Here is a 72,089-nt window from a genome sequence, read left to right as displayed (position 1 = left end):
CCATCCTAGACCTGTCAGGCCCCTTCTGTTCTGCAGCTGATAGCAAATTCATGAGTGAGCCCAACCAAGCTTAGCAGAGGCTGGATCAGAAAACGGAACTGCCCATCCAACACGTAGACTCATGATATGTAGCAAATGTTTTCTGTTTCAAGTGGTTGGGTTTGTAGTGGTTTGTTACATGGCAATAGCTAACTGATACAACTGCTTCTGATGAGATAATATTGAAGGGAAATATTGGAACAATTCACGCATAAGCTAACAAGAGAGGTATCAGTGTCTCTGTGAGATGCTGGAGCACTAGAGAACGCATCTTCTCTCCTTACTTCCCTGCTGCCAGTCCTCCCATCCTATACAGCATGTTTGCTGAAGTCAATCTGTGCATGTTTTTGTTTATGGCTGTTTAAAGGTGATCATGGGCAGAGGCGTGGTATGTATTGAAGTACGTGTACTTGCACATATGCTGTGGGTTCAACTGGGAAGAATTTGAAATTGGATTTTAGAATTTAGCCTGGATTGTCAGCTCTCTTTGATCTTATTTTTGAGTTTATGAGCCTTACGCCTCATTTCAGATAAATCAGCAGGTATTTGGCACATTTCCTAATCATTCACAGGGATGAAAGCTAGAAAAGTCAGTGGTAGGCTTTTGTAAAAGACATCAAATGGGCTAGGAAGTAGGATGGTTGGGGGAAAGAGGAAGAAGAACAGGGTAGAGATAATAAAGAAAAGTTTATATTTCTGCTGTCTGGAGAATAAAATATTTTTCTAGCAATCTCTAAGCAGAATGTATTTGTTGATTTGCCAAGAAAGCTCTTTACAGATTAAAGCACTGGCTGGATGGTGACACAGGAGTTGTCACAACCGTCCTTCTGATGCAAGGCATGCCTTTGTTAACATCCTGGAGATACTGATGAGAAACATCTTCCTCTTGGCCTCATATTTCTCCCACTACATCCAGAGCCCAGAGCCACTGTGGTAGATGACCAAAATGGCCATAATTCTTTGTTGCTGACTCCCATCAAATGGTGGGGCCTACTGTCCATGCCCTTTAAATCAGTATTGTCCAAGTAACTCACTTTCACCAGTGGGACATTAGCAACTGTGACACAAGCAGAGGCTTGGAAAGAACTTCCGTATTGGGGATTGCCCTCTTGCTGTGCTTAGAACCTGGGGCTATCATACAAGCATGAGTTACCCTGTTAGAAGGTGAGAGACAAGTAACACAGTTTCCCTCATTTTTCTAATCAATAGCCATCCAAACTCAGAAGCAGATCTACTTAGTTGTCCAACTGCTAGTGGAAAACCAAGAATGAATCAACTTAGATCAACAGAACACCTGGCTGAGCTTAACCTAAACTTAACCTAAATAAATAACTACTTATTAACCACAGTTGAGTTAAACAAGTAGTTACTGTTTCATGGCATAAAGTTTGGGGATGAAACATTAACTGATTTGGCTTACAGCAGAATTTTCCTGAAAAACAGAATTTAATTTTGAACTATAAACTGATAGTTATTTGAACTCTGATTTTCTTTAGCATCCTTCAGATAACATTTAGAAAAGGATAAGCACTAGAGACTATTGATAAATACCTTTGGGAAATGTTCCTTCTTTGGATTATTCCCATCACAGATGATATATGCCTGAAATATTTATAATCAGGTTATATGTTAAATAAGCTTCTGATCAATGAGCTACAAAGGGAGCTGCTGTGACTCCTGAAATTAACCATCATGGAATGATCACTATGCTTCAAACACTTCACACAGGTTATACACAATTATTATTATCACTATTTTACATACAAGAAAATTGAGGATAAAGAAGTTGAGTGATAGTTTTGAAATGCTGAATCCAAGATCAGAGGACTTTCTGCTATACCACAGTGCTTCCTCATGTCCTAAACCAAAGTTAAAAAAAAAAAGAATTTAGTGTGCCAAACTGAGGTGTGATTTCACCAGACAAAAAAAAAGTTATTTAATAAACTCATTCAGTGTGGTATGCATCATAAATTAAGGCAAAGGAATTCTCCATTCAGTAGGAGAGCAAAAATAAATGAAATAAGTAATGAACAAACAATAGGGAAAGTTAATAAAGCAAAAAGTTTATTCTTTGATGATATTGATAAAATTGATAAATGGCAAAACTGATGAAGAAAGAGAAGCACAAATTACTAACATCAGGAATAAAAGAAAATATATCATACAGATGTTTCAGATATTAAAAGGACTAAGAATATTATGAATACAGATTCCAATAATTCCTAAATTTAAAACAAATGTACAAATTTCTTTAAAAATACAGCTTGCTAGAATTTACAAAAAAGGTAGAAAATTTTAATAACTTTGTCTATTAAATAAATTAAATTGACAATATGAAATCTTCACACAAAGAAAACCCCAGGCCCAGATGGTTTTACTGGTGAATTCTTTTAAACATTTAATTAAAATATAATATCAATCACATGGAAACTATTTTAGAAAATAGAAAAGAAGGAAACACTCCTCAATTTATTTTATGAAGGCAGTGTAACTCTAATAACAAACTATCAAAAGTTCCAAAGACCTTGTAAGAAAAGAAAGTTGCTAACCAATACCACCTGAAACCATACACACAAAAATTCTTGAAAATAAGTTCGAAAATCAAATTAAGCTGTATATTAAAAGACTAAGTAAGGTTTATCTTAGGAATGCAACCTAGGATATCTAGGAATGCAAGTTTGCATTCATACATTAACTTAATTAATAGAAAAGAGCCCAACTATAATCATCTCAATAGATGGAAAGAAAAGACATTTGAAAAAAATTATCAACCATTTATGATTATTTTTAAAACTCTGAGAAAATTAATAGAGGAAATTTCCTTAAACCAAGTAAATCAGCCCCCTCTGCCAAATCCAAACAAGCAAAACCAAAACTTTACCATTAAGATTGTATCAATTATTAAATATATCTTCCCTCTAAAATTGAGAACTAATCAAAAATATTTGCTATAGCCATGTATATTCAACATTGTATTAGAGGTGCTAGCCAGTGTAATAAGGCAAGACAAAAAGTTAAAAATATACAGGTGGAGAAGTAAAAAGTACAAACTGTCTTTATTTGTAGATGAGAAAATTGTTTACATAAAAATCCCTAAGTAATCTGTAAAATAACTATTAGAACTAACAAGTAAATTTAGCAAGATTTCAAGATATATACAAAAAATAAATTATAATGAAAAGAAATTTTAAAATACTCTTTCAGCAGTATATAAGAATGTAAAGCATTTTGAGATAAATTTGACAAAAGGCATGTAAGAACACTACAGTAGAAACTGTATAATAAGGCTAAGAAAAATTAATGAAGACCTAAATAAATAGAAAGATAGGCTGTGTCCATAGATTATAAGATTTAACATTGTTTGATGTCAATTCTTCACAAATTGAACTATAGATTAAAAATTCCATTTGTCTTTTTCAAGAAATTGATGATCAATTCTAAAATATATATAAACATACAAATAATCTAGACTGAAGAAAAACTTGAAAAAGACAGAACAAAGTTAAGTAACTCAAATAACCTCATCCCAAGATTTACTATATAGCTTTGGTAATTTATATAATGTAATGTGGGTATCAAGGATAGACAATTTGATTAACAAAACTGATTATTGAGATTCCAGAGATATAGACCAACAAACATATGTCAGTTGACATTAACATAAAATGTCAGGAAAATTTAATGAAGAATGCATAATATTTTTTAAAAGAGTATTGAAACAAAAAACATATAATATATATATTTCTATATATTATATATATATAATATATATATGGAGAACAATAAACCTTTATTTCTATTTTACAACACAAATAAAATTGTTTGAGCTAGATCATAGACCTAAATGTAACACCAAAAACTGTAAAGCTTCCAGCAGAATACATAATAGAATATATTTGGTATTTTATGGTAGGAAATTATTTTTTAGATAGAATACAAAACATGTCTAAACATAAAGCAAAATTTAATTATTGGGTTTCATAACACATCATCAAAAACCCATTAAAAAAAACCTTCACACTTCAAGTCATCATTAAGAAAATAAATGTGAAAGAAAATATTTGTACTACATATATCTGTCAAAAACTCTCATCCTGAATATATAAAGTATCTTACAACAAATAGAAGTGCACACTGCCCAATTGAAAAAACAAACAAAAAATAAATAAATAATAAAATAAAATAAAGAAATATATATGGACAATGTTAAAAAATGTTCTCCCAATAATGAAAGGAATGAGTATCAAAATAATAATCTTATAGTTTTTACCACTTACGTTACTAAATCTGTAATAAAGTATAATAATGCTAAAACAGACAAACAAACAAAAAAAATCCAGTGGACCAAAATAAAACTGATTAACAACACCAAATAATATTGGTAGAGCAATTGTAGCATTTATGCATTGCTTGTGAGAGTGTAAAATAGTACAACTGCTTGAAAAAAATAGTTGCACATTCCTTATTAAATAAACTATACAGAGAGTGATATCAGTGACATAGCAATGTAAAGACCTCTGAAAATTTTCTCTTTCACAAAAGAAATTTTTAAAACCTACCAAAAAAAGTCAGAATCAATTTTTTGAACTCTGGAAATTAACTAAAAGTTTGCAGCAATCAGGGAAGATTTAGTCAAGATAAACAGCCTAATCTTGTAAAAACAGTAAAGTTTTGTGTTTTAATTTGCCCTATTTCGATTTTTATTTCTCCCACTCCATGAAAGCCTTGTAAATCAGCACCTTGCATTCACAGTAAAAATCAGCAGCTTGAAAGCTACCAGAGGGTGCAGAAGAGGGTGGCATTCTTTCAAAACTTAATTCCCAGAGATCATCATTATTTGACCTGTCTGGCGATTCCCTGGAAGATTCCACTTGCAAAGCTGAGAGTATTTCAACTGACTTTACACTGGCCCAGTATAAAAAGCTTTTCCTTAAGGAATGTTTGTTGAAAACAATTTTAGGCAATTATTTACTTCTGAGGCTGCCTATGACAGTGGATAACAGTTTGGGCAAACAATAGGCTAAGAACAACAACAACAATAACAATAAGAACAAAACTTTCAAATCAAAAGGAAAAGATGGGAATAAGTTTACATGGGGGCTTTGAAAACCTCTGAGTAATTTTTGGAAATCTAGAAAGTCACATGCTTGTATAAGATAGACATGCTCAAAGCTGTGTACATGTTCAGAAAAAACCTAACAAGACCCTAAACTTTCACCTCCAGCTAGTCTTAAGATTCTTTAAAGCAGGAAGTGAAGATGATGCAGAATTGTAAGCTGCCTGGTTGGGTGTTTAAGACATAGACAAACATGTACACAGTTGAAAAACACTGAAAGGCTTATTTAACTGAAACCCAATATTTAAAGAAATTCCTGTCAAATCATTAGCTGATCACTAAGAACTGAGCAGAGATTTTAGTGGCCACACATGGTAAAAATACAGGTCTTACAGAGTTAGTTTACAAAAGTCACTGAAGAAACTCAAAATAGTAACAAGAGCAAAAAAAAAAAAAACAAATCCTGGAAAAAGAGAAGTATCTGATTTTTAGAATTTCCTAATTATGTTATCTAAAGGATTCAATTTTCAACAAAAAAATTATGAAGCATGCAAAGAAATGAGAAAGTATTGTTCATACACAGAAAGAAAGCAATTGATGAAAACTGTTCCAAAAGAAATCCAGATGTTACTAGAAAAAGACTTTTATTCAGCTATTTGAAATGTGCTTTTTTAAAAAAAACTAAAAAAAGTCTAAAAACTCAGAGAATGTCTCACTAAATAGAGAATATCAATAAAAAGACAGAAATATTTAAAACAACCAAACAAAAACTCTGAGGTTCAAAAATATAACTGAAATAAAAATTTTACTTTGGGCTTAAACATAACATTTGAGCAGGCAGAGGATGGACTCAGCAAATTTGAAGATAGGTCAACTGAAATTATCCAGTAGGTGAAATAGAAAGAAAAAAGAATAAAGAAAATGCAGGAGAACCTCAAAGATCTGTGGGGCACCAGTAACAACTATACATGATGGAAACCCCAGGAGAGTTAGAAGGAAAGGGGGGAAACAAGTTAGAAAAAAACATGGTCAAAAATATCTAAATTTAATAAAAAACATGGCTATAAACATTCAGAAAGCTGAACACACTCCAAGCTAGATAAAACAAGGAAGATCTATACCTAGACATATAATTAAATGATTACAAGCCAGTTAACAGAAGGAAGTGGCTCATCTTGTAAAAGCAATCTTCAATGTAATTATCAACTGGTTTCTCATCAGAAATTATAGAGGCCAGAAAGCAGTAGGATGACATGTTGACATGTTCAAAGTATGAAAAGTTTTTAAAAAGCTAACCAAGAATTATATATTCAGCAAAACATTCCTTCAAAAACAAAGGCAAAATTAGGAGACTCAAGAGAAACACCAACCAAGAGAATTTATTGCTAGGAGAACTGGCCTACAAGATATATCAAAGTAAGTCGTTGAGGTTAAAATAAAAAAGCAGTAGAAAGTAACCTGAATTCACATAAATAAATTAAGATCACGGAAAAAGGACACTAGGTAAATTTGTATTGTATTTGTGTTTACGAAAGACAATATAAATGTATTGTTTTGTGTATAATTCTTGTGTTTTTCTATCTGATTTAAAAGACAACTGCATAAACCGATAGTTACACACCTGTACTGATTGGCACACAAGGCACAAGATTTAATTTGTATAAATATAATAGCACAAGGAAAGGTGGGCAGAAAAGCCTGTAAGGAATAAAGTTTTTATATAACACTGAAATTAAAATGACATTGATCTGAACTATATTGTTGCTAATCAATAACATTAATAAATAATAATCATTCTTTTTTTTATTTTACTTTAGGTTCTGGGGAACATGTGCAGATCATGCAAGGATCATACATAACCAGGTGGTTTGCTGCCTTTATTCACCCTTTGTTTCTATCCAGCATTTCTCCCAGTGTTATGCCTCCCCACCCTCCCCACCCCCACTGTCCCTCCCCTAGTCCCCCCAAACTGCCCCAGTGTGTGATCCTCCTCTCCCTGAGTCCACATGCTCTCATTGTTCAACACCTGCCTATGAGTGTTTGGTTTTCTGTTCTTGTGTCAGTTTGCTGAGAATGATGGTTTCCAGATTCATCCAAGTCCCTACAAAGGACATGAACTCATCATTTTTTATGGCTGCATAGTACTCCACTGGGGTATATGTGTCACATTTTTCTTGTCCAGTCTATCACAGATGGGTGTTTGGGTTGGTTCCAGGTCTTTGCTATTGTACACAGGGCTGCAATGAACATACATGTGCGTGTGTTTATAGTAGAACCAATTATAGTTTTTTGGGTATATACCCAGTAAAGGGATTGCTGGGTCAAATGGAGTTTCTGTTTCTAGATCCTTGAGAAGTTGCCACACTGTCTTCCACAATGGTTGAACTAATTTACACTCCCAACAAATGTGTAGGAGTGTTTCTATTCTCCACATCCTCTCCAGCAACTGCTGTCTCCAGATTTTTTTAATGATTTCCATTCTAACCGGTGGGAGATGATACCTCAATGTGGTTTTGATTTGCATTTCTCTCATGACTAGTGATGATGAGCATTTTTTCATATGTCTGTTGGCCTCATATATGTCTTCTTTTGAAAATTCTCTGTTCATATCCTTCACCCACTTTTGAATGGGGTTGTTTGTTTTTTTCTTGTACATCTGTTTTAGTTCTTTGTAGATTCTGGATATTAGCCCTTTGTCAGATGGGTAGACTACAAAATTTTTTTCCCTTTCTGTTGGTTGCCAGTTCACTCTAATGATTGTTTCTTTTGCTGTACAGAAGCTCTGAATTTTAATTAGATCCCATTTGTCTATCCTGGCTTTTGTTGCCAATGCTTTCGGTGTTTTAGTCATGAAGTCCTTGCCTATGCCTATGTCCTGGATGGTTTTGCCTACGTTTTCTTCTAGTGTTTCTATGGTTTTAGGTTTTATATTTAAATCTGTAATCCATCTGGAGTTAATTTTAGTGTAAGGTGACAGAAAAGGGTCCAGTTTCTGCTTTCTGCACATTGCTAGCCAGTTTTCCCAGCACCATTTATTTAAAATGGAGTCCTTTCCCCATTGTTTGTTTTTGTGAGGTTTATAAAAGATCAGATGGTTGTAGATGTGTGGTGTTGCTTCTGAGGCCTCTGTTCTGTTCCATTGGTTTATATCTCTGTTTTGGTACCAGTACCATGCTGTTTTGATTACTGTGGCCTTGTAGTATAGTTTGAAGTCTGGCAGTGTGATGCCTCTGGCTTTTTTTTTTTTTTTTTTTTTTTTTTTTTTGCTTAGGATTGTCTTGGCTATGTGGGTTCTCTTGTGATTCCATATGATGTTCAAAGTGGTTTTTTCCAGTTCTGTGAAGGAGGTCATTGGTAGCTTGATGGGGATAGCATTGAATCTATAAATTAATTTGGGCAGTATGGCCATTTTCACGATATTGATCATTCCTAACCATGAGCATGGAATGTTTCTCCATCTGTTTGTATCCTCTCTTATTTTATTGAGCAGTGCTTTGTAGTTCTCCTTGAATAACTACATTCCTTGTTAGTTGTATTCCTAGGTATTTTATTCTCTTTGTAACAATTGTGGATGGAAGTTTGCTCTTGATTTGGCTCTATGTTTGTCTGTTATTGGTATATAGGAATGCTTGTGATTTCTGCACATTGATTTTGTATCCTGAGACTTTGCTGAAGTTGCTATCAGTTTGAGAAGATTTTGGGCTGAGACGATGGGGTCTTCTAATTATACAATCATGTCATCTGCAAATAGAGACAGTTTGACGACCTCCTTTCTTAAATAAATTCCCTTTATTTCTTTTTCTTGACTGATTGTTCTGGCTAGAACTTCCAATACTATACTGAATAGGAGTGGTGAGAGAGGACATCCTTGTCTAGTGCCTGATTTCAAAGGGAATTCTACCAGCTCTTGCACATTCAGTATGATATTTGCTATAGGCTTGTCATAAATAGCTTTTATCATTTTATGATACATTCCATCAATACCTAGTTTATTGAGAGTTTTTAGCATGAAGGGCTGCTGAATTTTGTTGAAGGCCTTATCTGCATCTATGGAGATAATCATGTGGTTTTTGTCTTTGGTTCTGTTTATGTGATGGATTACGTTTATGGACTTGCATATGTTGACCCAGCCTTGCATCCCTAGGATGACCCTTACTTGATTGTGTTGCATTCAGTTTCCCAGGATTTTACTGAAAATTTTTGTGACGATGTTCATCATGGATATTGGCCTGAAGTTTTATTTTTTGGTGAGTCTCTGCCTGGTTTTGGTATCAGGATGATGTTGGTCTCGTAAAATGAGTTAGGGAGGATTCCCCCTCTTTGTATTGTTTGATATAGTTTCAGAAGGAATGGAACTAGCTCCTCTTTGTATGTCTGGTAGAATTTGGCTATGAACCCATCTGGACCGGGACTTTTTTTGGTTGGTAGGCTATTGATTGCTGCCTCATCTTCAGTCCTGGTTATTGGTCCATTCAGGGTTTCAACTTCTTCCTGGTTTAGTCTTGGTAGAGTGCAAGTGTCCAGGAATTTATCCATTTCTTCCTGGTTTACCGGTTAGTGTGCATAGAGCTGTTTGTAGTAATCTCTGATGGTAGTTTGTATTTTTGTGGAATCAGTGGTGATATCCCCTTTATCATTTTTTATTGCATCTATTTGATTCTTCTCTGTTTTTTTTTTTATTAGTCTGGCTAGTGGTCTGTCTATTTTGTTGACCTTTTCAAAAAACCAGCTCCTGGATTTATTGATTTTTTTGAAGGGTTTTTTGGTGACTCTATCTCCTTCAGTTCAGCTCTGATCTTAGTTATTTCTTGTCTTCTGCTAGGTTTTGAGTTTTCTTAATCTTGCTCCTCTCGCTCTTTCATTTTTGATGATAGGGTGCCAACTTTAGATCTTTTCTTGTTTCTCATGTGGGCATTTATTGCTATAAAATTCCCTCTCGACACTGCTTTAAAGGTGTTCCAGAGATTCTGGTAAGTTGTGTCTTCATTCTGATTGGTTTCAAAGAACATCTTTATTTCTGCCCTCATTTCATTGTTTATCCAGTCGACACTCAGAAGCAAATTGTTCAGTTTCCAAGTGGTTGTGCAGATTTGAGTGTGTTTCTTGATCCTGAGTTCTAATCTGATTGCTCTGTGGTCTGAAAGACTGTTTGTTATGATTTCTGTTCTTTTGCATTTGCTGAGGAGTGATTTGCTTCCAATTACATGGTCAATTTTAGAGTAAGTGTGATGTGGTGCTGAGAAAAATGTCTACTCTGTGGATTTTGGGTGGAGCATTCTGTATATATCTATTAGGTCCACTTGGTCCAGCTCTGCATTCAAGCCCTGGATGTCCTTGTTAATTTTCTGTCTCATTGATCTGTCTAATATTAACAGTAGAGTGTTGAAGTCTCCCACTATTGTTGTGTGGGAGTCTAGATCTCCTTTTAGGTCGTTAAGAATTTGCTTTATGTATCTGGGTGCTCCTGTGTTGGGTGTGTATATATTTAGGAGAGTTAGCTCTTCTTGTTGCATTGATCCTTTTACCATTATGTAATGCCCTTCTTTGTCTCTTTTGATCATCGTTGGTTTGAAGTCTATTTTATCAGAGACTAGGATTGCAAACCATGCTTTTTATTGTTCTCCATTTGCTTGGTAAATCTTCTTCCATCCCTTTATTTTGAGTCATGTGTATCTTTGTATGTGGGATGGGTTTCCTGAATACAGCACACTGATGGGTCTTGGCTTTTTATCCAGTTTGCCAGTCTGTGTCTTTTGATGGGGCATTTAGGCCATTTACATTCAATGTTAATATGGTTATGTGTGAATTTGATCCTGCCATTTTGTTACTGGCTGGGTTTCTTGCCCGTTAGTTGACTCATTTTCTTCATTGCATTTTTGATCTTTGCCAGTTGGTGTGCTTTTGCAGTGGCTGGTACTTGTCCCTTTCCATGCTTAGTGTTTCTTTCAGGAGCTCTTGTAAGGCAGGTCTGGTGGTGATGAAATCTCTTAGTAATTGCTTTTCCATAAAGGATTTTATTTCTCCTTCACTTATGAAACTTAGTTTGTCTGGATATGAGATTCTGGGTTGAAAGTTCTTTTCTTGAAAGATGTTGAATATTGGCCCCCACTCTCTTCTGGTTTGTAGGGTTTCTAATGAGAGATCCGCTGTGACTCTGATTGGCTTCCCTCTGTGGGTGACCTGACCTTTCTCTCGGGCTGCCCTTAGCTTTTTTTTCTTCATTTTAACCCTGGTGAATCTGATGATTATGTGCCTTGGGGTTGCTCTTCTTGAGGAATATCTTTGTGGAGTTCTCTGTATTTCTTGGATTTGGATGTTGGACTGCCTTGCTTGGCTGGGGAAGTTCTCCTGGATAATATCCTGGAGCATGTTTTCCAGCTTGGATTCATTCTCTCCGTCATCTTCTGGTACACCAAGCATGTGTATATTAGATCTTTTCACATAATCCCATATTTCTTGGAGGCTTCGTTCATTTCTTTTCACTCTTTTTTCTCTTGTCTTGCCTTCTCTTTATTTCATTGAGTTGATCTTCAGTCTCTGATATCCTTTCTTCTGCTTGATTGATTTGGCTATTAAAACTTGTGTTTGCTTCACGTAGTTCTCGTGCTGTGTTTTTCAACTCCATCAAGTCGTTTATGTTCTTCTCGAAGCTGATTATTCTAGTTAGCACTTCGTCTAACCTTTATTCAAGATTTTTGGTTTCTTTGCATTGAGTTAGAACATGTTCCTTTAGCTGAGAAAATTTGTTATTATCCACCTTCTGAAACCTGTTTCTGTCATTCATTGCACTCTTTCTCGGTTGTGTTCCTGTGTCGCTGAGGAGTTGTGATCCCTTGAAGGACAAGAGGTGTTCTGGTCTTTGATCGTTTCATCTTTTTTGTACTGGTTTTTCCCCATCTTCATTGATTTATCTATTTGTGATCTCAGGGAGCTGCTTGATGAGGTCACTTGTCTGCCTGTCGAGGTGCTTCTGGGTTTCTAGGGACTCCTTCAGGTTGCTAGGTAAGCTTCCTCTGTCTTTTTTGTTTACACTGGGAGGTTAGGCCCACCTCTTCTGCTGACCTGGAGGCACTGCTGGCTGGTCAAGAACACCATACCTCCTGTTGCTACACAGGCTTCCTGTGTTTTTTGTTAAAACATGAAGTCTAGTCCCACCTCTTTAATGGTGGGTTGCATCTTTCCTCCACAGGGCTGGATCATTCAGGGTTCAGCTCAGACTGAGGCACTGGCTGCATAACCCACTAAAGTTAGTGCTTCAGCCCTCCAGGGTTTGTGGGGAGGGTAGGGACCTGCCCAGCCACACCATCTCTCTCCCTGCTTTCAGCTTCCTCTCTCTCTGGGTAGGGGGAGGGTGTGATAGCTCGGTCCACAGGTCCTCCAGGCTGGCTTATGGGCTTATGCATTTGCTTAGATCTGTGCTCCAATCTGGGACACTGTCCTGGATTATTATTCGACTCTGTGCTTGTAATTCCTGGTGCTTGACTGGCAAAGATCCCCTGTTCTGTGTATTGCTGATTCTTTGGGGGAAGCGCTGTATCTGGACTGGAGTGCCAGATGGGGAGCCTCTGACTCACCAGTCAGATGCACTTTCTGGGTGTAGCGGCACCCCTCCCTGCCCTGCCTGGGCTTTGCTCACCATCCAACCAGACCTGTTGAAATGCACCTGGTACCTCCGTTGGAGCTAGGAGATCTCTCAGTTTCTATATCTCTCTCACTGGGTGTTGTGCACCAGAGTTGTGTCTATTTGGCCATCTTGACTCTTCCTCAATCATTCCTATTTTTGAGACAGAGTCTTGCTCTGTCACCCAGGCTAGAGTGCAATGGCATGACCTCAGTTCACTGCAAACTCCACCTCCCAGGTTGAAGCCATTCTCTTGCCTCAGCCTCCTGAGTAACTGGGATTGCAGGTGCTTGCCACCACGCCTGACTAATTTCTGTATTTTTAGTAGAGATGGGGTTTCACTATGTTGGCCAGGCTGGTCTCAAACTCCTGACCTCAGGTGATCTGCCCACCTCAGCCTCCCAAAGTGTTGGGATTACAGGCTTGAGCCACCACACCTGGACAATAAATAATAATTATTTATTGTAATCCCCAAAGCAATCACTAAGGAAAAACTCAAAATTATATAATAAAAGGAATGACATGGAAAAAATTAAATTAGTACACTAGAAAATATATGTATAACACACAGAGACACAAAACAATAACGGAGGACTAAAAGGAGGATAAAGACATAGATAAAGAAAATATGTAAAACATGTAGCAAAATGTCAGTCATAAATTCTACCTTATCAGTAATTAAATTAAATCTGAATAAACACTCCAGAAAAAAGGTGAAGACTAGCAGATGAATTTTTAAAAAAATGATTAAACTTTATGCTGTCTTTAAGAGACAGACTTTAGATTCAAATACACAAATTGGTTAATTGTAAGGGAAAGAAATAAGATATAATATGCAAATAGTGCTTGAAAGAGAACTTAAGTGGTGAGGCTAATATCACACAAAATAGACTTACAGGTGAAAGTTGTTCCTGAAGACACAAAAGATACTTTATAGTAAAAAAAAAAAAAAAAAAAAAAAAAAAAAGCATCAGGAATTCTAATCAGAGCAATTGGCAAGACTGCTCTGATTAGAAATAAAAGACATAAAACAGAAAAAGAAATGAAAGACATCCAAACAGAAAAAGAAGTCAAACTATCACTCTTTGCTGACGATATGATTATATAACTAGAAAACTCTAAAGACTCTACCAAAAGGCTCCTGGAGTTGATAAACAACTTCAGTGAAATTTCCGAATACAAAATCAATGTACAAAACTCAGGAATATTCCTACACACCAATAATGTTCAGGCTGAGAGCCAAATCAAGAACTCAACACCACTTACAGTAGCCACAAATAATGAAATAAAATACCTAGGAACACATATAACCAAGGATATAAAATATCTCTACAAGGAGAACTACAAATTCTGCCAAATGTTTAAAGTATGACCATTAATATTTCACAAATTCATCCAAAAACTAGAAGAGAATAAAATATTTTCCAACATAACCTATGAGGTCAGTGTAAACTTGACATTTACATAAGACAAGGACATAACAAAGAGGGACATACACATCACTGCTTCTTATGAATACAAAGTACTGTAAAACTAAATCCAGAAAGATATAAAGGGATTACACACTATGAGCAAATAGTATTTATTCTAAGCATTCAAGCTTGATTTTGATTCGTACAGAATCAATCAATGTAAAACATGATAGTAACAGAATAAACAACAAAAACCACATATTAGGTTGGTGCAAAAGTAACTGTGGTTTTGCCATTACCTTCAATGCCAAAAATGCAATTACTTTTACAACAACCTGTATTAACAGATGAAGGAAATCATTTGACAAAATCCAACACTTAAATTAATAGAAGTTGCCCTGACCAAGGACATCTATAAGAACTCAGCGGTAACATCATACTTAGTACTTCCATTTTTGTGAAGTTTAAGAATCAGGCAAAATTAATATACGTGGCAATAGAAATAAGAAGTGTTTTCTTGTAGGATGTGGAGTTTCATTGGCAAGGCCTGAAGAAAATGTTTAACATAGTTGAAATGTTCTGTATAAATTGGGATGGTAGCTATGTGGATGCATACATTCATCTTAATGGATCTCAATGGATGTAAATTTTATATTACTTTTATAAGTCTCTTGGAAGACTGTGACCCACATAAGACCAGACTAAATAGTCAGAGGGTTTTTTAAAAAAAGTACTTTACTGGTGGAAGAGAACTCATGAGCAAGGACATCAGGGGGATTCCAGAGAAAGGAAAAACCTGAAAGAAGTGAGGGGCTTCCATGGAGTCATCACTGGAGACTTGTGACTATTAAATTGCTTAAGCATAGAGACCCAAGGGCTACTCTGCAAGACTGTTCTAGAAGGAAAAAGAAATAAATGTTAATGGCATGACCATTTTTTTTTAACTCTCTCAAACTACTTAAACCACGGGACAGCTCAGGCCTCACAGTCTCAACTCATTGATTGTCTTACCTTTAACACAGATGCTTAGAGCAACTTAATTTCCTTGTCTTCCACGTTCAGACTTTCTGTTGATGGCAATGGTGGCAGAGTTGAGGGTGAGCTGGAAGAGGGATAACTTTTTTCCCAAATGATGATTCAACCCATCCTAGAAAATCACAGCTGTTTGATACTAAGAGGGTCAATGAGGTCTTCAATCTGCATTTCTTTCTGGACATTCTCCCCCATATCTCATTCACTGTCCAACTCTGAATCCAATATGTTTATCACACACTACATGAAATCGTATATAATAACCACTTATGGTCTGAAAACAGCCCAGCAGCCTGGTTGCCTAGATCTCAAGGCTTACCCACAGGCCTGATTTTTAGCTTAGACACTATTGTCCTGGGGAGAGGCACAAAGATTCCAAGGTCAACCTTACTCTAAGTCCATTGATGAGTCCACAAGACCCTTACCCAACATGGAACATTCTTCTAATAACAACTTGGCTTCTGGAACTTTAACCTGACCAACTAGATCACCTAATTCCAAGCTTCTTACTGCCTCACCTCTAGTCACCAACACCAGACTAAAATCTTTTTTTTGTAGCTAGCAAATGGCACTGGAAAATGCAAACCAACAAGAAGCATAAAGCAAAGAGGGATGTGTTACTGTTCTTGGGTTTAGAATTCCAAGAGCAGTAGCACATTTCTCTTGACTCCCAGAAGCTCCACCCATCACCCCAGCCCCAAACCAACACATTTATTCCAGTTCTACTCATATAGAAGCAAAGAGGACCCTCCCTCTGGAAGCTGCCTGGTTTTTGCTGAGGGACTACTCCTACCCCAGGGGAATATCCCCCTGCTCCAGAAGAAGCCAGTATGAAATTAACTGGTGATAAAACCAGCCACAGGGGAATTGTGGGGCATTTATCTGTTTCAAATGCCTGTTGTTTTTGTCCATCTGGTTGCATTTAGTCCAGAGGTATAATTTTCAGTGCTGCTCTTTTCTGGTAGACCATACAATTAAGGTATTTGAAAAACAAACAACTCTTAACCACTGCATGGTGAGGAGCTAGTTTAGCAGTGTGTGACCCATTTTCCCTGAGCAAACTCAGTTCTATATCCAAGACAGAATGCAAGAACTGAACATCAGGAATTATTATTAAATGTAATAATAGTCTAACCTATTCTGGCATTCCTTGGAGAAAAGAAAATGGGATGTGAAAAAGGCAAAGAGAAGGAGCTATTAAAGAAATTGGACTTATGCCTATCCTCATGAATTCTTAAGATTTTCTTTAGTGCTTTCACAAATCGTGTGTGTGTGTGTGTGTATGCATGTGTGTGTATATATACACACATGCATTTGAAACTCACAGAAGGGGAAAGTTCAACGAAGTAGGTTCACATGGTAAACATGGTGGTATCAGAGAAAGAGCATCTTGATCGCATTCAAAAGAAGCATGGCACTGGATGTGGTGGCTCACATTTGCAATCCCAGCACTTTTGGAGGCTGAGGCGGGACAGATCACTTGAGGCCAGGAGTTGCCATACCAGCCTGGCCAACATGGTGAAACCCCATCTCTACTAAAAATACAAAAATTAGCCCAGTGCAGTGGCATGTGTCTGTAATCCCAGCTACTCAGGGGGCTGAAGCATGAGAATTACTTGAGCCTGGGAGGCAGAGGTTTCAGTGAGCTAAGATCAAGCCACTGCACTCTAGCCTGAATAACAGAGCAAGACTGAGTCTCAAAAAAAAAAAAAAGCATGGCTGTCAATTTTCATGCATGGAAGTGTAATGTAAGTGTGTATTTCTCTATTAAGTGTGCAGAATCATTGATCCTGTGGTCACTCCTGTGGCCTGGTATTTCTACCTAGGTCATGAGACAAATTTTTCTTTAAGTCATACATTCAGCCAAGTAAATGTCAAGTTTCAATCTCGTATGAGAATCTCTCTCTAGATATATACGTAAATATTTTCATGGGTGCTGTAGCTCAACCTCTTTTTGGAATTTGTCAATATCTTTCACTAGAGTGAAAAGTGTGTATGTGTGTGCGCACACATGCACACACACACATGCACACACAGGCGCGCACACACGCACTTTGTTTTTCTCAAAAGTGCCACTCACAGCTTGGCCACTAATGTTACTCATCAACTTCGGTTCCTAATGACTTTTCCCTCCAAAATCAAATCTCAACCAAAAGAGAGGACGATATTTCATCAGTAAAACAATTCAAAGGAATTAGCTTCAGATTTTGAGGGCCCTTTGCAAAATAAGAGTCCCTAGAGATGTTTTAAGCTTTATGTTCTCTGGGAAAGCACTCCAAGAATTCCAAACCAGAATTTAGACACGGAAGAAGTCGCAAGGATCTTGTGGAGTCCATCTTTATGAAGGGATCACTTCCTCAAGGAAATTTCCTGCATTCTCAGTTCTGTCCGGTTTTACCCTGGAAAGAACCCATCATTTTTTTTTTTCAGTCCTGCTCTGGCACCCAGGCTGAAGTGCAGTGGTGCAATCTCAGCTCACTGCAACCTCCACCTCCCAAAGACCCCATCATTCTGACTTCACCTTTGGTCAATGAAGATAAATGGGTCTCCTGATACCTCCTCTTCATAGAGAGGTGTGCAGCATTGGCTTTTGACAGCAATACATCTTCCACACTAGGAAGGCATATGGGCAGACTGGGCATTCCACTTCTGAAGGCCAAAGATTGTGATATGTGCGGCTCCTAGTCCTGCCCTGGGTGTTCAGAGTAGGGAATGTGTTATGTTGGGCTTCTTTTCCTCTATTGCATGATTTGCATTTAGAGAATCCAGACAATGGTGATAAATGAGATAATCCATTTAGAGAGTGGAAATTTGTAGGAAAAAAAGGCATTGCAAGTTTAAATATGTGGTATCTTTGTTCTCTAACCTCTGATTAACTTCTCTCTCTCTCTTTCTCTGCATTCATTCATTTTCCATATAGCACAAAGGTACTAAGCAAAAATGTACTGAGTACAGGGCTCTGTGCAAGGAATAACAGAATAAGAATGGACCCTCCCTACCCTCAAGGGGCCCAGGTTCTAGCCTCTCTTTTTGGCTTCGATTCACATCCCCAATTTCTATTTATTCTACACATGCCATGAGGAATCAGATATAAACATTTACCTGGAAAAGGGACCTGGAAGAACCTAATAATTTAGCTTCTGTTTTCCAAAGGCTATTATCTTGAAGAGAAAATCAAACTAGGATAATCACTGCATGGAGAATCAGATCTGGTTGAAAATAACAACACTGAATGTGTTAAACATGGAAACTTTTGATGGAAGCAGAATCACCTTTCTCCCCAAGAACCAGAGCGCTTTCCCCTCCCCTTCCATCTAAGTTAGATATGGTTTAAAGAGATGCAGCACCAGAGAAGGCATATGGAGCCCCTGGAGTTTTCCATTTGACAGTTTTCCACACTTCGCTTAGCTTTTTCACTCACCAGCAATAGCTGCCCTTCCTCCCCCTGAGTACAGAGACAGTTCCAGAGTCCCCTCCTTACTCTTCCAGCCAGCTGTATAGCTGAGCTCCTCACATCCCTCTGCCAGCTGCTGAGTGAAGTCACCAAGTATTTTGGTCCCAGTGACAGAGGTGCGAATGGCAGCTTTCACCTAACTCAGATGAGATCATGTGTGGGAAAGTTCTTGGCAAATTGTTAAACACAGACTAGACAAATGCAAGGAGCGGCTGCCTTACAATTCTGAATCTCAGTGCCCCATGTGCACAGTATGGATGCCATTGAAAAGGATCACTTTTCCTGCCCACAGGGCAGTCTGTTTCACGAGATTCCCGTTTCCGACATCTGTCTCTACTGGAGTGAATTGAATACAAGAATTCAGGATAAAAAGACAGACATGACTATTTCCTGATCACAGACTATTGCAAAATGTAAAGGGTTGGTCCCCTGCTCCAGCAGAGGCATTGTGTGTCACTAAGGATGAGAGCAGCAAGCCTTCACGAGTCCTCTCTGATGAGTGAATTCATTTACTTTTGGAATTTCTATGGGTCACCCCGCAAGCTATGTCTGCAGTGACTATGTAAATGGGGCACTTAAAGCAAAAAGTGGTATAATTCATGAAAAACTGAAAAATGAGAAAGATCTGTTACTTGGTTCTGCTAATTCACCAGAATTCTGCTTGCTTTGGCCTGCATAGATACAGACTTAGAATATCCCTCACCAAATAGTCCTGTCTCTAGTCTTTTCCTGAGCTAATCAGTCCTCTACTTCATTAAACAAATAAAGGCAAATGTGATCATTCACTCCCCTGCTTAAAACCTTTCTGTTTCCCATTGCCTAAGCTCAAATCCCAACCACTTATTCAGAGCACAGAAACTCCATCCTGTGATCACACCACTCCTGCTCCCCAGCCCCAGCGCCTGCTTCTCAGCACTCATCTCCCACTCCCCATCACATGCTCACTCCCCCTTATGATCTCTCCCGTGGCTCCTCCAATACTTAGTGTCTGGACATTTTCTGACTTGCCGTTTCCAGTGTAAGTTATGCACCTCTTCATTGTTTCTTCCTATAAAACTTCTATTCATCCTCCAAAACCCAATTAAGACACCACCTTTCTGTAGTCCCTTCCCTCATCACACCTGATCTTCCCCATCACTCTATTTTCTGTTTTTCTTATGATGACTCTATCATTTGATTTGACCATTTAATTAAAACATAACTTCGTAACTAAATCATGAGCTCTGATGCCAGACTGAAGCCAGATTTAAATCCTGCCTCAGCTGTATTTTTCAGAGAGTTAGCTAATTAACATTGTAGATACGTGAAGACATTTTCTTCTAAGAAATGAAGATCCTGCAGAAGAAGCTACAGCTTCCTGTGGTCCGTCTCTCTCCACACTTGGCTCCAGACACAACTGCTGTGAACTTGCGCTTTGAATTTTTTTTAGAAACATTTCTGTGCTTTACATTTATAAAAATGTATACAGAGAACATGTGTTTCAGGAGGTGGTTAGTTTTGTGTTTTTAAATACATTATACAATGCTTTATGTATTGCTCTACACTTGCACACATATGTTCATAGTGGCACTGTTTACAATAGCAAAGACCTAGAATCAACCCAAATGCCCACCAACAATAGACTGCACAAGGAAAATGTGGCACATATACACCATGGAACACTATGCAACCATAAAAAATGATGAGTTTGTGTCCTTTGTAGAGACATGGATGAATCTGGAAACCATAATTCTCAGCAAACTGACACAAGAACAGAAAATCAAACACCACATGTTCTCACTCATAGGCGGGTGTTGAACAATGAGAACGCATGGACACAGGGAGGGGAGCATCACACACTAGGGTCTGTTGGAGGGGGCCAAGGGAGGGACAGTGGGGTAGTAGGGAGGTCGGGAAGGGATAATATGGGGAGAATGCCAGATGTAGGTGATGAGGGGATAGAGGCAGCAAACCACATTGCCATGTATGCACCTATGCAACAATCCTGCATGATCTGCACATGTACCCCAGAACCTAAAGTACAATTAAAAAAAAAAAATTTAAAAAAAAGAATTTATCTTCAAAATTTCTCCATCTCTTTGTAAAGCTCCACCTCATTAAAAAGAAAAAGCTACATTATACTCTATCATATAGATGTTCCATTATTTATTTGTCATTGGCCCTACTGATGACCTTTAGGTTATTTCAGATTTTGACTTGTGTTAATATGCTGATACATGCTTCCTATGTACTCATACGAGTTTATCTCAAGAAAGACACTGAGACGTGAAGCGGGGGGTGAGAAGATACCCATATTTGAAATTTTCATCAGTATTGCAGAATGTCTTTCCAAATTTTCTGCACCAATTTCTCATGCTTCCTCTCCTGTTAGAAAGGTGCTCAATCCCCACAACCTGTCAGTTGTTTCTTGCTGGTCTGTGTTTCCTAAATGCTAAGCTGGTAGGGGCCACTCTCCGTTCATGTGGCATCTTTTATTTAGTTCCACTAAATCACCAGACATTTACTGACTGACATGCTACCAGGACAGCCCATTAGGAGATGGTGTTCATGAGTGACCCCACTGACTCAGTCTATTTCAGAAAGCCGTCCTGAGACAAAGGCTGTCAATGGCTTCCCACCTGTGTTGAACTAGTTGGTCCAAATTAACATTAACTTCCGTGAGCAAGCTATCCTCAGGACAAGCAAATACGCAATTTATTTGAGGTGGATTTATCGCTCCTCTCTCAAGGGCTTGGGGGGATGACAGCTGCTGTGCATTTTAGGTGTGAATTAATGCTTAATTCTTTGCCTCCAGGAAGTTTGTGACAAGGTTAGAAAGGAAAGGGCCAATTATAAGCATAAGCCATGTAATAAGGCAGGGTTGTGGTTAAGTGCTGATTGGGTATTAGCAACTCCAAGGGTATAGCAAAGAGAGAGCTTTTTGAGGACAGACCAATCCAGAAGGCTTCAAGGAGCAGAGGAGAATAGATTTGGGCCTAAACTGATGTGAGAGTTTTGGTGGGGAAATAAAAGCAGCATTGAAGATCAGGAGAGTTACTTAAGGTCTGATTTGCAGTAGGGCATGGGGGAGGAAAGACAGACTGGCTGTAATGTGGAGTCTGAGCAGAAGAGCTTGGAGAAGTAAGGTTGAATAAGTGGATTGAGATTAGACAGGGCAGGAACCTCTTGAGAGGAAGTGATCGTCTGGGCCACATTTTCATTACTTCAGCAAGAACTGAAGACATCAGTTTCTATCACCAGTAGCTCCTCATTTCTGATGCCATGATAGAATGCTGTCCAAAGAGTCGAGGTGAAGGGAAGGGAGCAGTAGGAAGGCATGTTCAACTGGCCTTCTAAAATATACTGTGAACATGATTAGGAGCAGCCATGGGAAGCGTTAATGACAGAAGCAAAAGAACTTCGGGGGATGAGATAATGAGAAAATTAGATGGCTTTTAACTAGGGCCATTAAGAGATGCCCTCAAATGACATCAGCTTATAGCCCAGACCTGCTCTGGGAATCTGCACTGGGTTGATTCCTGGTGTTAAATGCTTTTCTAGGCATGTTTATTATCTCTCTCTCTCTCTCTCTCCTTTCTCTTCTCTGTTTCTCTTTTGCTCACTCACCCTCTCTTACTTGCAGGTTGAAAAATAATGGGATGGCTTCCCCCACTTCATGGGATATAAAACACACACATAAAACAGGACATGATGGGTATCTACAGTGAAACAACAGGGACTGGGGAATGCATATCTTTCTAAAATTTGGGTGTATTACATTTTTATTCCATTCCTTAAGTAAGGATAATCAGATATTTCCAGAAGACAGAAAGTAGAATATGGCCTCACAAATCAACTTTCTCCTCCCCCAAAAACGGAAGAAAACAAAACAAAACAAAAAACCAGTGTTAATGGTGATGGGGATAGTTTTCAACAAAAGAAGAGCACCTGCAACAGTTATGATCTCTCAACTTTACACTGGAGTCCTGTTGTGCACATGAAAAGATCGCTAGAGAACAGTTTTGATTTGCTTTCTGGTACATGCTTGAAACTTTTGTGTTAAGCAAATCTTAGCCAGAAGAGCCCACTTGCATTCCAATGTGGAATTTATACATACATATTACTCATCTGTCAGGGGCTTAGGATGATGTTATATACATACACACGCACACACATGTATTTTTTATTGATAGATAGCAACATGGAGTGAGGTTTGGCAGAAATGGACTTGAGCTCATAAAATCACTTGCCCAGTGATTTGAGCCTAGCCTGTCGTCATCGTGGCTGCCATGGTCCTGATTCTTGAATCTCTAACTTTTCTTGAGCGACCTCAGTCTCCCTAAATGGGTTACAGGAAATGTTTTCCCAAGGAACCAGTGACACAAGTAAAGCAAATACGATAAGCCATTCTGTACAAGCATCTATTTCCTTCAAAGGAAACTCCATGGCTCTCCCACAATCGTGCCTACTCCCTTCCCTAAGCTCAGATCTGAGCATGATAACAATGGTTCACAGTACATTTGTCAAACTCTGGCTTCTTCAGGCTTAAATAACACCAGCCCTGGGCCAGGTCAAAGGCCTCTCTTACCACCTTCCATTTTCTCCAGCATGAAATGAAGATGTTCATCTCATCGTCATCTTCCCACTGGCAGTTCAAATCACTACCGCAGTGGTTTAGCCTCCTGTGAGAAACTGCTTAGACAGGAGGATCTATATTTCCCCCAAAATGAGCAGCAACTTTCTGGATATTGGACATTGGACAAATGAATTTCCCAATGTCCAATATCCAGAAAGCTACTATTTAACAATATATCCAAGTTAAATTTACTGAATAAAAAACGTTAATATTGGTTGGAGGCATCAGCATTGTGACACTTAGCTGGTCTAGGAGGTAGCTATTCTGGAATAGGAGGTAAGTACTCTCCTAATGTCTGACAAATCAAGTTTTACAAAATGTGTTTCTGCTAAAACAAATGAGGAAAGGCATTACGGACCCACAACCAAATTCCATTTTCCACTCTAGAATCCAAATTCTGCTTACAAATCCCCAAATTGCAGCTTTCTAATTTAAAAATTTTTCATATACAGACTTCACCAAGCCCCCTTACTCCATAATTTTCTCTGGCAGACCTCAAAATTGAATGTAATATAAGATAATCAAGAGAGTAGACACAATGCTTTGGGTAATTAAAGCAAGCCAATTGACCTGCAGCTGGAGAGCTGGGTTGACTGGGAATTGCTCATAGAGTTGGGTGAGGATATTGAAATCCCTTCTGTCTGGCTCCTCTCTCCACAAGCAAGGGAATCTGATAAGCTTAGATATCCACTGGTTTCCAGGCAGTGAAGTAGAAATATAGGTATAGGATTAAACAGTAACTCTGTTGATTCAAAAGTGAGGGCAAGATCCAGCTGCGACCACCAATGGGCAGTTACGCTTGTTTCTGTGCATCTGCCCCTGGATGCATGCAGGCACATGTCTTTGGACTCTGGTGAGGGTAGGCTTCCTACTGAAGAACAAGTTGAAGCAGGATATTCACCCCAGCTGGAAAGCACAAAAGTCAGGCTGGCTGTGGTGAGGGACATGGAGTTGTGGCAGAAGTATCCGGTCTCCCAATGTCCACATACACAAATGGCACTAAAAGAAAGCCAGGAAGTACTACCCAGGTAGAATTGTCACACAGCTTCCCAAAGAGTCAATCAGTACATGAATGTGAATCTCATCCCAGATGAGAAGAATCCAAGGTGTCAGGAAAACCAAGGGGCCATCAACCTACACAAGGTAGAATGACCTTCCTCAAAGATTTAAGGAATTAAAGAGCTGTGAGAGTGATTACAGAGAATGTGGGGGTTTTATAGATCTTACAAGTTTTGTAAATTCAATAAGTTTCTCCTCTTTGGACCTCTGTGCCTGCCACGGTTCTGTCATCTGTCTGCATCCTGGGTAATATAAGGCACCCTCTTTTAGTGGGTACTGTATCATACCTCCTAATCTTCAGGGGGAAGGACAGAGAAATCTTTGTGATGGTTCCCCAGAGTGCAATTGATCATAAAATATATTGAGTCCCATCTTCTCTAGCCAGTAATGTACTGGATTTTCAACCCAGATATAGTAGAACTTGTCATGGATGAAGGAGGAATAAAAATGAGGCTTAATTAAGCCTAAATGGTTCATTGGCAAAGAGTAGAGGAAGCAGCAGTATGATAGTATGATAAGAGGGTGGTAAAAAGAAGAAAAGATTGTCACAGTGTAGCTTGCTCATCACTTGAACCAGCCCAATGAGAAGACGCTGGCAAGCTGACATGGAGCATCCGTATGTGTCATGGTGGCAGCAGGGCCCAGGCTGCTGACAATAACAGCAGCACCAGCAGGTGCCATGCTCCGGACAAGCTATGCCAAGAGAGCTGGTTGACATGTAGATGAAGAGACTCACTCTGTCCTAACCCAGATTTCATAGCACAGAGGCTTCCTGGACCATGTAGCCCACAGGCCCCCTTTAGTTTTACCAAGTAAAGGGTGGAGAGGGAGGAACCTTTTTCTTATGATTGAAGGATTCATGCCAAGGGCTTTCCCTTCAAAGCAGAGGGTTGACCATGGGGATGAGAGATTATAACTCCTTACCTATATGACTGGTTAGACCAAAAATATTCAGAAAGATCAGACAAGACAATGCTACCACGTCAAAGCTAAAGACAAGACACCCACCTCAATGAGACTGTCAAAAAGAAAGCATCCTAAACGGGCAGGCAGTGTGTTAATGAGAAAAGAGGTCATTTAAGGGACACGGTCACACATACATGCCACTCAAACGTGTGGATAAAGCCTGATAATTCTTACTGTTGAAAAAATACACATCATAGAAAGGAGTAGAAAGTTAAGAAAAAACAGAGAAGAGAAGCAGAGAATCTAATGGACTGGGACTCCAAATGTCCTGCTTAATATCCAGCAGGATAAAAGGAGAGGAAGCTGAAGCTCAGGCTAGAAAGACACAGTGACTTGGCCAGAATCAATGTGGTATTTCTCCTGTCGCTCTCCACCTCTGTGGCTGACAGCCATTTGTCTACCAGCCTTCCTGCATCCTATTGGTGGTGAGCTCTCTGTCAGAATCCCTGAACGGAAAGCCTTGGGGACTGGAAGCCATTCTCACTTGGCCAGTTGGACAGCGGTAGTTAGTTCATACATTTCTTCACCAGATTTTGAACACCTGGCCAATATTGCATCCAGTGATCACCACACTCCTGGTAGATTAAAGAGAAGCTGCCAAGGTCTTCAACTTGCAGTGACTACAATGCAGCATTGGGATAAGATGAATACCCAACTGGGAGAGGCAAGAGGAAGAAACATGGAGATAGGAAGAGTGGAGGTCATGGGGCAAATCTCGATGGTCAGGTGACACCATGCAGTGAGCAAAGGAACAGGTTACACTAAAAAGTCAGTTGGCAGAATCCACACCACCCTCAGTTATAAGACAGCAGTCCCCAAAGCAAGAGGTCGGTTTTGCAGCCACTTCTTGGCAATTTCATCATCAGTTCCCTAGAACATAAATCCTACAGTTCTTTTATCCCCTTTTCTGTTGAACAAACATGCAATTGGTGTTGGGATAGCACAGACCCATCCAAACCTAAGCAAACTTGCAAGCTTCTAATTTTCATTGTTGTCCACAAAAAGATGAGAATCAAAGAAAAACAGTAACTAACACTATTCAGGGAACGAATGCTAAGGATTTCCCACAACCTAAGAAGAGCCAAAGCAAGATCCTCCCCTAGAGCATTCAGAGAGAGCATGGCCCTTATAACACCTTGACTTTGAATTTCCATACTTCAGAACTGTGAGCAAATACATTTCTATTTTATTTAGATCTCCAAGTCTAAATTTGGGGCAGCCCTCAGAAACCAACACAAACCCATTTTCCCCTGCTGCCTGTGAAAATCTCTCAGAAATTATGGCTGATGCTGACACCTTCCTGGGAGAAGCATCACAGAAGCCTGCAGGTGAACGTGATGAAGAGGGAATGGAGCGTAGGCTGGAAGGAAAAAAAACCTTCTGGAATGTCCATCCTCAGCAAGATACTCAGGCCATTCTGTGTTTTATGGACCCTGAAATCCCTCCATAAAACCTGTACTGCAGATGGGCTAGCCCCTGCTCAGCAAATTAGGAAGGAAAAGACAAGGGTAGACAGAAATAACATTCACTGAGAGCTTATCGTATGCCAGAACACTGAGAACTGTTCCGAGTGCTTCACATGTAACATCCCATCCAGTCCCCCCAGTAACTCCCTATGGTGGGAATGATTAATATCCCTACTTTATAGATGAAGAAGTTGTCCAAAGAAGCTACCCAACTTGGATGAGGTCACTCAGCTAAGAAGTCATAGAACAAAGATCTGACCCCAGGCAGTCTGAATGATTATTACAAGTTCAGAGACTAGGGGATTTAGAGGATTCCCAATCCAGTTTTGTGTACAGTTAGGAATAGGAATAGCCTCTACTGCTGGATCCTGGGAAGATGGTGGCCTAATCCCAATCACAGGGAGCTCACTGCCTCACCTGACAGTCCTTCTGCCAATAGAAGGATCTGAGCTAGAGATCTTAACTCAAATGCCTTCAGGAGTCCGGCAAAGAATGTTAGTGAGGGAGGTAAGCAGGATGGCTTGTGGCCTGGAGAGAACAGGCCATCTGGACATGTTCATGATGGAATAAACAAAAACACAAACACTGGGGGAGAAAACTATTTCAGCCACTGAACTGACCTGGGGGTCAGACTGCCTGACTGAAGCAAGAGCCCTGCACAGGATCCAGGGCTGTGCAAAATATCCCTAACAGGCTGTGCTACTGGGACCCAGACAATATCGGATGGAGGTAGTCAGGAAGTCCAGAGGGGTCTCAGGAAACCAAAAAAAAGGAGGGGTGAAAGGGAGGGTGGGAGGGAGGAAGGGGAATGAAGAGATCATTCTGGGTTAGGGCAGCTCTTGGTTTTTAATTTGTTTGTTTGTTTTTCTTCCCCATCCTTTCTTGTTTATCCTCCAAACATTGAGGTATACTATTGAGTGGATATTATGTTTGGCTATTTTAGGAGGATTATTTGGCAGACTATCCGTGCTCTTGTTTCTGGAAGTTAGACCAACCAAAGCAGTTTAAGGATAGAGTAGGTAAGGCCATGCGGAGAAACATGGAGAAAGGAGAAGAGATTGTGTTGCCTGAAGTGGTATTCTCCAGGGCAGGAGGGTAATAGGGAAAGAGTGGGATCTGGGGGTCCTAAAAGGAGAGAGGAGAGGCTGAAAGGACCACCTCTGCCATGAGAGAATGGGCAGCCCACCAAGACCCATGGGCATCTTTTTCAGCAGTTGGTCCTCTGTGAGACTCAAAACTTGGCTCAGTCCTAGAGTGGAGGTTGGTGGTAAATAATAAGATGGATACCCTGGCATCTCAGGATAAGAATTGAAGTTGGTTTAATTTGTGGAAACTAGCAGTGATATATTTCTTTTATACATGAGCCTGTACATGGGGGCTGAAACCTGCAAAAGAGAGTAACGAGTTCAGATTTGCAGTCAGTGGAATCTTCCATTTGGGATCATGCTTGATCATAAGGAGCATAGTTTACTTGGGCATTGCAGAAAGACCATCCTGTGTCATGGAGAGAGGATGTCAGGCACCACAGAGACTGTTCAACATGGTCTTTGCGCCCTTTGAAACCTGCCTACCTGAGCCAGGCCAGCTGCAGTCCCTTGATTCTCTGTGAGCCCTTAAAACTGTGGACACTGCCTGACCTTCTTCACTAGGGTCAGGCTTAGGGCCCTGTCCATCAAACCTACGTTTTACTATACAGAGTCAGCAAAAGAAACTTCGCTTTGTCTCATTTGGAAACTGCTGATCAGGGTGACTAGAGCCCTCACAAGGAGGATTAGAAAGGCTGTTTCAAATGGGTAGAATTTAGGAATGAGCGCTGTGCCTCCGGATGATACGTATTGGACATATTTCATGAACACCAACTTTACTGAATATCCAGGTGTGAAATAAGTTTTAAGTAGTCACAGGTTCACAACTTAACCTTTGCTTTATCCTCTGGGTGATTTCACAGGTAGGGTAGCTCACGGTTCTTCAGAAACTAAGCACCAGCAAGCATGAATTCTTTAAATTAGTAAATGAAGAGAAATGGAGTCTCCGCTATCTTCCAGGAAGGGGAAGAGGGAATTTTGAGCAACTGGAAACATCTAACTTTATTGGTCTGTAAATTCATCTGCTCCTCTGGAATCATGTAGTCACTCCATTCAGCATATAAGGAAATTACATATGGGGCTGATTTTTAGAAAGAGAAGGATGACAGCAATGAAAATTTCTGTACAGAAAACCCACATTTATCAAGAATTGCAGTGAGGACAGCCTTTGTGGGGAATTATCTGAGTATTTCACTTACTCTATTTTTTCCAGAAACCTTTTCTGGTAATTCCAGTGGAAACTACTTTGCCCCTGAAGGAAGTTCAGGAGAATCAAGCATGCTCCTCTCCCACTCCCTTCATGGAGGGTGGCTTGGAATTTGATGGGTGATTTCACAGGTAGGGTAGCTCATAGTTCTTCAGAAACTAAGCATCAGCATGAATTCCTTTGTCACTAGGGAAGCTATTATATTATCATTGAAATCATCAATTCCTCCTTCATTCTCAAAATCCCAAATTTCCTTTCACTGAAGTTGTGTTCCTGTTTTTTTCCTTGAACCCTTTGAAGGCCAGCACTGATCTGGGTCCAAAGGAGAACAAAATAAGAATCACCCCACGGTCTTTGGTTGAATGGAAGAAGTGCTAGGAAAAAAAAGCCTGGACTCTGGAGTCTGCTCTGCCACTGCACTAATCCCCGCGTTAGTGAAATAAAAGGTCAGAACTCGAGTGATCCCTGCGTTTCTGTCTACCTCTGATATTCAGTTGTACCCAGCAACACTCTTGATGTGACCAAGCCTGGCCTCTTGGGTTAGGGCATCCCACACCCTTCCCAAACTCCTGCGCATACCAAGAGATACGGAAGAACCCAACAAAAGGGACCCATAGCCAGGCAGCAGTCCACTTAGACAGATTAAAAACAACACTTAGTAGGGAGGACATAGTCAATCACCCTTGTGGAACAAATTTCTCCAGACCCATGCTTTCAGTGAGAAGGGTTTAATTTTCCTAGTAGGGGGAAGGAACAATCCCTAATTCCCAGGGCAAACCCTTCATGAAACACTATCTGGGCCCAGCAGCAAGCCCTCATAAGGCCCAAACCGAAAAATGCCCAGCCATCAAAATGAGAGGAAATTATACAGGCAAAAACATTTTTTTTCAACTACTATTGATGCCTGTCATAAAGATTCAGTTGATTGTCATGACTTATCCTTTGTAATCCAGAGAGCAAATACCACAAGAGCCAAAATCCGTGATTTCTGTCAACCACCAAGCGCCAGCTGCAAACCAAGGCACCCAGTTCAGCATGACCGCTCCACAGAGTGGGCAGTTGCTCCCATGGGTGTATTTGGGTCTGGACCAGGAGTCTGAGAGTGATAAGTGGGCAGCTGGTTGGTTTGTTTGGCTCCCATTCAGATTCAATGTCATGAACTCCTCCCACAAGTATGCATGTCATTGTGATTGGACACAGCGAGTCTCATTTTCCGTTTTCTGCGTAATGAGGAAGGTTCTGATTTAGATCATGAACTCCATGAGGTCTGGGGCCATATGTTAGACAGTCTTTTATCTCTGGAAAGTAGCCGGGTAGCTGTCATGGGATAAGTGCTCTATGACTTGTGACATGAATGCACAAGTATCATTGGTTACATATGGCCCTGACACACACACACACACACACACACTGCCCTCTATCTTACTTAGGCCTGGCTCTGATGTGTATTAAAAGCAAAGCACAAAATTACAGCACCCACATGGGCACACAATAAAATACTATAACCCCTTGCCCACCTACATTTCCCTGGAATGAGAGCTTCATTCTTTGGTGAAGGGAGAAAAGGCTTTGTAAAATTAATCTCATTTTCCTCTTTGTCTTTCTTCTAGGTAAAACTTGGACTCTGGGAATATTCACATTAGAAGGCATCCTCAGTCTCAAGAGTTAAGTGAGGTCCAGGAGAAAGGGACATAGGTGTGGCAGATTAAGAGCTAGAGCAGAAGCCATCCTAAAGTAAAAGGATCAAAGAGAAGTGAGAAACCTTCAAGACCTCTGTTGTCCAGCCCAGTCTACATGGTTTAGGACATCATTCTGGTCCTTGAGGGGTGACATTTTGCTGGAAAGTCCCCTAGGTGCCTCATCTGAGGAGCCCAGCATGGTAGAAGGTAAGGGGACACAGAACCAGGTGCATGACAGTTGAGAGAGAAACTCTACCAGAGTGTAAGGGAGTGTGTGAACCTTACACAGGGATTCCCAGCATTCTGAAGGAAAGAAATGTTGTGAGTCTTACCAAAACCTTGGCATCCACAGATGCTTATACACAGTGGGAAGAAGACTTTTTAAATAAGATGATCATTGTCCCAGTATGCCTGGGACCATTCCAGTTTCTGCTTATTGTCCTGGGGTCTTATCCTGTTTAGCATTTGTTTGGGATTTCCCATTTTTCGACAAAGTACCAACCTTCATAGTTATAAAGAAAACTAAGCCAGAAGGGTTGAATTCCATTGTGTACTTCGGCTCCCTTCATGGTCATAGAATAGTGTGTGAGACACTTTTAATATATGATTACATCTGAAAGTGACCAGCAATGGCTCATTTCCATATTCCCAACTTTCCAAATGCAATATAACAAGTATCTCCCTTTCAATGAAAATATGTAGAGTGCCCTCTGGTACAATAAAAGGGTTGGTTGCGAGCAAGATGGGCCAGGTAACTTCCCCAGGTCTCAGGTAGTAATGGAAGGAGGACTCAATGGTGGTATCAATGCCTATTGCTTGGAATGCCACCAATTTTCTGTGGTGTGGGTCATGTACTACCAAAGGCTGCCAGGCAACAAGCTGCTGGGACCAATAAAAAATGGGGGAAATTTTAGACTGTGTATACGTGAGGCATTTGGAGGAAAGAGCCTAGTTCTGCATCTAAGTGTGGGCTGCACTTTGTGTCTCTCCTCCAAAGAATAGAGTATGGAAAGGTGGGGGCGGGGAGAAGGATAACTTTATGGCGGAGAATCATGGCAAACACTAAATTAATCAAGGGACCAAGGTTAACATCACCCGTGATGTCATGTTGATAGCATATGCCCCAGATATCACATGCTGAAAAGGCATTTCACCTCTGTGGAATTCTTCCCCCAAATTTACCACCCCCATCTCACCATCAGAAACATATCAGGCAAACTCAAATTGAGGAACATTCTATAAAATATTTGACCAGTATTCCCAAAACTTTCAGGGTCATGAAAAATAAGGAAAGACTGAGAAATTGTCATAGTCTAGAGGAAACTAAGAAAGCATGACAACTAAACGTAACTGATATCTTATAATAGGAGGTGGACCTTAGTAGAAAAAAATTATGAAACTAGGCTGGGTGCAGTGACTTACTCATGTAATTCTAGCACTTTGGGAGGTGGAGGTGGGCTGATCACGAGGTCAAGAGATAGAGACTATCCTGGATAACATGGTGAAATCCCATCTCTACTAAAAGTACAAAAAATTAGCTGAGTGTGTTGGGGGGCACCTGTAATCTCAGCAACTCGGGAGGCTGAGGCAGGAGAATTGCTTGAACTCAGGAGGCAGAGGTTGCAGTGAGCTGAGATCGTGCCACTGCACTCCATTCTGTGACAGAGTGAGACTCTGTCTAAAAAAAAAACCAAAAAACGTAAAATTTAAATAAAATAATATGAACTCTGAATAAAGCATACAGTTCAGTTGGTTTCTGAGTTATGGACATGTATACCATGGTAATATTAAAATATTAACAATGGGGAATCTGAGAGAGGGATATAAGGGAATACTTCGTGTTCTATCTTTGTAACTTTTCTTCAAATCTAAATTATTATAAAATAAGAAGGTTGCTAAACATTATTATATCTGTAGTTATTAAATACCTGTAGTATTTGTAGTAGAAAAATTTTAGAAATATTTTAATACACATTTTAATGAACAGAAAAAAATCAACTGCATATTTTGGTAACAAAGTTATAATTAATACTGAGCAATAATTCACCATGGTAGGATACATACCTGCTCTTTTCTGCTTCTCATGGGTCAGATTTGATCTGCTGAAGAATTACTTGTTAAGTCATCTTAAGAGCTGCTAAGAGTATTTAACAGTTTTTAAACAAGTTCTCTAAATTTTGTTTGTTATTGACTCAAAATAGATTGAAAATTTTTTATTAAAGAATTCAATCAATAGAAAGCCCAAAATATCAGTGTTTGGAAATATTTTAAATTTGCATTTATCTTATTTTAGATTCAGGGGACACGTGCAGGTTTGTTACATGGGTACATTGCATGGTGCTTAATATTGTGCTTCTAATGATCCTGTCACTCAAGTAGGTATCATAGAACCCACAGTAGTTTTGCTGTTCCCATCTTTGTGCCCAAGTGTACCCAATGTTTAGCTCTCACTTCTAAATGATAACACGTGGTATTTGGTTTTATATTTCTGTGTTAATTCACTTAGGATGATAGCCTCCAGCATCCATGTTTATTCAAAGAACATGATTTCATTCATTTTTAGGGCTGTGTAGTATTTCATAGTGTATATATGTACCACACTTTCTTTATGTAGTCCACCACTGAGGAGCACCTTGGTTGATTTCATGCAATTGCTATTGAGAATAGTGCTGTGAACATATGCATGCAGGTGTCTTTTTGTAGAATGATTCCTTTTCTTTTGGGTATATGCCCAGAATGAGATTGCTAGGTCAAATGGTAATTCTACTTTTAGTTATCTGAGAGATCTCCAAAGTATGTGGAATTTTAACGACTATCAGTTGTTGATAAAGATTACCAACAGGAAGATGTTGAAATGTATCCCTTTAAAATAAATAAGAAAACTGAACAAATAATGAGAGAAAGAGAGGACATAAATATTTCTTGTTTATCCAAAATTCAAATTTAATTGGGCTTCCTGTGTCTTTATCTGCTAAATCTGGCAACCCTCATTGCAGAGAGAAGCTTGGGTTCCGGCCCAGCTCGTTTATTCGGTAAACTTTTGTTTGCCTCACTCTGTTAAGTCCTGGGGATAAAAACATTAAAAGACATAAACATAGCATGGAGGAACTCTTTACTGTCTTACTACCTTACTGTGTGGTCTTGGAGAAGTTACTTAACTTCTCTGAAATCTATGCCTTCATCTGTAACATGGTGATCACTTCAGTCTAAGCCAATTCAATGCACAAATGGAAGGAATTTTGGTAAAGTCTATGTTGTTAGACAAATCCTATGTTTTAATCACTCTGGTAAGCATCTTTGGAAACACTAAAACCAGGTCAGATTTGTGGACTCAGTCTCTTACATGCGTCCTAATAAATTCAATATTTTTGCCAAACTGACCTACTCTAGGCAGCCAGCCTCCTCCTCATCTCCTCATCTTGTTGAAGTTGCTCTCCATATCTGAACCCTATCCCTACAAAGAGGCATGAGAGATTCTAAGCCAGTGGTGGCAGCAGCTTGCACAGTCAGACCCACAGAAACAAGCAAACTCCTCCTTTGTGGAAACCTGAGTTTTCTGAGGGGGAGAATTATAGGAACAGGCGGAATGGCATTATTAACGCTGTGATCCTCTCAAGGTCTCCCTTAGGGAATCCTGCACTGTTCACTCCACATAGCTCAGGTGGTGCTGACTTCTTGAGTGAGTACCCCAAGGCTGAAATGACCCCTCAAAGTTGTTGCATGTAAGCTTCAGATGGGACCATGATGGAACACTGCAGCACTAATGGTGGAAGTTTGTGACCTAATGTCTCTAGGGAAAGACAGATTCATGCATCCCCCATCACCACCTCGACTCCTCTACTTCCACCATGAGGCTGATAAAGTCCTAGCTCTGTTAGTCAGAGGTTAGATGCTGGCAACATTCTACTCCCAAAGACTTCAAAGTCTAGCTGGGGAGGTGGAACCCATGCTATGCTACCTTGTATTGTCTTGTGCTTTAATTATTTTTATGTATGCATGGCAACTGGCAAGTCGATCATTGCCTGACTTAGAAATCTAGGATGATGATTCTGATAGAAAAAAAAAAACAACACTAAAATTTTCTTCAGACAAGATGCTTTGCAGAGTAAAGAATGTTGCTTCCTTTGATATTTCTTGTTCTAGTTAGAACATCTTGATATTAATTGAATTCTTTATTAAAGTTAACAGAAGTATTTCTAAAGCATGCATCGCAAACACAGAATGGAGACAAGTGACAAGTGTGTCAGCACAAAATAACCAATGATGTGACTTCCAGTAACTGGAGATCTGGGGGCCATTCTCCAGCCCCTCCTTACCCAGGATCAGATGAAAACCCCAGGGTAGCCATGAGAGGTCACTGTCACAGCCACGAGGGACTTTACTTCCAGACCCTGCTGCAGTGGGACCTGTGTGTCACACTCTCACTCCTGTCCCTTGCTGTGTGCTGTAGGGTGTGACTTTCTTCCCTGTGGGCCCTTATCTGCTTAGGCCTTGCTGATGTGATTGCTCACCACTCACTAGAGACCAAGATAGGTTTTCTTCCCTTGATATACTTACTAAAATGCTCACTCTGTTAACTTAGGAATGGCTTCTCTTGGATGCCGGTGTCTCCCAGGCCCCCATCCTCAGATCTCTGTGCTACATCTGTGCTCTGTGCATGAGAAGCAGGACGAGGCAAGTGGGTTATCCTCTGCTCGCTTTCTGCTTTTTCACCTTCCATCTAGCCAAATGAAATTAACTCTCTCTTATCTCTCTCTCTCTCATCATGTCAAACGAAAATAACTGGACTGATTTACATCAAATTTGGGTGCATATTTGGGATAATCTGTTAAAATGCAAGTTATGCGAATAACATGAAGTTTGCTTTGGGAGGCCTGGTGTAACTGGGAGATATTGTGCAGTCATCTTCAGAGCAGGTTCCAAGGGCTAGGAATTCATAGAGGGATTAAGAGGATATAAACAGAGAAAGCAATGCTTTAAAATGTGAGTCACCAAAGACAGTTCATGGCCCAGTTGCTGATTTACCCATTAGAGCAACTACCCACAATCCTCGGAGGAGTGCATGTGTCTGTGTGTGTAACATTTATTATGCACCATATTTTAGGCACTATATAAAGCATGTTACATGAATCGTATCTAAGGTAGTTATATTATTATCAGTCCTGCTTTATAGATAGGGGCAAAAATGTTCAGCAAAGATAATAGCTGTGTGAGCTTAGAGCAAGTTACTTAAGTAGAAAGCTAAAATTGAAAACCCGAGCAGTCTGACTTCAGAGTCACTTTTTGTTTAGTTTGCACTCAAAAATATTACATTATGCAGCTCCTCTGCAACCCCTCAAATGCTGCCTCAATGGCAGTGCTAACCAGTCCAGGCTCACCATGCTGGAGTCTGTGCTAAATTAACATCATGCGGACATTCATTCCCGCTCATCTATACTGTCTACTAAGCCAGGAACACAGGCAGACACTGGGGTGATGGCTCAATATCAGGAGCCTTCCTATCATCTGTAATCCAACCTGTAGGGAGAAACATTCCAATACAAGGTAGGAGCAATTTTAGCAGAATGAAAAGAGGAACTTTCCTCCCTAGAGGTCTGAGTGACATCAGAATGAATAAGCAAGGGGGATCATATCTACTTTCCAGGGGAACTTTAAAAATAGCAGCAGCCTCTCTCTGTGGACATAGTGGTAACACTAGATCTGGGCCACTTTTGTATGCAATCCATTAATTCAGAAAGTCAATGCAGTTTACGTTGATACTGCACAAACTCAAATCAAATTGATAATTTTCAACTTAACCGGGAAATTTGGATGGCAGATGATTCCCACCCTAATCTGGATGGTAGAATCTAATTATTCAGTTTAGTTGTCTAGAGTGATCAACTCTAATGTAATACCACAGTTTCTTTTCAACATTGTCTGAGGCAGTGGAAAGAACTGGGTGCCAGTGTACTCATGCATTCATTCATTAGGCACCTGATACTTTCCAGACGTGATGCTGGCCATGGGAATGGCTGGATTAATAAGATGCGTTTCTCACCCTTGAGAAGCTTGCAGCTTAATGGGCTGGGTTCTGGTCCCAGCTGTTATCTGAATAGCTCCATGTTCTATAAGGTGACTTCAAATGACTTGACCTCTATTCTGGCTCTCACCCGCAATGTGATACCTGAGGAGATTATATTAAGACGCTTATTTAGGAAGGGGCCATGGTTTACACTGCCATACACTACTAATGTCGTCTGTCAACAAATCTTTGCTAGTATCTTCCATGTACCACATACTGCGTTTTGCAGAGATACTTTGGCAAGGACGTGATCCCTTTCTTTATGAAGCTATGGTCCTGTGGATGAGAAGAACATTAAGGTGGAGGGTGAAATACCATGAGGCCCACTGTTGCATTGTAGGGCAGACAGGAGGTGCTGTGGGAGGGGCAGGGAATAGGCTCCTGGGAGCAAAAGTAGATTGGGCTTTAGAGATAAAGGGGAAGTTAGCTATGAGATTGTGGAAACAGGGGAAAGGATTCTAAGCAAATGGAAGCTCTGAGCAAAGATCAGGAAGCAATAGGGAAGATTTTTGTTTTAGAGAATTATAAGCAGGTCAATATAATTGAGGGTAGAGGTGGGGAAGAAAAGAAGAAGGTGGGAAGAGGAAGGCAGGGATGGAAAGGGGCACAGGGTAGATAGAATGAGGGGGAAGGGGAGAGGAAAGGAGGGAAGGGAGAAAATGGGAATATGGAAAGGATTGAGAGGCAAAATAAAAAGGGAAAATGGGGACCAGATTATAAAGAAGTTTGTGCCCCGTGCTTAGGAGTTTGGACTTAAACTTGGGGCAATCAGAGGTCACAGAAGGCCTTAAACAACAGAAGCTGAGATTGGAATTGAGTTTTAGAGTACAATACGTGGAACACCTATTGGAGGGGGTCAGGAAGAGCAGGACAGAGATTGATTGATTTGAGGCTTAATGAAAAGACTTACTTCCTTCCCTCCCTCCCTCTCTCCCATCCTCCCTTACTCCCTTCCTTCCTTTCTTCCTCCCACCCTTGCCTCTCTTCTCCCTTCCCCCTCTTTCTCTGTCCCTTCTCTCTCCTCTTCTGTCTTCCCTTTTCCTCTCCTCTCCCGTTGTGTGTTGGAGAAGCCACGTAAACTTCCAAAGCGTCACAGGCAGGAAGGAATGCTGTGTGGGTGCTCCATGGCTCTGAACCTAACAGAAGTGGTTTTGTGACTGTATAAGGAGCTGGTGACATCCATTCCTGCTGAAATTTCTCATGGCTAAGACCAAGCTCCAGCCCATAAGAAGGCAGGGACTGCCTGGAAATGACTCAGCAAGGGTGGCATGGATGATACCAGATTCTAAGAATCTAAACGATGTGGTTTAATGGAGCACCCTTGACTACTAAGCTGTTATCTTCTTTCCTTGTGTGGCCTGGGCCCGGAAGAGGGTGTCAGGTTTGGCCATATCCATCCTCAAATTCTGTAGAATAGTTGCACAGGGCCCTCTGAGCTCCCTGTAACCCTGGGACCCTAAGTGTAAAGGCCTGAGCTAGAGGCATAGTCAAGGTATTTACAATACACAGTATAGAACCAAGGGGTAGCTAAACACCACAGGCTCTACTTGAATAAATGAGAAGGTCTCATTATACAATCCCCTTATATGAATAAGAAAATTGAGTACCTGAATAATTAAAAGACCAGACCAGGAGGTAAATATAATTAAGAGTGAGCTTCATATCGAAGTGATGGTCAAGAGTGAAGGACCCCAGGCCAGACTGCCTTGGTTAGAATCCTGATTTCACCACTAATGAGCTGTGCGACTGGGGCAAGTCATGTCATCGCTTCATGCCTCTATATCCCCACCTGTACAATGGGGATAATAATAGTCCCTATCTCACTGGGTGGCTGAAAGAATTAAATGAGTTAATACTTGTAAAGTACTTCAAAATAGCTCTTGACACGTAACAAATGTTTACAGACGTTCTCTGTTAAATGAACTGAAGAAAATCACCTTTCCCTTTTCAAATAAGTTGTGTGCACTGTAGGGTTGCCTGGAGGTGAGACTGAGAAGTTCAATGACATCTTTTCCGTTCTGGGTGAAGGAGGCCTGAAAATAGCTACATGTACCAGTGGGTAAATATGAATTGTGATCCAGCAGAGAGAGTTGGGCGTTGTCCATCTATTATGTCTGTGTAACAAAGAAACTGAACACAAAGAAGAGAGATTCTTCCTTTAAACCCTTAGCTCTCAGGCTGAAATTAATCTGTTTAGATTAGCAGATAGCAATGCAATTTCTAAAAGTAAACTTGAGGGGAAAAAAATTAAGAGACCTAGCACTGTGTGGTTAAGAGAAGAAAAAATGAAATAAAGGTAACTCCATACCCTCATGAAACCCCGCATAGGCAGACAGTTTCATCGAGACGGGGGATGAGTCCGTCCCTGTGTCGACCCTTTAGAAGTTCTGGCTCTCTCTGAAGCTTGAGCCAAACCACCCCAGTGTCTCTCTGGCATAGGCTTCCATGCTAGCTACAGGGAAAGTGACCAGTTGACACTTCCCTTCGTGTTCTGCTCTGCTGTTCCTTCTAGGTAAGACCAAATTCACCAGCCAAGCTCCCTGAGATCTGGTCCAAATTCTGAGCCAGAAGGAAATTTTCTTATTTCAAATTTCTGGCTACTGAAATGGTATGTCCTTCCTAGACTCTGTCTATAATACCTTCCTTTCCTCTTTCTCTCAGTATCTTCTCCTTGCTTCAGGATTCTTGGATTTTTTGTTTGTTTGTTTTGAACTATTGCTATTTGGGACCCAGTCTTTTGGTTTCCAGATGAACAAACTAGACAGTTGCAAGTACGCAGACTCATCAGCCCTTCTTATGACAAGGGTTACTGATGTCCTTGACATCACTGCCCCAAAGCCATGTGCGTGACTCATAGAGTTAGACAGCTATCAGGTGAGTGGATGAAAGACAGAGAAAGGTTGTGTGTGGGAGCTCATGCCTATAATCCCAGCACTTTGGGAGGCCAAGGCGAGTGGACCACCTGAGGTTGGGAGTTCAAGACCAGCCTGACCAATATGGAGAAACCTCATCTCTATTAAAAATACAAAATTAATTGGGCATGGTGGCACATGCCTATAATCCCAGCTACTCAGGAAGCTGAGGCAGGAGAATCGCTTGAACCTGGAAAGCAGAGGTTGTGGTGAGCTGAGATCGCACCATGGCCCTGCAGCCTGGGCAACAAGAGTAAAAACTCAGTCTAAAAAAAACAAAAAAAAAAAAAAAAAGGAGAGAGAGGGAGAGAAAACCAAAGGCCCCAAATCCAGCCCTTACTGCTATATACATACTTAGGTCACACACACACACATACACACACACACTTCCCTCATTTTCTGGGTATGTAAGCTTAGACAAGTGGGGAAAAATAGTTTCTCAACAAAGTAATTTTATGAATAAAGTGAGAAATTAATAATCAATACTTGTACAGCACTTTATGTTTTATGATTGCTGTTCATGCCCGTCAGCTACTAAGTAAGCAGCCCATACAAACGTGAGGATGTGAAGGCAGATGACGTGGTTAAGAGCTGTGTGAAGGCAGGATGCATTAGGGCTTAACGTCCAAGCTGCCCGTCCTGTCTACAGAAAAGAGCCCTTGATGTTCTTTACCCCAACTACTTAGGTCATGGTCTAGCAATTATAAATAATTAAACGAAATTCACACCTCAGCCCTCAATGACAATACTGGCTTATAAAGACAATAGGCAGATACTTTATTTTGCTTTTGTTTTGATGTCTGCCTCGACATACATACATGAATATATGCACACATACTATTTCCCATTTCAAATGATACTCTGGAGAGTTCAAAAGAGGTTCGGATACCACAAAAGGAGGTTCTAGGGGTAAATAAACAACCTATTTTAAAACCTCAGTTGGAAAAACTTAGGTTTCAGATAAAATTCCAGTGAAATTCCAAGGGAAGTCTTGTGATTTGTGGGCTGTACATTGAATAAATTCCTGATTGTGATGATTATTATACACCAAAATGAGTCACTGAAAGAGGCTGAGAATCCTTCATTAAAGAATATTTGTAATGAATTTTAAACAGAGGATTTTTCTCCCCTTACAGTTCTGTAATGAGGATTTCTTTCTGCCTGGAAGCTGAGGGATGGATGATGTCAATTTTCAACGTCTCTTAAGGTTTGAGTTTCCCTGTGTTACTGCACGCATCAAAACAAGGTGTTATGGGCTGAATAATCATGTCCATCCAAAGTTCCTGTGTTGAAATCCTAACCCCCAAGGTGATGGTATTAAAAGGTGGGGAATTTAAGAGGTGATTAGGTCAGGTCCTGAGGATAGAGCCTTTATGAATGGGATGAGTTTCCCTATAAGAGACCCTGGCAAGTTGTCTCACCCTTTTTTCCCTGTTATGTGAGGATACAGTAAGAAGGTGAGAACTCATTCACTATCACAAGAACAGCAAGGGGGAAATCCACCTTGATTCAATTATCTTCTACCCGGTCTCTCCCTCAGCATTGGAGATTACAATTAACATACGATTTCAGCGAGGACGCAGGGCGAAACCATGTGAACGTAACTTGAAAATGTCATCTGCTAAAACATAAAAAAACCAAGTTGCAATTGTTCTTAAAAATCAGGGTGGCTGGCTGGCATAGCAGAGAGATGTAAGAAAAGAGAAAGCAGCCGAAGGTTGAGATGCAAAACGACTTGTGAAAAAGATCAGACTGGAGACACTGAAAAGGAAGAAACCTACTGGCCTACAGCTTGCTAACAGATAGGTTGGAAGGACATGGAGAGTTATAATGGAAATGGCAAACCGGTGTAAACTGAGTTGAATCCGCATCTGCTGCTATGTTAACCCCCCTTTCGCAAAACAAACAAAAGAAAACAACTTGAGTTTCTTTTTAACAATTAATAATAGGATGAATTCACAGCAAATTGCGGAGTTCTGGCTTCTTTCTGAAAAATCAGAAGATAAGGCAGAGCAGACTCTTCCCTCTCCCAGAGCAAACATCACTATGGTCTCTCTTTCCATGTGTGCTCCCAGCTCACCGTGGCTCCTGTTCTACTCCCTCTTGAATTAAGGCAGGTGGCTCCATTCCTTCACATGGTCTACCTGTTCTCTGTAGGCACTGGCATCTGCAGCTCTCAGTTAAAAGTCACTGAGAGCCTGAGGACAAGGCAGCAAGGGCTGTCTGCTGGAACATGGTAAAGAACGGTGACTTCCGAGTAACGAGTTAGTCAACAGTGCTTCAAAAGCACCTCGTACCAAACACAAATTGTACCCCATAAAAATGCGTGATTACAGTGTGTCAATTTTTTAAATATATACATATTTTTAAAAAGCACCTAGACCTAAGGGCTAGGAAGGCAGGCAACACAGATTTTTATCTTTGTATTTCAGTCTCATCAGGTCTGTGGACATTTGTAAAAATAATAATAATAAATGTTATGAATATTTAAAAATTAGATCAGGCAGTTTCTTCTCCATCAGTAATTGTAAGTTAAGTGTAAATACAGCATATAGGTGTGACTAGGACCTTCAACTTCAAGATGGTTCTCATAAAAATGTATCTTCCTAGAACAGAACTATCCAATAGCATTTTGTGATGTTGAAGATATTCTTTAACTGTACTGTAGACACTAGCCACATGTCTGGTGTCCTGTTTCAAGTCCAAAATTTAAAGAATTAAATTTTAAAAGTTTATGTAAATTTTAAGTAATTTAGATTTAGATAGCAGCATATGGCTATTGGCTACTATACCGAACAGTGCAGAATATAGGACGAGCAGGTCTAAGTTTAAAACTATAGAAGTTTAATATATACTCATTCTATATTGTTAAGGGGGGGAATACTTAAGAACAAATTATCAAAAAAGCCAGATTCTACTTTTACATACCTTTAAAATGGGTATGTGAATAGAATGCATCTGAAAAGATAGGTTCAAAATATTAGTAATATGTATCTCTGGGATGGAATTATAGTCTTGCTTTGTTTTTGCTAGGGTTTTAATGGATTTTTATCCTTCTGTGTTTTCTATTATCTCTAAAATAAAGTAGACAATTTATTATAAAACTTTTTAAGTGATTATTTTCATATTTGCCCACAAACTTCACCCCATTACAAAGCACACTGTTTGTAAAAAAGTGTTTATTGCATTTAATTGAAACACTATCGTGTAATTGAGTTTCTTCTCCATGCCTAGAAATATATAAAAATTTGCACAGCAGTAGGAAGATAGAGAGTCACAAAGGGATTTGGATGTGTGACATGCAGGCATAAAGAAGGGTGGAGGCGGAGAGCCCACACCCCTTCTGGGTCTGCGTAGGCAACCTGGAGAACCACTGGGGCCCCAAGGGCCTGGATACCCAACCACAACCCATGATTTCAAGAAGCCCTCTAACACAGAGGTGAGTCATTGTCCTGGTGGAGTGGGTCCTGATCCTGGGACTAAGCCATGGGGAAGGCCAGACCTAGCACCACCCTCTAATAACAGACACAGACTCAAGTGGAGGCCAAAACAAATGCATTGCATCATCTTGGGCTGTTATCCTCTATCAAAGCCTCTATCCCATGGGAATAGAAATTGGGTGGAGACAGAGAGGTAGAAAAAAGAAATCAGGCTGTAAATATGTTCTGCTGTAGACAGATCAGTCCTCTGGGATCACCAAATTGTTGAATACCCATGCTGAAAGGGATCTAAAGGGGTCATTGCATCTAGTCTCCTACCTCTACTGCTGGAACTCATATCATCTCAGCTGCAAAGGTACTCCATGTTTCCAGACCACAGAGACAGTGATAGGGATAGGAAATGATTTCTTGTCTTTAGTCTAAGTAATTCCAGGTGATAGCTCATGATACTTGCCTACTGTTTTGCTAGAGATCTGTTATTCTGTCTATATACAAGTCTAGTCTCACTCATTTCCCCATATATAGCAAATGCCTATTCATTTAATGTATGCATAATGAAGTGCCCCCTAGAGATTATTTTTTTCATTCATTTTCAAGTGGACAAACCGAGATAAGGGGGTGGGGAGAGAAAGAAATCAAACTATCAGTGGTAGAAATTATGTTGGAATAGCCACTCAGTAAGTACACCTTGATGATGGAATTTAAAAACAGAACCCAACTTTCTTTATTCCTAGATTCCTTACAAATGTATGACCAAAGCTAAACATGTCAAAGAAAGAAGATTAGAATGTCTCTTCCTATGTTTCAGTATTTCCCTTCCACATGGATGGCCCCATATTGTTGAACCGACTGAGACATTTTTTTACTTAGACTTGGGAAAATTTCTCATGGATTTATAGTCCTTTCCTATGTTTTTTCCCCTCTAATCAAACAAACAAATCTTCATAGGAAGAAAAACATCAAAAAATTTTCCATTTCACATCTCCCATTTGAGATCTGGTAGATTCCTTTTTTTTTTTTTTTTTTTTTTTTCATATAAACACACTGAAATTCAAGATCTGGAATTTACTAATGTGGATAATAAAAGAGACAAAGGTGAGTTCGAATCAGGATGAACTAATCAGTCTCCAAGAATAAAGTATAAAGGCATACAGTCTCCTTCTCAGGCACCACCTGCTCCATTTGTAAAATCCCTTTACTCTGGTCAGGACAGCATCCTCTTTTATCTGTACTATAATACCCCCACTGACCATCAGAAGGCAAAAATGATAGGGTTGAGATTCTGGGACTGCAGTTGGGATGGGTCAAATGGGTTGGGGATGGAGAAAAGAAGAGGTAGCATTATCTCAGTAGGTAAGAAAGGCTGGGCCAGGCACAGTGCCTCACTCCTGTAATCCCAGCACTTTGGGAGGCCAAGGCTGGTGGATCACCCAAGGTCAGGAGTTCGAGACCAGCCTGGCCAACATGGTGAAACTCCATCTCCAGCAAAAACACAAAAATTAGCTGGACACGGTGGTATGTGCCTGTAGCCCAGCTACTCATAAGGCTGAGTCAGGAGAATTGCTTGAACCCGGAAGGCGGGGGTTGCCGTGAGCTGAGATTGCACCACTGCACTCCAGCCTGGGCAACAGAGTGAAACTCCATCTCAAAAAAGGGGGGAAAAAAAAAAGGCTGGATACAAGATGGATGAGGCCACGTAAACTCCCTCAGCAAAACTGAGGCCAGAGGCATACCAACGATGCTGAGAGCTAAAGTTCTATGTTGGGTTGTAGTATTAAAAAAGGGGAGCCTGAGATACTAGTCTGAGGAACATTGACTCCATGTAAGTGGCAATTACTGAGCTCTTACTGTGTGCTAACCGTTGCACTAAGGGTTTACTTTCATCCGCACGCTTAATCATTATAACAATCCTATGAAGTAGGTCTATTATTACTCTTATTTTAAAGTTTGGAAACTGAAACTTATAGCTGCTAAGTAAAAGCATGAATTGGAGACGCATTTCCAATGTAAATCCAAAGGATTTGGCAAGCAGGCAAGGTTAAGGGAGGAAACAGAATGTTTTATGAACCTGGATAACTGGGGGATATGGGTGTCAGTAACAGAAAAACAGTTTTGCAGGAGGGAGGAGGGAGAGAAGCAAATGGTCTTTTTGTATAAACTTTCCATTTCCTTCAAATTTTCAATTACTTTAATTCTGAGTTTCTAACACACTTTCTCAGTAGAATCTCCTTCTCCCAACATTTCTACAGCTTGGGGGAGAAACCTGGGGTCCGGCAACACTGACCCAACAGTGAATGAGAAACCTGGGATAAGGGTCTCTGTCCTTCCCCATGTGGGCAGGGGCTGCCCTGGTACCTTCTCATTGGCCAGGGGACCAGCTGAAGGCCCTGCTCTTCCCTAGCTCTTTGCCACATCCAAACTCACTGCAGGCTTCTGAGAGCCTGTGGGGGATAAAACCGTCTTCATTTCTTCATGAAGGCACCATGTCACTCCTAGCACTTTGATTTCCTAGGGTCTGGGAGAGGGATCATGTGTGGGAAGATAAGAGCAATAAAAACGTCTCCGTGAAGGATGGGACTCCAAGGGGGTCTGGAAGCAGGCGTCCACCAAAGGCCAAAGGGAGGTGGGGTGAGCAGTTCTGACGTCAAACAGCCTCCAGGGTCTTGACACAGAATGAGATAATGGCTTCTTTCCTGAGGGAGCAATGCCCCCCCTTATCCCTAGGGTCTCATGTAGTTGGGGGCACTAGGAGGTCAACCACAGATGAAAGTTCTGTGCTCATATTGAGAATCTTCTCCCTGTTAGGTTTGCCTTAGAATACGTGCTTATGTGACACACATATGCTCATACATGCATGCTCTCTCTGGATAGAATTTGAATGTGACTGGTTTTTACATCCTTATCTCTTTCTTCTGTACTTCTTTTCTTCAGCATCCCCCCTCTTGACCTTCCTCTTCCCCTGCATTTCTTCACCCCAGCAAGTTAGATAAACCCCAGATTGCATGACTTCTATGAGAAGAGTGAGGCAGAGAATTCCTGTTTTCCACTAAATCCATCAAGTCGAAGTCAACAGTCCCATAATCTAGTTGAATAGTTATCTGGGGAGGCATAGGACTCTTCCTAACGGTTTGAAGTGATTCAGGTTCATTGAATGAAAGCTCAAAGCAGCCCAATCCTGAATTATGTCATCCATACCAGAACTTACAGGTGCTCAGCAAGACCTGCCATTTCCTCTCCAGGTCTTGGGGTAGGACCTCTGAAAACATGTCTTCTGTTAGGGGATTGTGAAGAAAATAATCGAATTCATAGCTTTCTAGATTGGGTGTTTTCAGAGCAGACAGAGCTTTCTGTTTTTTTCTATCAGAAGGTAGGAGTGCCCTTTGCCTCAAGATCTCCACATAATTTCCCTGGTGTATAATTTCACCTTGCTCACAACATCTATGTCCTTGTAGACAAAAGTATCCCTTTTCCATAAGAATAGAGCGGACTGGGTGCGGTGGCTCATGCCTATAATCCCAGCACTTTGGGAGGCTAAAGTAGGCGGATCACAAGGTCAGGAGCTCGAGACCAGCCTGGCCAATATGTTGAAACCCTGTCTCTACTAAAAATACAAAAAAAAAAAAAATTAGCCTGGTGTGGTGGCACATGCCTGTAATCTCAGCTACTTGGGAGGCTGAGGTAGGAGAATTGCCCTCACCCCGAGAGCCAAGATGGCACCACTGCACTCCAGCCTGGGTGACAGAGCGAGACTCCGTCTCAAAAAAAAAAAAAAAGAGCATCTGTTGTCTGATAATTTTGACCCTAACTTTTTATATAATATGGCGAGAAATCAATCAATTAGCAAATTAGTACTCTGACTAGAATGATGTGAACAGAAGGTAAAGGACTTTGTATGTTGTATCCTCCCACAGTCTTTCAGGAAATGTGGGCACGTTGCTAATGGTTTAGTCATTTAACTGTCCCCACCTCCCCCGCGCCCCATAGAACCTTTTGGCATATGAGTGTTGAAAGACAACACCAAACCTTAAAAGAAATGCATGAAATAAAATCAACTTTTCTCATTTTGCCTGATTAGAAAGGCAGGTTTGGGTTTGCTAACTCGTCCCCCTAAGATTCAGTGACCCTCTGACATGCACTTTGTTGAGTAAAGGAGTTTCTTTGTAAGTCCTGCCGTTGTGAGCTGTTAGCTGGAGGTCATAGCAGTGACTTCCATGGGTCCAAATGCACTGTTAATTTCCTGTGGCTGCTGCAACACAGTGCCACTAACCAGGTGATTTAAAACAATGAAAGTTTATTCTCCCAATTTTGGAGGCGTGAAGTCTGAAACCAAGGTGTCAGCAGAGCCTTCTTCCCTCAGAGACGCCTTCCCCACTTCTTCCTAGTCTGGAGGTGGCTGTGGAGCCCTGGCATTCCTTGGCTTGCAGATGACACTCTCTGTCATTATTGTGCGACCCCCTTGTAGACCCCTGCCCGGTACCCGACCCCAAATAACAGCTCGAGAGTTGGAAGCCGAGTTCAGGTTTATTGGGACCAGCGGGCAGGCCAGGAAAGGAAGGAGATCGGGGGCTGGCTGCGACTGTGCAGCTGGGGTAGGAGGGTTTTATAGGGGGGGTGGACGGGGCGTGGACACAGGGCTGGCTGAGTGTCGTAGGAGCTTAGGATAGGCTGTCCATCTCTGGGCGGACTGCTGAGGTAGCTCAGAGGGTTACGTGTCGGTTCAGGTTAGGCCGAGGCTTGGCGGGCTTTCCTGCTGCGATGATTGGCTGCTTGTTGTTGCTGGGCAGAACAGAGCAGGCTTGGCGGGCTTTTCTCAGGGCAGCAGGAAGCCTGGGGGGAGGGTGGGGGCAAGAAACCTGGGGGAAAGATGGCGGGACTTTCTACCGAACATTCCCGACTCCTTAAAAAGGAAAAAGGGCGGCGGAATCGATCTGGCTACTTCCTGCTGACAAGGGTCGACGGGGGGTTCTGAAGAGGTCTCTTTTCTTAAGGAGCCTGGATGTTCGGGGAGAGGTCTGTTTCTTGCACTCGTTCAGGGTGGGGTTGGAGCAGCATCTGGTGGATGGTGACTCGAGTCAGTTCTTGAAAGCGCCGCTGTATGAACTGTAGAAAGCAAGGAGCAATAAGTAAGATTAGGCAAACGGCTACTAGGGGCCCAAGCAATGGGGACAAGAGGGTATACATAGAGGAAGACCACCACGCTGTGGCTTCAGCCGAGAACTTCTGACTCTGCAGGCTAGTTTTGAGTTTCTGGAGGCTCTCGATTCGGGTTTCTACTAGGCCGGATTCATTGATGTAGTAACAGCACTCTTCTTGTAGGAAGACACAGGTCCCTCCTCATTCAGCAGTGAGAAGGTCTAGGGCTCTTCAGTTCTGCAAGGCAACTTGGGCAACTGAGGTGATCTGTCGTTGGAGTGATGCTAAAGACTCAGTAGAGTCATCAATAGCCGCTTGGAGTTGTGAGGTCAGTCGGGCTATGGCCAGGTGAGAGTGGACTAGTGCCCCTCCCCCTAATCCTGCTGCAAGTGCTGAACCAGCAAGGGAGACTCCAACGGCAATGGGTAGGAAGGCAGCTCGTCGGGTGCAGCGATGGGGAGCTTGCAGCATCTGGAATTCGGCTGGGGAATATATAGTGAGTCGAGGGACTAGGGTTACTGGGAGGCATAAAAGAGATGAGGAAAGACCGATGTAGAGAGTTTTTGTTAAGGTCCTGTTACACCAAAAAAACGTTCCTCGTGGGGCTGTTATATTAGTGGTTACCAGTATAGTTCTGTTACAGCTAGGGAAGTTTCGGCCTAGGGAATAGCACACAGGTAGCTGTTCAAAATCAGGTGGAGTGTAGAGATCGACTTCCCTGACGGGGGAGAAGGAAGAAGTTGAGGCTGAAAGGTTGAGAGGGATGGGGTAAGGGACTGCAACGAAGGGAGTCTGTCTTAAGAAGGCACACATGAGGCATGAAGTTAGGTCAGTTAGTCCTGAGAGGTTAGCTAACTTGATTCCTTCTTGGAGAAAAGTTAACCAGGAAAACGGAGACGAATGTGGTTGCAATTGGTCATTCAGAGATTTTTCTTGTAGGCTAATATCAGAGTGGACTTGGTGGACTGTACGTACGTATGCCTGCCAGATGTACAGGTGGGAAGAGGGATATTTGGTATCTTTGTGGTCATACACGGCAGCTTTCTGGGGGCTTTTCCACCGGTTGTCCCAGGGGTCAGGTATGAGAATGGAATACCGTGTAGAACCGATAATGGTGTTTCCTTCTCCATCTATGTCTGGGATGAATTTGAGCTGAGATCGGGCAGGTACTGTGGACTTGACGGCTATGTGTAGTCGACAGTTCATCCAAGTACATCCCATGCAGGAGCGCCAAGGAGTATTATTGCATGCTCCTGATGGTTGGTCATGGTTGAAGCACATGAGATGTATATTAGTATGGATGTTGTGGAATTTGGTGAAGTTCAGATATATGGCCCTTTGGCATCCGGCTGCGGGGCAGTCGGAAGTTGCAAGAAGATGGTTGTGGCTGTATGGGGGGGTATTACAGATGAAGGTGGTTTTGGTATAGTTTTCAGTTAGGAAGAACCTCCATCTGTAGGGGGTATGGCTGCTAGGCCCTGGTAAGTTTGACAGATAAAGGGCCAGTAGGAACAGCCTTCCAGCATAGGGAGGGTCCATGAGGGGCCTTTTTTACCCGAGACAGGTGGACCCAAGATGGGATTTCAGCAACTCTTATAGCTGATGGAGTGGTAAGGAGGACTGTGTATGGTCCTTCCCACTTGGGGGCGAGGGGCTTTGGGGAGAGGGACCTGATAAGAACTGAGTCCCCAGGGGAGACTTTCTGTGTATTTTCAGATGGCTGGGTGGGTTGGGGAAGAGAAGCGTTGGCGTGTTCTTGGAGAAGGCTGCGAAGGAGAGTAAAGTAGGGGAGGTAGCTGTCTAGAGGAGTGGTCTCTGGCGGTGGGGGAGTTGAAAGTAGGAAGAGGCGACCATACAGCAGCTCAAACGGGCTAAGCTGTGATGGGCCCCGGGGGCTTGCTCTCAACCTGGTGAGGGCGATAGGAAGCAAGGTTACCCAGGATTGGCGGAGCTCAAGCATGAGCTTTGTCAGATGCTCCTTTATTAGGCCATTGGCCCGTTCCACCTTACCAGAGGACTGAGGATGGTAGGCGGCGTGTAGCTTCCACTGAATTCCTAGAGAGGTAGAAACGGCATTAGTGACTTTGAAGATAAAGGCTGGGCCGTTGTCTGACTGTATGGTAGCCGGGAGTCCAAAGCGTGGGATGATGTCTTGAATGAAATGAGTGGCTACTGTCCCGGCAGACTCAGAGGCTGTGGGGTAAGCTTCAATCCAGCCTGAAAAAGTGTCAACAATGGTTAGCAGATACCGGTACTGTTTATGCTTTGGCATATGGGTGAAATCAATTAGCCAGTCTTGGCCAGGTAGGAACCCGCGTAGCTGATAAAGCTGGCGCCGAGGATGACAGGAACCCTGGGAATTAGTTTTTGCGCAGACAGTACATGAGGACTGGACTTCCTGTATGGTACTGAGGAGATGGTGAGGGTGAAAAGTGGGTTGAGGAATCGGTATAAGGCTTTAGGCCCAATGTGGAGTGAATTATGGATGTCTTGGATTATCTGGTACCTTTGCTTTTCAGGGAGGATGAGGAGGTTATGCTTGAAGGCCAAGTCATCCTTGAACTGTACCCCAGGGGTAGACTGGAGGGTCTGGAATTCTGAGGCAGAGTATTGAGGGCCAGGAGAAAGAGGCTGTGTGGGCTGGCGGTGGGGAAGGTTATGACAGCCTTCAGCTTTGAAAGGATGTCTCGCCCCAGAAGGGGAACTGGGCAGGTGGGGATTACTAAAAAGAGTGGGTGAATGGAGTGGAGTTATATGGGCACATGAGTGGTGGGGTTTGGTAGGGGATACTCGGGGTCCCGTCGATTCCCATGACCGAGACCTGGGAAGGGGTGAGACGGCCAGAATAAGAAGGAAGAGCGGAGTAGGTAGCCCCCATGTCTTGTGACCCTAGGCTCGGCAAGGGTAACAGGAGTCAGAAAGCCAGGGCCCCGCTAGTCGTCTAGCAGCCCTAGTAGACTGGGGAACGGAGCTCCCTCGGAGGTCGGCTCCTGGCAAGCAGGCTCCTCCCTACTGAGGGTGACTGCCGGCTGCGTAACGCCAGTGTGTCTGTTTTGAGGAACCGGCACCCTGGGGAAGCTGGGGCAGTCTGACTTCCAGTGTCCCGGGAGCTGACAGATAGGGCAAGGCTTAGTTGGTGGCCGTGGTTGTGGACAGGCTCGGGACCAGTGTCTTTCCTTTCCACATTTAAAACATGCTCCCGGAGGGGCATGGGTTTCGGCCTTGGGCTTCTGGTTCCCTGCCAGCCTTAGAGCCGCCACTAGGGCTTGGGTCTGGAGGGCAGCCTTCTGCTTCATGCGAGTTTGGCGGGCAGCCTCAGCCGCATCTTCCCTGGCATTGAATACTTTAAAGGCCATTTTTACCAGGTGTTGGATGGGAGTCTCTGGCCCCTCTTCTGCTTTCTTTAGTTTCTTTCTTATATCGGGTGCTGATTGGGAGATAAAATGGGAGGCTAATACAGTGGCCCCGTTTTGAGGGGCTGGATCTAGTCGAGTATACCGGACTAGGGCTTCTTACAAGCGGGCGAGAATGAGGGCGGGGTTCTCATCAGGTAGTTGGGTGATTTCTCTCAGTTTATCATAGTTTACAACTTTGTTAGATACAGCATCCATTCCTCTGAGGAGGTATCTAATCATGCGGTCCCTCTTGGGTATATCAGACCCTCGATTAGCCTGATAGTCCCATTGGGGGTCTTCACCTGGGATTGCTTCGGGGCCTAGGGGGATCTGGTTATCTATAGCATGGTCTTTATCTGCTTGGTTTCTGGCTGCAGCGAGGATGTGCTCATGCTCCTCCACTGTGAGGGTGGAGGAACAGATAATGCGAATATCATGCCAAGTGGGGCAGTAGGCTTGAGTGAGGTATTGGAATTCCTTAATATAGGTGGACGGGTTGGCTGAGAAGGATCCTAAACGTTTCTCAATTTGGGACAGGTCTTGGAGTGAGAAAGGAACATGGACCCTGATTAAACCTTCTGCGCCTGCTACTTCTCGGAGTGGGGCCAGGATAGCTGGCTGGTGGGAGCGGGTGTGGGCTGCCACCGGAGAGGCAAGAGGAAGTGCGGCCTCTGAGGGAGGGGGCTCGGAGGGAGTAGAGGGAGAGCGAGGCATGGCCTCCAAGGTAGGAGGTGCAGAGGGAGCAGAGGAAGAGCGTGCCGTTGATGGCGACTAGTTGCTGAGATTGGCAGGAGAGGATAGATGTTCAGGCAGATCCTCCGGTGAGGAGTAGGGAGGGGGAGAGGTAGTGGACTTCTGGAGTGGGAACAAAGGGGGAAGACATGTGGTCAGGCATCTCTTCCTGTAGAGTATAGGGAGGTGGCTTGGTTGGGGAGGTAGGAGTCTGCGGTGGGGGAGTTCGGGCTAAAAGAACTTGGTGAGTGGAGCAAGAAGAGCAGAGGTCAGGATGGGAACGCAGGTCCCAAAAAGCCTGAACATAAGGCACTTCCTTATCTTTGCCAGTTCGGCGGCAGAAGTTATCTAGGTCGCAGAGCACATTTAAATCGAAAGTGCCGGTGGGAGGCCAATGCGACCTGTTATCGAGCTGATACTGGGGCCAGGCCACCTGGGAGAGGAAGACAAGCTTTTTCCGCCTAAGGGTTTTGGGAGTAGCCCAAGCGGGTAAAGTCGAGAAGTAAACAACCTAGTGGGGCGTTTTTAGGAATTTTGGACTCCACGTTCCCCATGATGCGTGCGGCAAAGGGTTCCTGCCAGCCGAGGGCGGTCTCGGAACAGTATCCGAGTGGGCTGGGGTAGTGTGGGGGGAGGCGTCCCTCCAACCCACCAGCTTCCCCAGAGGAAGGTGGATAGGAAGGACCAGAGAAGGCGTCCCCTGTCTGATCGTTCCTATTTAATGGTTTTGGATTGGGTGGGTCAGAGAAGGCGTCCCTTGTCTGCCGACCCGAGGCTCCTGGAACCTGGTTGGGGGATCCTGCTCGGGCCGGCCGGCGCTTGGCGAGGGATCCGTGGATTGGGACTGAGAGGAAGGGCCTTTGCCACACGCACCACGGAAGGAGAAGGTAAGAAACAGGACTTACCTGGTCCGGAGTGCTGAGGCCGAATTGGAGGAGGGCTGGGGAGGTCGCTGGAGGGAGGGGGTCGCTAGGGGGGGCTAGCGACCCTCCGTCCCGGGTTTCGGCACCATATGTGCGACCCCCTTGTAGACCCCTGCCCGGTACCCGACCCCAAATAACAGCTCGAGAGTTGGAAGCCGAGTTCAGGTTTATTGGGACCAGCGGGCAGGCCAGGAAAGGAAGGAGATCGGGGGCTGGCTGCGACTGCGCAGCTGGGGTAGGAGGGTTTTATAGGGGGGGTGGACGGGGCGTGGACACAGGGCTGGCTGAGTGTCGTAGGAGCTTAGGATAGGCTGTCCGTTTCTGGGCGGACTGCTGAGGTAGCTCAGAGGGTTACGTGTCGGTTCAGGATAGGCCGAGGCTTGGCGGGCTTTCCTGCTGCGATGATTGGCTGCTTGTTGTTGCTGGGCAGAACAGAGCAGGCTTGGCGGGCTTTTCTCAGGGCAGCAGGAAGCCTGGGGGGAGAGTGGGGGCAAGAAACCTGGGGGAAAGATGGCGGGACTTTCTACCGAACAATTATCACATGACATTCTTCCTATGTGTCTCTGTTTCCTTTTTATTTTTAAATCAAAGTTATATATACTTAAGATGTACAACTGAATACTACAGTCAAGCTAAGTAACATATCCATGTCTTCACATAGGTACCATGTGTGTATGTGTTGTGTGTTTGTGTGTGTGTGGTAAGAACACCTGATCTACTCTCTTAGCAAATTTCAAGTATATAATACAGCAGGGATCCCCAGCCCCTGGGCAGTAGATCAGTACAGGTCTGTGGCCTGTTAGGAATTGTGCCACACTGCAGAGATTCCTTCCTTCCTTCTTCCTAGCTCTGGTGGTGATGAAGTGGGTGGGCAGGCGGGCAAGGGAGCAGGGCTTCCTCTGTATTTACAGCAACTCCCCATCACTCATATTATTGCCTGAGCTTCACCTTCTATAAGATCAGTGGTGGCATTAGACTCTCATAGGAGCGTAAACCCTATTGTGAACTGCACATTTGAGGGTTAGGTTGCACACTATGAGCATCTAATGCCTGATGATCTGTCACTGTCTGTCATCACTACCAGATGGGACCACTTAGTTGCAGGAAAACAAGCTCAGGGCTCCCACTGAGTCTACATTATGATGAGTTGTATAATTATTTCACTGTATATTAGTATGAAATAAGAGTAGATATAAAATACACGATAAATGTAATGTGCTTGAATCATCCTGAAACTGTCTCCCTCATCCTAGTCCATGGAAAAACTGTCTTCCACAGAACCAGTCCCTGGTGTCAGAAACATTGGGGACCGTATTAATATGGTATTATTCACTCTAGTCCCCACACTGCATAACTGAAACTTATGCAGGATGTGTAAATTCTGAAGATCTAACTTGTATACTTTTACCAACCTCTCCCCAGATCCCCTATCCCTCCACCCCTGGTAGCCACTATTTTACTCTCATAATTTCAACTCTTTTAGATTCCCACATATAAGTCAGATCATGCAGTGTTTTTCTTTCTGTCCTTCACTTATTTTACTTGGCATCATGTCCTCCAGGTTGTCACAAATGGTAGGATTTACTTCCTTTTTAAGGCCGAATAATTTTCCTAGATATATACGAATAAAGACATTGTGGCATATATAGATCACAATTTATTTTATTTGTCCACCAACAGACTCAGGCTGTGTTCATAATTTGGCTATTGTAAATAGCAATACGTGAACTTGGGAGGGCAGATATCCCTTTAAAAACTCATTCAATTTCCTTCAGATATATACCCAGAAATGAAACTGCAGGATCATATGGTAGCTCTATTTTTATGTAACCACCACACTCTCTTCTATAATGGCTACATCAAGTTCCATTCCCACCAAGCTTGTGTAAGGATCCCCTTTTCTCCACATCCTCAACAGCACTGGTTGTCCTTTGTCTTTCTAAGGACAGCTATTCTCACAGGTGTGAGGCGATGTCTCCCTGTGGTTTTGATTTGCATTTCTTTTTCTTTTTTATTGCATTTTAGGTTTTGGGGTACATGTGAAGAACATGCAAGATGGTTGCATAGATACACACATGGTAGTGTGATTTGCTGCCTTCCTCCCCTTCTCCTATATCCGGCATTTCTCCCCATGCTATCTCTCCTCAACTCCCCACCCCCATTGATTTGCATTTCTATGATGATTAGGGATGTCGAAGATCTTTTCCTATATCTATTGGCCATTGGTATGTCTTCTTTGGGAAAATGTCTGTGTAAGTACTTTTTTGTCTATTTTTTAATCGGGTTATTTATTTTCTATTGACTTGCATAAGTTTTTTATCTATTTTGGATATGAACTCTTTGTCAACCCTCCATATCCTTGGGTTCCAGACCTATGGTTTCAAACAACCTTGGATAAAAATATTCAGAAAGAAAATATTGTTGGATTTGCAGTGAACATGTACAGACTTTTTTCTTGTCATTATTCTTTAAATAATACAGTATAACAACAACTTATATAGCATTTACATGGTATTAGGTATTAAAAGGAATCTAGAGATGATTTAAAGTATACAGGAGGATATATGTAAGTTAATGTAAACACTATTCCATTTTACATAAGGGAATTGAACATCTGCAAATTTTGGTATCCACAGGGGTCCTGGAACCCATATTTGTGGATATGAAGGAATGACTATATACGGTTCTGTCATCTTAGAAGGACATCAGCAATGTTGGGTTAGGGCCCACTCTAATGATTTCATCTTCACTTGATTTTATTTACGAAGACCCTATTTTCAAATAATGTCACGTTCACAGGTACCAGGGATTAGGCTTGAACATATTTTTAGGAGAGAACACAATTCCACCTCTAACAGCTACCCATGTCGCCTTTGCTACTTGCAAATTCACATGCAAGCACACAGCCACACAGCCACACACGGCCAAGCCTTGCCTGCTGCAGAGGCAGTGCTGAGGGGTGGGCTTGGCCATTAGCCTGCAAATGGCTTCTGGCTCTAGGCTGATTAGCCAACTGACTGTGAGCAGGCCACACACTAATCCCATTTTTGAACAAACAAGGACACTGAGGCTTTGAGAATTTATCTAGCTGACCAAACACATGAGGAAGTTATGAGCATGGAATAAAGTACACTTGTGAAAATAAGCTGTAAAACCTGGGAAGCTGTACAAATGTGATGGAAGTCCTCATTTTCCAGGTCACTGTGACCTTTATGATGAGATAAAATCTTATATTTAAGAAGGTGAAAGCAGAAATGTTGATTTTTTTTTCCAATGACAGATCACTTCCTTATTTCCAGTTTCTTCCAGAATCCAGAACTCTTCCACAAACTCCCAAACATGTTTTTCCTGGAGCCCTTTTTTCCTTAATCATTATTCATGCCTGGGATTCTGAAAATATCCCACCGTCATGCCTGATATGTATGTACAAGAAACTTAGAAGAGCTTTTGCTCCCATTTCTGAGAGATCCATCTAAGTCAGAAAGTGGTTGGACTTCAGCCCCAAAAAACAGAACTCAGTCCTGGCCATTTGGGAAGTCTGACCACTGGGGAAGGTCCAGAGGAGCTCCAGTCCTAGAACTTGAGGATGACTTGGTGTTCAATGCTACGGAATGGAGATGTATCCCTTTGTCCATGCCCTCCTGCCATCCTTGGCTGCACTTGCTACCCTGAAAGCAGACGGATTGTTCTCAACCCCAAATCTGACCATGTTTCTCCCCTGCTCAAAAGTCACCAATGAGTCCCTCTGACTAACTGGGTAAAATACACCACCCTTGTCATGACTCGTCGGCCCTTCACGGCTTGGTCTTTCTCCACCACCAAGCCACATGTCTCCCCATGGACTTTCAGTGTAATCTGTGAAGATCTGTTCTCAGTTTTCTTTTCTTTTTTTTTTTTTTTTTTTTTTAAATGATTCATGTTCCTGCTTGATGGAAATGGGACTGGTGGAAAAGTAGAGCTGCTCACTATAATCCCTGGCTTCCAGAAGCCTCATGATAAGAAATAGATTTCTAACCTCTCTCTCTTACTTGTTTCCACTAATTTAAAATAATTTAAGTTGCATGTAGCAATAAATCGCCTCTTTTTCTGATGAACACCTTTTTTGAAGCAAATATTTGATGCAGTATTCATTAATGATTTGTATGCAAAATACCATCAAGGTCAATTTTCTCTTCTCTTTTTTTTTTTTTTCTGGTTCTCAGTTTTCTAGAGATGCCAAGCTCTCACCATTCCTTTCCGTTTTATATGCTAGTCTTTCAATTAGAAAGAAAACAAACAAAATATAATTGTGTCTGATATTTTACCCCCAGATGTGGATCATGGTCCCATGCAGACCAGAGGATTTGTGAATCTAAAGGTAAATTTTTTCTTTTCTTTTCTTTCCTTCCCTCCCCTCCCCTCCCCTCCCCTCCCTTCCCTTCCCTTCTCTTCTCTTCTCTTCTTTTTTTCTTTCTTTTGACAGAATCTTGCTCTGTCACCAGGCTGGAGTGCAGTGGCACGATCTCAGCTCACTGCAACCTCTGCCTCCCCGGTTCAAACAATTCCCCTGCCTTAGCCTCCCTAGCAGCTGCAACAACAGGCACACACCACCACGCCTGGCAAAAGTTTTGTATTTTAGTAGAGACAGTGGTCTCACCATGTTAGCCAGGATGGTCTCGATCTTCTGACCTCATGATCCACCCACCTTGGCCTCCCAAAGTGCTAGGATTATAGGCGTGAGCCACCGTGCCTGGCAGATTGTTCTTTTTGGTCATTTTCAATCACTTCCCCATATTTTGCCAGCGCTAGAGCAGGTGTTCAGCTCATCAGCTTCTGGGGTTCCTTCAAAATTCTTGCAGCTATTGCTGTTGTCAGATCATCAATCAGATTAAAGTCCAGATCACATGGGCCCAGGAGAATGGGAAGTGTGTATACCCTGTGTGAACACACACATGATGGCAATAAATCATAGTAAGTGACATCAGCAGCCCTGATTTAATTTTTTCCTAACTTTGGAGGAGGCTAGAGCCCTTGTATTTCCTTCCTTCTACTCTTCCTTCCTCCCATCTCCTCGAGTCCCAGGCCCTTGCCCTGTCACAGCAGGGCTGTCCCTGGGGAACCTAGCAGGCCCTTCTGGATGCTTCCACTGGCCTCTCTTCTCTGGGCAGTACTTTTCCTTTCTCTTCTCTCACCTCCCTAAGTTCTCAGATTCTTTGGAAACTCCTGTTTCTTTTGTAACTTTCCCATCAAGCTCCCCCTCCCAACCACTTTTATTAAAAAACAAGCAAAAATCACTGTAGATGCTGTAGAGAGGGTCAAGTAGGCAACAATCTATCCTATACCCTTACCCATAGTCAGCACTTTACATCCTCAGCTAGCTACCGTGATACCCAGATATACCTTCCCAAGGATTACCTGTTTGGGGTCTCAGCTCCAGGCCTTTGCTTTCTGACAAATAGGAGCCCAAGCATCCAAATCTCTGCACTAAAGTCTATGCCTGACTATATCCAGACTCAGTTATTTACTCTCTTAGATAGATAGAAACAAACATCTTTGACTATCCTGAAGCACAAATGTGGATGAGGACATTTCTACATCCCTCCCTTAGATGAATCAAAATTAATAAAGTGTGAGCAAGCAGGCTAACCTCACCCAGAACCTCAGGGTAAACCAGGAGAGAGATGAACTGCTATGAGTCTGAATTGTAAAGATTCCACTGGTGTATTGCCCTATGGATTCATGTTTTTGTGCATGTTAATGTGAAGCCTTCAGCTGTAACTTGGCCTGAGAGAGGGTGGGGGTACCCAGAGAGAAAAAGAGATACCAAGCTAGCATGCCACAAACTCAGCTTCCCAGTGACTTGCACCCTGAGAAATTCAATTATCACTTCTGAGACACACAGCCCGGAGGGGCTCACAGGTCTCGGATAAGGTGCCAAAGATAAGGAAAAGGAAAAAAAAAAAAAGAAATTAAAAAACTCCCGATCCAGCAAAGCATTTGCTTGATAGATGCAAACTGAAAACTTGAAAAGCCTCCATGAACTGGGAAGATCACACAAGCTTACTTCCTTGCCCTCCGAAAAAGAAAGAAAAGAAAAACTTAAAACCCAAAAAGCAAACAAGCAAGCAACAACAATCAAACGAAATGTACACACTTTGGTTTTGTAGGGTGAAGTGGAAGTGGAGGTCACGGCATAGGGCTTTAAGCAGTAGTTAGGTTCTACTATTAATAGATCCTTCTCTTAACCTCTCTGACCATGTGTTTCATTGTCTGTGTATAACCCTAATAAACTCAGAGACCCATGTGCTTCAGTCTCAGAGCAGTTTCATATTTAAACAGCAATGTCTCCAAACTGACAGTAATAAAGATGGAATTCTATTTATTATTTGTGCCTCTCTGAAGACACTAAAGGGGATGGAAATACATGATTCTCAGAAACACTTACTCAAATTCTCTTGAGTCTCCAACCTACTTTCTTACTGTAGCCATTCTGGCTCTGATCTCCAGGGGGAAAATAAAAGGCTTCCTCTTTCATTCCTTACTCATACAGCTTTCTGCAACTTCCATCTTCCCTCCCACCCTCCAGTACTGGCATGCATAGATCAATTTATCTCTTCTGTCATCAGAAAGAATCTTTCCTCTTGGAAAACCTTAGGAGGTGAAAACTGGACTAGCATTTACAGGATTCCTTTTGGTGAGGCTGGAAAAGGAGTAAGTCTATAAACATTTCTAAACTATTTATTCCTATATTAGTATGTTTTGTCCCATAACAGGAAACGTGATCCTCTATTCCCTCCTTGCTTACCTCAGCAGTTTGTTGTATAGAGCAAATAAAATGTTGCAAATTCCTTTAGGAAATCAGACATCACTATAATCATGTACAGTGTTTTGATATGAATCTATGGTAAAAGAACTGACATAATTTCCCTTTCTTGGGTGCCAAGGCAAAAATATGGGGAGAGAAAAGGAAGAGTTTCTTCCTAAAATAACCCTGTAAATAATCATACCTATGAAACTGTTAAGCATATCCCTGTATTTTTTAAATATGCCTTCTTTTACTTTTCCAGATTTAGCACTCCTAAGAATGAGGTTTTGTTTTTGTAATATTATGTGTCTGTAAATTAAGTGTTGCATTACTTAATTAGCTAATTTTCCAACTAATGAAAATTTGTCAATAAATTACCAGTTCCCTCCCACATTAAAAAAAAAAAAAAAGTCTTTCATGAGTCAGGAGCTGGTGTTAAATAAGTCATAGTCCTTTCCTAAAGAAACTCACAATCTAGTGGGCGAGGTGACAACGTAAGCAGATATTTTAAGTCATTAATTCCTGATGGAGCAAATTCCAAGGAGAAGGGCAGGAGTTAAGAGCCCAAACCACTGATGAAACCACTGCTATTGTCGATACCTAACCCAGGTCCTAATTCTCCTGTGGACTAACCAAGAGGGAGTTCAGCAGCAATGACAGACAATTTCATCTGGCCGTGCTTTAGCTATTTACATCACCTTTTCCTCTGCCCACGTCATACAATAGAGACTGAAATGTGCAAGTCACAGTTTCAAGCTTTTCAAGTGGAAGTGTCTACGGAACTCAGTTCTGGCCACTGGGGAAGTCTGTTGAAGAGCTTTGGAAAAAAATTATTCCCTTGCAAAAGAAAAGAGAAGCAGAAGAAGGAGAACTTCCTACTTGGTATCACTTTTTATTTCTGATCTTTGAGGACATGATGTTCAATTATGCAACATGCATTCCACAAATACATGTGGCAAGTTGGAGAACCTAAATCAGTGAGTTCTTGGTGACTTCAACGGGCCAAAAAATTAAGTAAGAGACCATCTAGCTCAGAAGTAAACAATAAATATTCATCCCTTAGGCTACTGCATTGAATGTGTGCAGCATTTGGGAATGATTTCACGCTGACAGCCTGAGGAATCTTAGCCTGAAATTAGTGCTGTGGTGGAGAGAAAACCACCAGGAACACTGATTCAAGAGAACTTGGACCTGACACAGCGAGCTGCTGATGAGTTGTCTGATCTAATACTCATCTCTTACACTCATTTTCCTCACCTGTATACCCAGTGTTGCCTGATCATGGAGAAAGTACATCCAGCTGGTCCTTGAGGTTCTCGGCACCTCATTTCTCATTGTGGTCCAGGGACCCTCAGAACTGCAGCAAAGCAGCAAAGTGGATCTCAGTCTGCATTTTCCCAGGGACCTGGTGAGGAATGGCATGGCTCTAGGGCCAGTATCATGACAAATGGCGGTTGCCTTACCTGTTTTGTGTGTCTAGGGAGGATCCCAGCACTAATAGGGGGAAATTGCCCTAAGCATCTCTTGAAGAATACTGGCCAAACCCCAAACATGATAAAGTCTCTACCTGTAATTATCTGAACTCTGATGGTGGAAACAACCCACTCGCTCTATTAGTGAATGCAGGTGTTTGGCACCTGCATGATCACTTATTCTAGAAGAAGTTAGTGGCATCTACTGTGCACTGAGATGGCTCCTCCCAAATAACAGCCTGCAGGTTCACATGCTGGAAGCCCCAAAATAAGGTAGCAGATTGACAACAGTCTGAGCAGGACAACATCACATAGAATGTTCCGTGGTTATGGAAACTAAGGCCCAGAGAGGTCACATAACTTGCCAAGCTCACGGAGCAGGTTAGCGACAAAGTCGTGGTCAATTTGTAGCATCTCCTGAAGCCAGACTTGTCATCAAAGGATAAACAGCAGAGAATAGTTAGGAGAACCGCTTTTAATGCAAATAGAAAGAAGAAGTATACACCACTAATGAGAAAAGTATCATTGAAATAGAAACATGGGCTTCCAGAGGGAGTCTTTGTTGAATAAAACATTCATTTGCGTGTATCAGTCATATATGTTTATTAACAGTTAATTTGCAAAGTTATAGTCACAATGTGTACATGACAATATTTAATCTCTGTTTGAATCTGTTTCTGGCTCATAAAAATGGGATTATATTAAAAATTTAACTCATGGTACCTTGCATTTTCCCTATCATTATGTTTTCACACTTGTAACATCTATTTTCAGTGTTTGACTGCCTCCCCGGACTAACGGCTTCTTGAAAACAAGAAACTATGTTTATCTTATTTACTGCTCTACTCTAATGCTAAGCCACATATAAGATATGTGCTTCATAATTATGCGACACATGGATGAAGAATGAATGAAAAGTTCTCCTAACTTCCCATCCAAAGCGCCATACTGGTAGTTAAACTTATTCTCTTAAGGAGGTAAATATTTAAGGATTAGAAGAGCCTAGTTCTTTTCCCTTATGCCTAACTGCATAGCATTTGAATTGTCTTTGAAAGCTGTGGTACCAAGTAGGTACCAAATAAAAAGTGGTACCAAGTAAAAAGTTTCCCTTCTTCTGCTTCTCTCTTTTTTTTTTTTTTTTGCAAGGGAATAATTTTTTTCCTAAACTCTTCAACAGACTTCCCCAGTGGCCAGAACTGAGTTCCATAGATACCTCCACTTGAAAAGCTAGAAACTGTGACTTGTACATTTCAGTCTCTATTGTATGACATGGGCAGAGGAAAAGGTGATGTAAGTAGTTAAGCATGGCCAAATGACACCTGCACATAATATGCTGACTTGCTGTCCAATTCTAAGATTGAGAGGGTTTCAGGGTCTCCTTTCCTCCCTGCGGACCTTATTGCAGCTGAATCCCCATTAAATTCTATTCATCAGTTCAACAATGACTGAATGTCTATTCAGTATAAGGCAAGACAATCTTCTCTTTAATAACCAAATTAGAGTTAAGGGCAGGCAGCTTCCGTGATTAGTTTAGCCCCCAGGTGTCTATCATATATGTGAGTGTTTAATGAATACTTATTACTCCTTCTCCAGTTTAGTTCTTGGCAGCTGGCCTGTGCAGAAAGTCCAAGCTGCACCTCACTGCTTCTGCTTGGCAGTTTGAGTTCTTTTGTTGATCCAAGTTGGTGTGGATGGAGATAGGTGAGTAACTATTTGTGTAGAACCTGGCTCTGTTAAAGAGCTCAGATCTTCTTCCCCTTCAAACCTCTAACCCTTATGAGATGAGAGACCAGGGTTTCCCCCTTACATTTCACTGTCTTTGCTTTGAGGTGATGACTGCACAACCACAAAGTAGCTGGAACTCCCAGTTCGTAAAGTCCTCTCTTTGAGCCTGTTCTCTAAGGCCCCGAGGGCGCTGGGCTGCGTGGGACCCTGAGGATGAGTGTCAGAAGAGGCTTAGTCACTGCAGCAGCACTGGATGAGTTTCAGTTGTGGGGGATCCATGGGCCAGAAAGACTCTGGGAATTTGCTGGCCAAGTCCCCTCTATCAGTCAGTTTCCTTCACAGGCGACACCTGCCCTGGGCCACCCACAGGCCACCCACAGTGCTGCCTTCCAACACATTCAAGCCGTCCTATTTATAACATGCACATTACTCACTTTAGTGGTTAAGTGGAGCAAGTGTCAGAGAGTCTTCACAGCAGAACCATACATCTTCCCAAATTTTCAATTTTTATTCAGCTTGATGGCTCCCTCTCCCTTTGAAGTCAGAAATCTTCAAAAATAGGATGCTGGATCTGTCTCAGCCTCCAGTCAGGGATCCACAGGACAGCATCAATGCTGTCCTAGCATACTTGCTGGTGTTAACTGTCAACCTCATCCCCATCTTCAGCAAAAGTGACAGAGCAAGGAAAATTAGAAGAGGAAAAGGCCAAGCCAGATGCTGACTTCTTATGTCTAGACAGGCTAATGAGTAAAAAGTGTTCTCAGAGGTCCATGAACCAGGAAAATAACATCAAAGAGTGATTCAGTTTTTCCCCCCATCAACCTATGCCTTCTATCCAGAGCCTTGTCCCAGGCTAAGTGGGGGAAGACTGCCTCCTCTTGGCAATGGGGACTCTGCTCTGACAAGGTTAAGCCCAGCCTCTACCACCCACTTCCCACCCACCATGAGGTCCATTCAAGGCCAGTGAAAGCAGGCTCACCTTCTTGAAAGTCTGTTCATCAAAGCTGTCCTTTCAAAGATACATGGTATGTGGTCCCCACCAGGGCAAAATCTGAGTAGGACGGAGATGCTCCATTTCTTAAGATTTCTCATTACATTTTTTAACGGTCCCTCAATCCTCAGAAATGCACAGAATCCCTTAATCCCCAAATTGGCAGGTACCCTGAAATCCAGCCATCCTTTCTTTCTGCGGGATTCCACTCACGGGAAATCATTCAGCCTCTACTCAAAAACTTCTAGATATGGGGAACTCACAATTTCTCATTCCAAATTTGGTCAACTCTGTTAGAATGCTCTTCTTTTTAATTGAGACTAAATACCTGTATTTTTGTAATAAGTTAACTGGAGTTTTAGAATCATGACATACATAGACCTGGAATGGAACATAGAGGAAATCTAATTTAGCCCCCTCATTTTCTAAGGAGTCCTGTGCAACAAATTCTTGACTGACATCATGGTGATAAGTCAGTGATATGGACAAGACTTGAGTCCAAGCTTCTGATTTGTTCCAGGTGACCAGAACACCACACCAGTAGTTCCTCCTTCTCCTGGGAACTTAGTTCCACCATAATAATCATAGAAATTTGAGTCTCAAAGCCCCAGTATGTGGAAGACATGACTTTAAGTTGGTTCATAACTATTACTCTGATTAAATATCAGGTATTTTCCAAAGAAAAGCAAAAAGCCTCAATATGAGACTCAAGATGAGCCCCAGGAGGTGGAATGGATGTGCAGACGATGGAAGTTTTGAAGGATAAGCCTGTGCGCTCCTGTCCAGCCCCTCTAGGAGAGAACAGCACTCCAGATGGTTTTTCTCTGATCTGGCATCTCTGGATGTGGCTGGAAGCAGAGGCATGATGTGAGGAACACATTTGATCTTCACATTCACTTGACAAAGTAGACTAAGTTTGTTCCCATTTTTATAGAAAAATAAATGGAGGCTTGCAGAAGTTAAACATGACTTCATCAACTTCAGAGAAGTTGTCATTGGAAGAAAAAAAGACTAGAAACAAGATTTCCGGACTCCCAGTCCAGTGATGTTTGGCTGTGACCTATGACCTAGGCAATGAGGAATGAGCTATCCATAAACAGTAAAATAATAGAATAGCAACTACATATTAAGTACTTATTGTGCCCTATGAATGCTTCTGAGTATTTTTATGTTTCAGTGCATTTCATCTATCGCAACCCTGTGATGTGGGCATCATTTTTATTTCAATTTTACAGGTGAGGAAACGTAGGCACAGATGTTAAGGGTCCTTAACATCTCTATTAAGCTAGAAAAATGCTAAGTCAGGTTTCAAACCCAGGGAGCCACCTCAATGCACTGCGTCTCTGTAGGTGTCCCCAGACTGGCAGCTATGAGCTGCAAATTTCTCTGCAGGAATTTGAAGTGGGGCCCTTTCTTCAGTGAAACAACGGAGAAAGAGTTTAAGTCTCCCAAGTTTGTGTCAAAGCTCATCTTCTTCTCCATCCTCAGCATCCTGTTAGTCTGCTGAGGCTGGTAGTATTTGGACCAACATTGTCCTTCTACGTGTCAAGCCTTGAAAACTTGACTCTTGGTCATGAGTCAGTTGGGGAGATGAAGGAGAGGTCCACGTACCCACCACTGCTCTTCACGTCTACCCTCCCCTCCACTTCTCGCCTCCTTCGGAATTGCTTGCCTCTTCTTGCTTCGTTTTCTATCTTCACTTGTCTCACTGCCAAGAGTCTTCTTTTCTCCACCCTAACCACATCTGTCAAAGCAGACATGACACACTGATGCTCTGGAATTTTCAGTGGCTCCCATTGTCTACAGTCTTAATTGTACTACATCATTATGCAGACTTCAAGGATCTCTAGCATCTGACCACAGCTTGCCTTTCCAGACAGTGAACCAATCTGATGGTGCTTCCTCTGGAGTGGATCAGTGACCACAGGAGATTTTCAGGCTCTGCAAATCAATGAGAGAAGACAGTGGGTCAGGCCCTTTCCCCACCATATCTAATGGCCTGATCTTCCTTCCCTATGCTTTTTCATCTAAACAATGAAGTCTTAGGCTCATCCATGGGACTCTGAGGTGCCTTTGGCTCTGAAATTCTGAAGGAGTGGAAGGAGCATAAACCTCGACTGGACTCTACGTGCAATGGAAAGACAAATCGGGGGAGATTACTTAGAGAGAAGCTTAGAAAATGGGGGCTTAGTTGCAGGGGAAGTAGGACAAAAAGGGAAGATCTTGAGAAACCTTAAAGTTGGAGGTCCCAGATCAGTGCCTCATATACTGGGGACACATTGAAATCACCTGGGGAACTTTATAAAACACTTAAGCCTGGGTCCCATCTTCCAGAGATTCTGATTTAAATAGTCTACAGCACACTCTACTCAATGGAATTTTTAATAGTTCCTTAGGTGATTCTAATGTGCTGCAGAGTTTGAAAGCACAACCCTAAATGAAAAAGAGGCATGCAGGGAAAGTGACATGACTTTTATAAAAGGGAGATGTTGACTGCATCAGAGTTCAGGGAAACTGACCAGAGGAGACAATCTATGCAGCAAAAGCCCGTAGGACCTACAACTCTCCCAGCAAATGGTGAATATTTTCCTAAGACACCCGCCTCTTAGAGCTGACTCTTAGATTTACTCAGAGAAGCCTCCATGTGAGGTGACTGACATTATTATTGCTAATTCATGAAGACCTGGTCCCTTCAGCTCCACTGTGTCCAGGCCTGAGTGGAGCTATAGGGTCTACCTGAGGTGTCAATGTTGATATCATCAACCCTGATGTGGACTCAGGTCTCAGCAAGCCGTGTCTTCCCAGCTCACCTTGAAAGCTTACTTACTTTTAGCCTTGCTGACATCCCATGTGGGTGAAAAGGCCAGGTATCTATCAGGTGGGTAACTTTTCCCTCCGACACTATCCCAGGTGAACTGTTGAGCAGTACTAGAGAAACCGGGAGACTGGTCTTAGAAGCATTCTAGGGAGAGCTTTTGATCAAGGCATCACCTTCCAGATAGAGTGAACTGTGCCCTTTCTCAGCCAAGGGTCAGAACAGCTAACTATGCTCTGGGACTGGAAGTGTGAATGGTGCCAAGCAGCTCTCACTGGTCAGAAGGTGGAACCAACCCAGATATTGGGGCCGTCCCAGAGTGGGGGTTGACTTAAAAAGAAAAGTCAACCTGGAGAGAGAGAGTCAACTCAGAGTAGACGGTTAACCCAGAGAGTGGGATCAAAAGAATGTGTTTTTACCTCACTGCAAAAGTTTCATATTAAAGTCTTACCAAACAATTAGGTTAAACTCTGAGAACGTAAAGTGGAAGTTGATGAAGTCATGTTTAACTTCTGCAAGCCTCCACTTCTTTTTCTATAAAAATGGGAATACACTTAGTCTACTTTGTCAAGTGAATGTGAAGATCAAATGTCTTTCCCACATCGTGCCTCTGCTTCCAGCCACATCCAGAGATGCCAGACCAGAGAAGAACCACCTGGAGTGCTGTTCTCTCCCAGAGGGGCTGGACAGGAGCACACAGGCTTATCCTTCAAAACTTCCAGCACCCTAGGACAAATCCCTGTTCTTTGCTTCTCTTTGTGCCTTCTGGGCATGCTCTGTCAAACTTGGCATGTTTATCTGGGGTATGTGAGACAGATCTGCTGTTGGCCCTCCGTATCGACTTCCCGCTCTTTTCTACCCTGTACAACATACTGCATGCACTCTCAATGAACTATCAGTCATCTCATACTGGCTGAACTCTGGTTGGATTTGATCAATGGGAGCAACAGGAGATGGGAGGGAGGTTAAAAAAGTGATACTGGAATATTTAACGTTGTAGACTACTGTGTTTCTCCATTAAAGACAACACCTCCCATCAAACTGTTTTTCTTCTGTTTTCCAGTAATCGCGCCACTCTTTTGCTCCTTGATGATTCATGGGTGTGACTAGCCTGGAGAATACTGCGCCATCCCTTGTTGTGCTTTTCTTAAATTGTGTCCAAGGCTGTGTGAATAGCTTCTGTCTTAAATTCTGCCTCTAATATACCCTCCTACTTAAACTATGAGTGATTCAAAAGGTATATGTGTACGTGTGTGTGTGTGTGTGTGTGTGTGTAATGGTTGGTTGCAAAACATAGGCTTGCTTACATTTGATCTTCAAGGCACATTCTTTTTCTTTCTTTCTCCTTCTTCTTCTTTTTTTGAGACAGAGTCTCATTCTGATGCCAGGCTGGAGTGCAGTGATGTAATCTTGGCTCACCGCAGCCTCAACCTCGGACTACAGGTGTGGGCTACCATGCCCAGCTAATTTTTGTATTTTTAGTAGAAACAGGTTTTACCATGTTGGCCAGGCTGGTCTCAATCTCCTGACCTCATGATCCGCCCACCTCAGCCTCCCAAAATGCTGGGATTACAGGCGTGAGACACCTCACCTGGCCAAGGCACTTTCTTCTGAACACCACAGCTGCATTCTGTCACCATGAAGTAGGACCACTGTCACATTGTCACAGGTCTGCAACTTTCTCATGCCGAACCATGCCATAGAATTCTGAGCGTTTCAGTACACGCCGTCAAAGTCGGTTTTCCTAACATCCTGATTTCCCTTGAGCTATACTGGCAAAAAAAACTAGAGTTAATGGCAATCTTGGTCCTGCGTTAACTCTGAATAATACATAATGTCACCTTCATTCAGAAAACTGAAGTTCTGAGGACTGAGGTTCTCATTCACTCTTCTTGTTTCCTTCCTTTATGAAAAAGCATGAATTATCTATTATTCCCTCAATACTGTACAGGTTACTGTGACTACCAAAATGAGTAAAAAATTGTTTCCTCCTCTAAGAGTCTTGAATTCTAGGAGAAAGATGGAAATCATGGAAAAATTGGTTTATATATGTGCAGCAAAGTGTTATAAGATTGAATGCCATACAGGTAACTTTTTACACAACAATAGAAAGCCAACAGATCAACAACAATCCTAATCAAAAGTATTTCCAACGTGATGTCTTTAGTTTTTCAGGTGGATTTTGTGAGCAGAAGATATTATCAGAGGTTATTTTATGATGAATTTTAAATAAGTATTCTATTAATAAAGGTTTTACATCCAAAAATACAGTTTTCCTTTAATCTTTTAAGTATGACCTATAAATCTTATAATTTTGATGTGCACCTAGTGAGTTAAACTATAACTTTTTAAAGAACTTTGATTAATGTCTGGTCTCCATGAAGAACTTACTTTTTTTTTTAAATCCTGACCTGCTTTAACAAATTTAATATAGTTGATTTCATATAAAATTTTTTTGATCTGATAAATTTTCTCACTGATTCCTATAAATCTAATAAATTAACCTATGAAAATAGCAATTCTTAAGCTTTTGTAATTATTTGAATACAATACAAACTGTGATTTCAACCTAAATTTATGTCTAGATTGATCAGCTACTCACTGTTAATTGGAGTCACAAGATTGATCTGCAGTTATAATAGACTGAATTCTCTTAAACATGGTAAGAATATAAACACCAAAAAAATTAAACTGATTTCTCAATGTAAAATAGTAATATAAATTTGTTATCTAAATTTTCCTTCTTTTTTGGAGACGGAGTCTTGCACTGTTGCCTTGGCTGGAGTGCAGTGGGGCGATCTCAGCTCACTGCAACCTCTGCCTCCCTGGTTCAAGCGATTCTCCTGCCTCAGCCTCCCATGTAGATGGAATTACAGGTGCCCGCCCTCATGCCTGGCTAATTTTTTGTATTTTTAGTAAAGACAGGGTTCCACTATGTTGACCAGGCCGGTCTCAAACTCCACCTCCTGATCCGCCCACCTCAGCCTCCCAAAGTGCTGTGATTACAGGTGTGAGCCACTGCACCCAGCCTTTACTCTTACTTTTAAAAGGAAATACATCATCCCAAACAATTCTAGAGGTGGAAGCTTCCTTCTCAGTTGAGACTGCGTCATAGCCAGACATCGGTCAGGATGGGAGATCCGGAGTTGCTAACGTCTAGAGAGATTTCTCACGACCCCTACTACCAAAGAGAGCACCTTTTATCATCTCAATTTCTTGGGCTTCATAAATTCAAAAAGAGAGTTTTCCCCCTGCACGCATCTTGGTTTTGAGTCATGTCATTACCTAATTCTTCCACCAATGCACCAGTGGAAGTCTGCAACCCCAGCCCTGGAATCACCTCCATGGCCCAGAATGAAGCTTGGACCAAGATGTGACCCTCTTGCACTCTGCTCCTACTCATCCTTGGCAAGAAGTTTCCTTCCCTGCCTGGGCCCATGTCCCGCATGGAGGAGAGGGTCCAGAGAGCTGCAGGGGAGGAGTGTTCACCTGAACAAACCTTAGTCTGGAAAAGTGCATCTAGCTGTGCTGCCCCTTTTCCTTCAGGAGTAGGTACAAATGCAGGGGGCAGCCACATGGGTTATTTTCAGACTTGATAGCAGGCCAAGCCCATGGTGAAATTCCCAGCCAACCACGCAGCCTCACTCTGAGAAATACTTCCCACTCTGCCCCACTCCTTCCTTTTCTCCATGTGATCTCGCCCAAATTGGTACAGACAACCTGGGTGGCAAAATCCGTTTGCTGTCTGACACATACCCCTCAGCCTCTCCAACTGGCAAGGACTTCAGGTTTGTCAGGAGCCAAGTGAGCTTTGGGTAACCCCAGAGATGTGACGCCTCCTTGGAAAATGACCTCTGGTGTTAAAGTACGTGTGCTCTCAGGCTTGCCATCTGTTTTTTGACTCTGTCTCTTTCCCCTTCCCTCCTTCTTCTCCATTTTGTATCCTTTCCATTTTCTCTTCTGTATTTCAGTCTCTTCCATCTTCTTCTCATCTCTCTTATTTACTTTTAATTCCCTTCTACTCTTTCACACTGATGGAGTCAGTGATTATGAATATAAATATTTATGAATTTCATTTTAAGGGGAGTTGTAGAGAGGTGAAATGAATATATGTTAATGCCAATAAAAATAGTTAATCTTTGAGCCACATGTCAAGCACAGTAATAAGCACTTAGCATGTATTACCATTTGATCTTCAAAACAATCTTCCTTGATTGATTAATAGAATATTGCTCTCATTTTCCTTATGACAAAGCTTGGGGAGGGTAATAATTTCCTCAAAATTAGCAAACGTGGTTTAATCACATGTCCCAGGAGTACTGGCTCTAGGATCATTCTGAACCATGTTGCCATGATATGACCCAAGGCCCATTTCCCACTTCATTTGGCTAGGGGGCTTCAATATCATTTCCCTGAGATCCTCGTATCCAGGGCTTAACCAGGTGCCCAGACCCCTGCCTCACACTGAGCTTATGGTCAGATCACAGGCCACCAAAGATAAACCTAGAAAATATTTTATTTTGAGAAAGAAAGTGTGTATTAAATGCACCCTGAAGGGCAAAACCTCGTCTGTACTCATGATTGCTAACATGTGATGAGAACTAAGTAACCTGATGTAGTTCAGAGTAGAAAAAGTCACTAGAAATGTGAGCAGATGAAGAAAAAGGGGGGTATTAATGGAAAGGATAAAATTAAAGGAGGCTTGCTAGCTGGGGGAGAAGGCATATATGACCTACAAAGCTCCAGCCTCTGCCAAAGGAAGTATTTGTTAATCATCTGTGTTTGCTAAGTCTGGTATAAGGCCCCCCAGTGAATCACGCCTTCTGGTGCTCACACCCTCATGCAGTTCCTCTCACACTGACTCTGGACTTTGCCTTACATCACTTGCTTTCGTCAAGAGACCTCATCAAATGTGACTCAAGCAGAGGCATAGTAAACACTTGCACACTGAAGTTTTTTTCTTCCAAACTCAGCCAGCAGATAAAGAACCACAGCCTATGCTGCTGGGAAAA

The 72,089-nt window shown here is 42.0% G+C and overlaps 1 protein-coding gene across 3 annotated transcripts; it reads right to left on the bottom strand.

Moving 5' to 3' along the window:
- Nucleotides 1-47,557: 47,557 nt before the first annotated feature.
- LOC144576827 (endogenous retrovirus group FC1 Env polyprotein-like) lies at nt 47,558-53,510 on the bottom strand. 3 transcript variants are annotated; one of them, XM_078329176.1, is made up of 2 exons: nt 50,251-53,510; nt 47,558-48,207 (listed from the first exon to the last, which is right to left on the bottom strand). In XM_078329176.1, exon 1 carries the CDS (start codon nt 52,347-52,349, stop codon nt 51,753-51,755), a length of 597 nt encoding a protein of 198 aa, XP_078185302.1. In that variant the 5' UTR covers nt 52,350-53,510; the 3' UTR covers nt 47,558-48,207; nt 50,251-51,752. The 3 variants fall into 3 exon arrangements, with proteins under 3 accessions (XP_078185302.1, XP_078185301.1, XP_078185303.1); XM_078329175.1 differs by lacking the exon at nt 50,251-53,510 and adding an exon at nt 48,302-50,178 and having other exon boundaries at nt 47,787-48,207; XM_078329177.1 differs by having other exon boundaries at nt 47,794-48,207.
- Between the last annotated feature and the right edge of the window lie 18,579 nt (nt 53,511-72,089).

Source organism: Callithrix jacchus, chromosome 6 (genome assembly GCF_049354715.1).
Source record: "Callithrix jacchus isolate 240 chromosome 6, calJac240_pri, whole genome shotgun sequence".
NCBI classification, from domain to species: Eukaryota; Metazoa; Chordata; class Mammalia; order Primates; family Cebidae; genus Callithrix; species Callithrix jacchus.
The sequence above is the reverse complement of the archived record's forward strand: the minus strand, read 5'-3'. Positions and strand labels throughout refer to the sequence as shown.

Excerpts from the sequence above, each read along its gene's own strand:
- LOC144576827 (XM_078329175.1), bottom strand. The coding sequence starts at position 49,779 with ATGGACCCTCCCTATGCTGGAAGGCTGTTCCTACTGGCCCTTTATCTG.